This window comes from Pogoniulus pusillus, chromosome 4, assembly GCF_015220805.1.
Source record: "Pogoniulus pusillus isolate bPogPus1 chromosome 4, bPogPus1.pri, whole genome shotgun sequence".
NCBI lineage: Eukaryota > Metazoa > Chordata > Aves > Piciformes > Lybiidae > Pogoniulus > Pogoniulus pusillus.
In genome coordinates this window covers 44,528,951-44,601,039 of record NC_087267.1, presented here as the reverse complement: position 1 = coordinate 44,601,039, position 72,089 = coordinate 44,528,951, and positions in this window count along the sequence as shown.

Genomic DNA, 72,089 nt, shown 5'->3' with positions numbered 1-72,089 from the left:
GAAATTAGTGCTTGGATTCAATGATCTTGAAGGTCTTTTCCAATCTAAGAAATTCTGTGATTCTGTGGTTCTGTGATTCTGTGATTCTGTGACCTGGACCAGGCTGCCCAGGGAAGTGATGGAGTCACCATCATTGGAGGTATTTAAAAGACATGTAGATACTGTGATGAGGGAAAATGTTTCATGATGAACTTGGCAGTGCTGGGATAACTGTTTTTCTTGGTGGTTTTAAAGGTCTTCTCTAGCTTAAAATATTGCATGATTCTGCACATCACTTCCTGATCTGAGCTGCCAAGCCCTTTGCTGTGAAATCACTGACACCTTGAATTGAATGTGATTGGAAGCCTGTTCACCACTCCTGATAACAGATTATTGTGAAGAAGGTCCAGGTGTGTTCAGATTTCAGCACTGGTATTTCAGCTTCCAATATTAATTAAACACTGCATAGTTAATGAGGGATCAAACTGTATTAGAAGAACTTGTCTCATTAATATTAAGTATCTGGGGACAGCCTATTGACAAGGTCTTGTAATGATAGGAAAAGAGATAATGGGGTTGATTAGCCTGGAGAAGAGGAGGCTCAGGGGGGACCCCATTGCTGTCTACAGCTACCTGAAGGGAGGCTGTAGCCAGGTGGGGTTGGTCTCCTCTGCCAGGCAACCAGCAGCAGAACAAGGGGACACAGTCTGAAGTTGTGCCGGGGGAGGTCTAGGCTGGATGTTAGGAGGAAGTTGTTGGCAGAGAGAGTGATTGGCATTGGAATGGGCTGCCCAGGGAGGTGGTGGAGTCACTGCCCCAGGAGGTGTTGAAGCAAAGCCTGACTGAGGCACTTAGTGCCATGGTCTGGTTGACTGGATAGGGCTGGGTGCTAGGTTGGCCTGGATGGTCTTGGAGGTCTCTTCCAACCTGCTTGATTCTATGATTCTATGACTGGACAGCAGTACAGAGCTCTCTGAACTGTTACACTAACTTCAGTATATTAGCAAATGATGTTCCCTGTTTTCCCTAACAGCAGTACAGACCAATCAGAAGAATTTGCAATTGCTATGTACAAAATTCTTTGAGATTCAGGGGTGAAAGAACTTGGGAGACGAGCAAAGCATCTTCCTCACTAAACTCCTTAGCCATGGTAATTCTACACGGTCATCATTCACAGGAAGTATGTTTTATTTAGGAGGGAATAATCACATCTTGCTGCCAAAACATGAAATCCAATTATGCTGTGAACCAAAAGCTGTTTTAAAGGGTTTATAATTTCTCAGCTTTATCCTCATCAGCTGAAAAAAATGCAGTTTTCTTCCCTCCTTCATGGTTCTAAGGACTTTGTCTCTTATTTCCACCTTCCTGAAGTGCCAAATATCCCTTCTCTGTGATGAAGTCAAGAGTCAGAATTTCCTTTGGATTTTGCCCCACACCTTCCATATTTCCCTGCAAAAATCAAGGCAACCTTGTCAGCCCTGCTCTGGTTTTATTGTTTTCCACTCACTGTGAAATACAAAACCTTGGGAGTGTTGAAAATGGGGGGTTCTGCCTGCTTCCTCCTCTTGAACAGACTGTGGCTAGACTTTGGGTCTATTCCTTGTAAAATATCCATCCATGGGGAAATACTTTCTCACAGCAGTCATTTAAAGATGTGGTGCTTCCTATTCTTTCTTCTGCTTCCTTTCACTTTTGCCTTCCCTTTTCCTTTCTTTCCTTCTCTGTCTCCTGGCCTGTGTCAGGAATAGTGTGTCAGGAGTACAAGATTCTTCTCCTGTACTCAACGCTGCTCAGGCCACACCTTGAATGCTGTGTCCAGTTCTGGGCTCCTCAATTCAAGAGAGATGTTAAGGTGCTGGAATGTGCCCAGAGAAGGGCAACAAAGCTGGTGAGGGGCCTGGGACACAGCCCTGTGAGGAGAGGCTGAGGGAGCTGGGGGTGTGCAGCCTGCAGAAGAGGAGGCTCAGGGCTGACCTCATTGCTGTCTACAACTCCCTGAAGGGAGGCTGTAGCCAGGTGGGGTTGGTCTCTTCTGCCAGGCAGCCAGCAACAGAGTCATTGTCCCTGGAGGTGTTCAAGCATTTATTGCCATGGTCTGGTTGTCTGGCTAGGGCTGGGTGCTAGGTTGGCCTGGATGATCTTGGAGGTCTCTTCCAACCTGCTCAGATTTCCCTTCTCCAAGCTAAACAGCCCCAAGTCTTTCAGCCACTCCTCATAAGAGAGACACTCCAGTCCCCTTAACACCTTCATAGCCTCCTCTGGCTCCAGGATTTCCCTCTCACTCTTGAACTGGTGAGCTCAGAAGTGGACACAATATTCCAGATGTGGCCTCATTAGGGCAGAGTAGCAACATGGAGAACCTCCCTCAACCTGTTGGCCACAGTCATCTTTGCAGCCCAAAATTAATGCTATAGTAGCATACAATTATAGTCACAGTTATAAGCAATAGTAGGAGAGCCTGAGAAATAGCCATAACAGTATGCAGAGACATGCTCTAGAGCAGACCTCTGATAGCTTTCACATGAACACTGTGCCTTGTGGATTTGATTGTTCTCTTCCCACAGCATCAAATTGAAAGCTCTTGAAACCCAAACTAGATTCAGAACACAAGGTTCACAGTTCTGAGGACTGTTGAAGTCTCCTCTGACTTCAATAGAGACCTCTGTTTTCTGGTACTTCTGTACTTGCAGTAACTGTAGTATGAACCATATGACAGTTGGAAAACTTAAGATGGATGAGCTCCAAGCCTCTCCTCCCTGAATTCTTGATTCATCAGTTAATGTCTGAAAAGCACTTTGGAACTCAAGAGTGCTAAGTGCTTTTATATGAATGTTGATTGAAAAAGATAATTGTTACCTTCCATTCCCTTTTCCCTTCTCCCTTCTCCCTTCTCCCTTCTCCCTTCTCCTTTCTTTTCTTTTCTTTTCTTTTCTTTTCTTTTCTTTTCTTTTCTTTTCTTTTCTTTTCTTTTCTTTTCTTTTCTTTTCTTTTCTTTTCTTTTCTTTTCTTTTCTTTTCTTTTCTTTTCTTTTCTTTTCTTTTCTTTTCTTTTCTTTTCGGCAGTTATAGACAGCAATGAGGTCAGCCCTGAGCCTCCTCTTCTCCAGGCTGCACACCCCCAGCTCCCTCAGCCTCTCCTCACAGGGATGTGTCCCAGGCCCCTCACCAGCTTTGTTGCCCTTCTCTGGACACCTTCCAGTATCTCAACATCTCTCCTCAATTGAGGAGCCCAGAACTGGACATGGGACTCAAGGTGTGGCCTGACCAGTGCTGAGTGCAGGGGCAGAATACCCTCCCTTTTCCCATTGACCACACTGCTCCCTCAGTCACTCCCAAGAAGACATGTTCTCCAGACTCTTCACCAGCTTTGTTGCCCTTCTCTTGACCTGTTCCAGCACCTCAGTGTCACAGTGAGGGGCCCAGCACTGAACACAGGATTCAAGGTGTGGCTCCACCAGTGCTGAGTACTGGGGCAACATCATTTCCCTACTTCTGCTGCCCACGTTCTTCCTGATACAGGCCAGGATGGTGTTTATCTTCTTGATTACCTAAGCACACTGCTGGCTCATGCTCAACCAACTGTCAGCCAGCAGTCCCAGGTCCCTAGTATTTCCCTCTCTTCCTCCAGCTTTGTTTTCCCATCTGATGGTTTCACCAGGCTGGCAGCTGAATTTCAGCCTTCTCTGTGGAAGCAAGAAACAGTCAAAAGCCTTCAGCATCTCCCATTGATCCTCCCTGACCAGATCCTTTCATTTTAGGTTAATGGGACCCAGAGATGCTCATTTTGCATAGCTGTCCTCTAAGAACAAATACCATTCACACAGACCAAAGATACTACTCTCACAAAATAGATTAGCTAAACTGCTCTTGCCCTATCTTCCCATTTTTATCGAGCTAGGGTTGCATTAACATTAATGAGATGTTAAAGGAGAAGGAAAAGGAAAAGAAAGGGAAAAAAAAACAGTCTTCCTAAGCAAATAATAACTATTCAGTCACAATTCAGAGGAAAATTACAGCTCTTTTGCACGTCTGAATCTTTCCATTGGATTTGACTCTTGGCTTTGCTAAATTATGTGGAAATGATGGAAGTCCATACATATATATGAAGGTGCATTGCAGAGTTGAGATGTTTTCTTAGCCTGAAAATGATTTCCTCATTCAGTGGGTCTGAATCTTGGCTTTTTCTCTCATTCTCTGAGCATTGTCAGTGAGGGGGAAATCCTTTTTCTTCCAACCACCAGCTTTGGTTGCCTGGGACAAAGAATCATAGAAGTATTGAATCCTAGAGTTGTTTCAGTTGGAAAAGAACTCTAAAACCATCAAGTACGACCATCAGCCTAAAGCCACCATGGCCATCAAACAGTGGCCCAAAGTGCCATGCTTCAATGCTTTTGAACACCTGCAGGGATGGTGACTCCACCACTTCCCTGGGCAGCCTGTTCCAGTGCCTGACCACTCTTTCAGCAAAGAATATTTTGGTAATATTTCCTCATGTCATGATTCATTGGACTGTATGCTGGGACAACACAGAGATTCCTGGTCTGTAGAAGAAGGCATCACAAAAGTCATAGAATCATAGAATCAGACAGGTTGGGAGACACCTCCAAGATAACCTAGCACCCAGCCCCAGACAATCAACCAGACCATGGCACTAAGTGCCTTGTCCAGACTTTGCTTCAACACCTCCAGGGACAGCAGCTCCACCACCTCCCTGGGCAGCCCATTCCAATGCCAATCACTCTCTCTGACAACAACTTCCTCCTAACATCCAGCCTAGACCTCCCCCACCACAACTTGAGACTGTGCCCCCTTCTTCTGTTGCTGCTTGCCTGGCAGAAGAGACCAACCCCACCTGGCTACAGCCTCCCTTCACATGCTTCTAGACAGCAATGAGGTCAGCCCTGAGCCTCCTCTGCTGCAGGCTGCACACTTTCAGCTCCCTCAGCCTCTCCTCACAGGGCTGTGCTCCAGGCCCCTCACCAGCTTTGTTGCCCTTCTCTGGACACCTTCTAACACCTCAACATCTCTCCTGAATTGAGGGGCCCAGAACTGGACACAGCACTCAAGATGTGACCTGACCAGTGTTGAGTACAGTGGTCAGGCCACACCTTGAGTACTGTGTCTTGCCTTCTCTCTGAGCCTGAGTCTCTTGATAAGCATTATCCAAAGGGATTTCAATCATCCTGATTCCCAGGGGTTAATAAATATACAGCAGTACCTGTGGGGCTGAAGTAAATCATTCCCTGTGTATTGTTTGGATGTCATTGTTTTACTGCCATATAAACACATATATTAGGGGAGGGTAGAGCCAGCAGCTGTAAGTAATACACAAAGGTTTGCATAAAAATGAATTATGCAAATATGATCTCTCTTTTCTTGTGAGTGCAATAATAAAAATGTAAAATAAATCTTAATAACATGTCTCTGACTTCAGATGCTAAAGGGTAAGAGGGGAAGGGGGGGGAGGGTCAGGGCTGTTGTTTGTTATTGAATCCAGTGCTGAATCCAACACGCCTAATGTTCCTGGAGAAATTGAAACATCTAATGTCAAATAAGATCTCCATGGTCTAATTCTTCATTCAGAGCCCTGGGGATAATGTATCTGACGTGACAATCCAATAAGCTTTCACATCTTCATCCATTTGTTTTCAGGGAGCCCTCACACCTCTGCTTAAAAAGTAAAGAAATGTCTTTTAAAAGTCATTATTTCTTATGCAGTAATAAATTCTTGCTGGAGCTTAATTTAAAAAGGGGAGGGATAAATAAAAGGAGAGAGACCAGATGATAGATGGTCTACAGCTTTAATATACAGGATGCAGACTATCATCTATTTATCTGTCTGTCTACATATCTGTCTGTCTGTCCATCCACCTATCCATCTTTATTATTGTAGTGACTTCTATGCCATCCTGAATGGATGTTGTAGAACAACATCCTTGCTGGTGAAATTTCCCTTTATAGCTCACTACCTTTCTTCAGCTCTGAGGTTTTGCAGGGAGGCCTGAGACTAGATTAGAAGATAGATGAGGCAGGCCAGCATCCTCTGCTGGGGACAGTACAATCCCACCATGGAGTCACCAAGAGATGCTTGTCCCCTTTGTCTCTATGCTCTGCTTAATTAACCAGGAGTGCAGTAGGCTCATCCTTTGGATAGAACTATCAAGAAAAGAAAGGGGGAGAGCAACCTGTCATGGGGTAAGAGGAAGGCATCACTGGAACTAGAATCATAGAATCATAGAATCAACCAGGTTGGAAGAGACCTCCAACATCATCCAGTCCAACTTAGCATCCAGCCCTAGCCAGTCAACCAGACCATGGCACTAAGTGCCTCAGCCAGGCTTTGCTTCAACACCTTCAGGGATGGCAACTTGAGACTATGTCCCCTTGTTCTGTTGCTGCTTGCCTGGCAGAAGAGACCACCCCACCTGGCTACAGCCTCCCTTCAGGTAGTTGTAGACAGCAACTAGGATGATCTGAGCTGAATATCAGGTCCCAGGTCCTTCAGCCTCTCCTCATAAAGGAAGCTTCTCTTCCAGTTCAATTAATGTTTCTATATTTTGCTAGTTATTTCTAGATCTAGTTATTATCTGTAGAATGTTTCCATGACCATATGAAGAACAGATTGTTATTAAAATTAGTGGTGGGGGGAATGGTGAGAGTGCTGAATATCAGAATTAATAATACTAAATTTGGAACAATATAATTTCACATCAATTAATTACCCCTCCATTACAGCTAGCTCATCTTCAGCAGATGCTTGACCAACATCTCCAGGTCCTTTTCTACCAGGCAGATTTCCATCCACTCTTCCCCAAACCTGGAGTATTGCATGGGGTTTTTTGTAACCCAAGTGGAGGGCTTGGGACTTGACCTTGTTGAATTTCATACAACTGGCCTTGGTCCATCCAGCTTGTCCAGATCTCTCTGTAGAGTTTTTCTACCCTTAAGCAAATCAGCACTTCCACTCTGCTTGATTCTGTCTGCAAACTTAATGGAAGTGTGCTTGGTATCTCCCAGCCTTGGTCCATCCAGCTTGTCCAGCTCTCTCTGTAGAGTTTTCCTACCCTCAAGCAAATCAGCACTTCCACTCTGCTTGATTCTGTCTGCAAACTTAATGGAAGTGTGCTTGGTATCTCCCAACCTTGGTCCATCCAGCTTGTCCAGCTCTCTCTGTAGAGTTTTCCTACCCTCAAGCAAATCAGCACTTCCACTCTGCTTGATTCTGTCTGCAAACTTAATGGAAGTGTGCTTGGTATCTCCCAACCTTGGTCCATCCAGCTTGTCCAGATCTCTCTGTAGAGTTTTCCTACCCTCAAGCAAATCAGCACTTCCACTCTGCTTGATTCTGTCTGCAAACTTAATGGAAGTGTACTCAATATCTACCAACACTCTTTGGTATTAAGGAGTATACAGCTGGGTCTGGTTGAATGAGTCTGCAGCAGGCTCTGGTGCAGGGATATACAGCAGGCTCTGATGCAGACTTTGCTACAGGGTAGTGGGAAGCAGGATGTTTGTGTAGAGACATCTGGGAACAATAGCCCAGGATCAGCCCAGGGATCTATCAGACATGAGGACAGACTGAAAGAGTTGGGGCTGTTCTGTCTGCAGAAGAGGAGGCTCCCAGGTGACCTTCTTGTGGCCTGAAGAGGGACTACAAAAAAAAACTGGGAGGGACTTTTGAGGCCCTCAGGGAGTGACAGAACTAGGGAGAATGGAGCAAAGCTGGAGATGGGTAGGTTCAAACTGGATGTGAGGAGGAAGTTGTTGAGCATGAGAGTGGTGAGAGCCTGGAATGGGTTGCTCAGGGAGGTGGTTGATGACCCATCCCTGGAGGTGTTTAAGGCCAGGCTAGCTGAGGCTGTGGGCAGCCTGATCTAGGGTAGGGTGTCCCTGCCTGTGGCAGAGTGGTTGGAACTAAATGATCCTTGTGGTCCCTTCCAACCCTGACTGATTCTATGATTCTATCTTTGAACTTTCCCAGCTGGGCTTTAGATGCAGAGCATACAGGCAAAAATGGTTTTGAGAAACTGGCATCAACTCCTTTATTCTTTGAGGAGGAATTGTACCATGTTTGGTGACAGCAGCATCACAGGGTACTGCAGCCCCAGATGGGTATGCATGTTAATGACTGGTAAAAGCAGCAGAGATCTGAACAGGACCTGAGTGTCCCTTAGGGGTGGCTTTTGGTGGTGTCCCATGGAGCTGAAATCCTCCCCTCCACTCATCTATTTTCCTGACACGAATTTTTCCCACTTTTGTTGCTCCAATTTGCATTATTATCTGCCAGGTAGGAGTCAGACTGCAGGGTTCTGTGATGGCTTTATCTGCTTTCCCTGCTAATGGGGAGGAGGGGAAATTAGAGGAGGACCTCTCATCTGTCATTGTGCTTTAAGGCTGAAGAATATGCTCTGCTATCAGAACTGCCCCACATTAGCACATACACACCAAGGTAAACAGCAGTTGCTAGTTGCCTTTGGCCAACATGCAGATTGGTCTGTTCTTTGGCACATTAACAAAGTGCTAATTGTTCTTTTCAGACACATTTTCCCTGCCAAATGCAGGAGTGATCTTGACACTGCCTTCTATCCTAGACTTTGGGGCTTAGGTCAGGCTCTAAAGGGCTACAAAACAATGAACTAGCACTGGGCTTTCATTTTGAAACCCAAAGTGCTTCAGAGCTCCAGGCTGCAGAGATGTTGTAGCAAGCTTTTAAACAGAAGTGAGGTTTACTGAGAAGCTTATTTAAAAATGAAGAAGTTGAGAATGAACACATGGCCTCTGGTCTGCAAATATCTAGCCAAGGATTTCAAATAAAAGTGTTGGACATTTGGAAATAAAGCCAAGTTTTTATAGACCTAGGTAGAATGAGAGAATGCTTTCACAGAATCATAGAATCAACCAAGTTGGAAGACACCTCCAGGTGGCCAGGAGAGCCACAGGCATCCTGGCTTGGATCAGGAACAGTGTGGCCAGTAAGACAAGGGAGGGTATTTTGCTGTCTACATTGCTGTCTACAACTACCTGAAGGGAGGCTGTAGCCAGGTGGGGTTGGTCTCTTCTGTCAGGCAAGCAGCAAGAGAAGAAGGGGACACAGTCTGAAGTTGTGCCAGGGGAGGTCTAGGCTGGATGTGAGGAGGAAGTTTTTGTCAGAGAGAGTGATTGGCATTGGAATGGGCTGCCCAGGGAGGTGGTGGAGTTGCTGTCCCTGGAGGTGTTCAGTCAAAGCCTGGCTGAGGCACTTAGTGCCATGGTCTAGATGACTGGCTAGGGCTGGGTGCTAGGTTGGCCTGGATGATCTTGGAGGTCTCTTCCATCTTGGTTGATTCTATGATTCTAAGAGTTCAGTCTCAGACCTTCATGGTGTGATCAGTGAGTGACCAATAGGCCCTGGTGGCAGTTGGGGCATTTTTAGTGCAAAATTCATCTAATTGGGATCACAGTGCTGGGTGAAGCTTGAATCATAGACTTGTAGTATCATAGAATCACAGAGTCACAGACTCATAGCACTGTTATGGTTGGAAAAGCTCTCTAAGATCAAGTACAGCTGTCAACCCTACACCACCATGCCCACTGAAGCGTGTTCCAGAGTGCCACATTTACCCAGCTCTTGAACACCTCCAGCTGTAGTTACTCCACCACTTCCTTGGGCAGTCTGGTCCAATGTCTGACCATTCTTTCAATAAAGAAGCTTTTCCTGATAATCTAAACTTACCTTGGCACAGCTTGAGACAATTCCCTCTTATTCTGTTGCTACTCACCAGGGAGAAGAAACCAATCCTCACCTGGCTACGACCTCCTTTAAGGTAGTTGTAGAGACCAAGCAAATTTCCCCTCAGCCTCCTCTTCTCCAGGTTAAACAGTCCAAGTTCTTCCAGCCTCTCCTTGTAAGACTCTGGACCCTTCACTAGCTTTATTGCCCTTCTCTGGACCTGTTCCAACATAGAATGATAGAATCATAGAATCAACCAGGTTGGAAGAGACCTCCAAGCTCATGCAGTCCAATCTGGCACCCAGCCCTAGCCAATCAACTAGACCATGGCACTAAGTGCCTCATTCAGTCTTTTCTTGAATACCTCCAGCAGACAGCAATGAGCTCTGCCCTGAGCCTCCTCTTCCCCAGGCTGCACATCCCCAGCTCCCTCAGCCTCTCCTCACAGGGCTGTGTCCCAGGCCCCTCATAATCCTTGATGCCCTTCTCTGGAGGCATTCCAGCACCTCAACATCTCTCCTGAATTGAGGAGCCCAGAACTGGACACAGCACTCAAGGTGTGGCCTGAGCAGTGCAGAGTACAGGGGCAGAATAACCTCCCTTGTCTTACTGGCCACACTGTTCCTGATCCATGCCAGGATGCCATTGGCTCTCTTGGCCACCTGGGCACACTGCTGGCTCTTGTTCAGCTACTCTCTACCAGTACCCCCATGTTCCTCTCTGCCTGGCTGCTCTCCAGACACTCTGTCCCCAGCCTGTAATGCTGCCTGGGGTTGCTGTGGCCAATGTCAATGTTCTTCTTGTAGTGAGGGCCTCAAAACTGAATCAAGATATAAACCTCAGTAAATGCTGAGACAGTCTCTCTGGAATGAGAAAGAGAAAATGAGTATCCAGACCAGGCAGTGTGATGCACTGTTAGGAACACTGCCTGGGAAGATCTTCGCACCCTCTGGGCCAGAGCAACACAGCCACATGCACACCTCTGCACTACCCTCCTGAGCCACACAGATATACCTCTCCAGAACCAAGTCCACTTTCTCCAGCTCACCTTGCCTCCCAAGAGTTGCTCAGAGGTGGCTGTGGCAGACTATTCTGGTCTCTTATAGCTCTCCTGGTCATTTTACTAGCCAGACACCCTCTCCCCCAGATGTACTCAGGGGTGTGCATCCCAAACTCCTCCTGTCCTCTGCATTTTCACACACTGCAGTTAGTGGTGCTGGTGGTGAAGATAGTTGTCATGGTAACCCTCTTTCCCCCTTCTGCTAATTCTGCTGGGTTTCTTTCTTCAGGATCAATTTGTGAAAGTCTTTCCTTTTCCTGCTCACCCTTTAAAATAACATACAGCAGGAATATTTCAGGGATGTAACATCTGCCAGGGCAAGAACTTCACTGAGTGGTTGATACTGACATGATACCTGCTTCTGGTAGCTACAGCCTCCAGGTGCGTTCAAAGACAACACAAAAAGTCTCATGGCTGAAACTTCCCCAGCCAAAAAAAACCTCAATCATCCCTGGAGACAGCAGTGAAAGGTTCTGCCCCTTTTGTGCTTGTCTAACCTAAGGCAATTCCCATTCTTCTCATTCACAGTGCAGCTCTCCTTCAAGAGGGAATGGAGCAAAGCTGGAGGTGGGGAGATTCAGAGAGGAGATGAGGAGGAAGTTGTTGAGCATGAGAGTGGTGAGAGGCTGGAATGGGTTTGCCCAGGGAGGTGATTGAGGCCCCATGGCTGGAAGTGTTTAAGGCCAGGCTGGATGAGGCTGTGGGCAGCCTTCTCTAGGGTAGGGTGACCCTGGGGATGGCAGGGGGGTTGGAAATAGATGGACCTTGTGGTCCTTTCCAACCCTGACTGATTCTATGATTCTATGAAGACCTAAATTCATAAACTTTTTGGTATATCAGAGCAGAATGTCCCATAACTTAGTTAAGGATTTATCAAACTCAACATTTACTTGCTGCACTCACCTGGGAAGAGGCTTAGCCTTCTCTGCAATACTCAGAATATAATATATCCCCATCCTTACTATTATCTGTTAATTTAGACACCTTCTTTTGCTCTCTAAAGATGTCCAGAGAGGTGATAGCACCCCCATTCTATTCTATGATTCTATTCTTGAATCATAGAATAGAATCATAGAATCAAGCAGGTTGGAAGAGACCTCCAACATTATCCAGTCCAACCTAGCACCCAGCCCTAGCCAGTCAACCAGAGCATGGCACTAAGTGCCTCATCCAGGCTTTCCTTGAGCACCTCCAGGGATGGTGATTCCACCACCTCCCTGGGCAGCCCATTCCAATGCCAATCACTCTCTCTGCCAACAACTTCCTCCCAACATCCAGCCTATACTTCCCCCGGCACAACTTGTGACTGTGTTCCCTTCTTCTGTTGTGTTCTTTGCATCTCTCCTGAACTTGAATTGAAAATTCATTCACCCAGCTAGGGATTTATCTCACCTAACCTCTCCCATCTGAGTACAAACATCACCCTGTGAAGCAGCTGTCTTGATGCTCTGTATAATCAGGGGAGAGAGATGGGTACTTCCAGGATGAGATTTGTCTGCCGTTTTAAGACGTCTCTCTCAACACGAGATGCACTACACACCAGCAAGGCACATTTCTCTCTAGTAGTGATGAAAGGAGTTAGCAACACTCAAAATTACAGTATGGAGCAAGGAGAAGACCATTAGAATCATGGAAGCATTATGGTTGGAAAAGTCCTCTAAGAGAGAGTGATTGCCATTGGAATGGGCTGCCCAGGGAGGTGATGGAGTCACCATCCCTGGAGGTGTTCAAGCAAAGCCTGGCTGAGGCACTTAGTGCCATGGTCAGGTTGATTGTTTAGGGCTGGGTGCTAGGTTGGCCTGGATGATGTTGGAGGTCTCTTCCAACCTGATTGATTCTATGATTCTAAGATCATCAAGTCCAACAAGCTAAAAAATCATTCCTAGGCCAATAAGTGTTTTAGCAGTTTTAAGCAATGTCTTGGCTTAACCCCAGCCAGAAGCACACCACCAGACATCAAATCACTCACTGCTCCCCCTAGTAGGATAGAGAAGAGAAAAGAGAATTTAAAAACTCATGGGTCAAGACAAGGAGAAGGAAAAATCAGCTACTGATTATGGTCACAGTCAAAGCATACTTGAGGTGGGGGGAAAAGAAATCAATTTGATTTGTTACCAATCAAATAAGAACAGGATTGTAAGGGCCTGTGAAGTCCTCCTGGAACAGAGAACTGATGGAACCTTCATCCATGGAGGGGTTTAAAAGTTGTGTAGGTGTGGTGCTGAGGGATATGTTTTAATAGGGGACTTGGCAGTGATGGATTGGTGGTTTGATTTTATGATCTTGAAGGCTTTTTCCGCCCAAAATGTTCTATGATTTTATGATAATGAGAAAGAAAACCAAATCCTAAAACCACCTCTTGCTCACTTCTCTCTTCTGACCAGGCTCAGCTTCACTCCTGATTTTCTCCAGCTCATTTATCTCAGTTGTGCAGGGAGACAGGAATGGGGTTCATGCTCAGTTCATCACGTATTGTTTCTCCTTCTCCTTCCTCCTCAGGGATAGAGTTCCTTACTCATTTCCCTGCTCCAGCATGGGGTCTCTCCCATGGAAGACAGCCCTCTGTGAACTTCTCCAGTGTTAATCTGAGCCATGGGCTGTAGTTCTTCAATACCTGCTCCCACCATAGGTCCCTTCCTCGAGGTCAGTTATACAGGAATGCACTACTCCAGCATGGGTCTCCCATGAGGTCACAAGTCCTGCAAGCAAACAGACTCTTCTCTTCATGGGTCCATCAGCTGTCATTATCCTGAGCTCTTCTCTGTGGGGTTCGTGTTGGGATTTCTTCCTCTTCACTCTTGAGTTCTTGCAGGAGTGTCTTCATCCCCACTCTCCCTACTAAGTGCTCCCTCGTCCTTGATCCCCAGCATCACTAGCAGAGATGCTCACTACCCATGCAGGGTGTCCCCAGCACTGAGTTCAGCAAGTTGAGCATAAGTTCTTGTCCAGGGGACTCTTTTCATTACAGTGGCACCCAGCTCAGGGCATAGCAAGCCCTAAGCCATCTTGAGACTTTATGGTGTCAAGTCAATACCCAGCCTGTGGCCCTTTAGGACCACTGGCAAAAATCATATTAGTTGGGCTGCAAATGCCAGCAGAGAGATGCCCTCGGGGTCTGTATCTAATGTTATTCTTGTGACACTAACCACAGGGCACTGAGTTCTTTTTGTCCAGCCTCCCTACCCCAGGGATGGGTACTGTTGTCTCCATAGCACACTCCAGCTTAGAAGGTGCCTCACCAATTTGCTCTCATTTTTTTTTTGCCTCTTCATGGAATCAGCTATAATAATTCAGGTTACAAATGACCTGTGATACTTTTTGCCCTGACACATCATTAGGGTCAGTACAGAGAGCTGTCACATCAATGTTAGATGAAGTTGCTCTGGAAGAGAAGCATTTTCCTTTAAAATCTCTGGTTGGTACTAATGCTGAAATAAGGTAACATCTATTCCATTTCTGAAGCTGTTCCTCATCTCTCTATGCCTAGCATTGCTTATGAGCAGAAGTCTCAGATGCCACTAGCATTTTTCTCCTGATACAAAAGAGAGGTCAGAATCCAGGGCTCCCTTCACTTATCTGTCATGAAACTTGATGGGAAGACTCCTATTCCCCCAGCAAATAGAACTGCATTTCATGGACAAGGCATTCTAGAAAATGTTATGCTAGGGTTTGATCTACCTTGTTTCAGACCATGTAGAGATATGCCTTCAGCTTTGAAGGGAAATGGAGAAGGCATTTAATCAATAGCCCTGTGAATGATAAGCACATAAACCAGAGGAGGCTGGCCAGCTTGTATAATCATCAGTTAGACCATATGGGCAGTGTAATATTCAAGGAGAAAGATGACTGAGGTGGAGATGGTTTTAATGAGGAGCAAGATTACTTTAAGGACTATCTCACTGTAGTTAGTCACTTCATGTAGCCTCTTATCTGGAGCACCCACAGTAAATTATTAGAATGAGGGGGGAAATCATAGAGTCATTTTGGTTGGAGGAGACCAACCATTAACCCAAGACTGCTGATTCTACCACCAAACCATGTCCCTCAGCACCACATCTGCAGGGCCTTTAAATATCTCTAGGATTGGTGACTCCACTACTTCCCTGGGAAGCCTGTTCCAGGTTTCAACAACCCTTTCAGGGAACAAATTGTTCTTAATAACCAACTGAAATACCAGTGAACATTTTTGGTTGTGTCCTGTAAAGGTCAGAGACAGGATGTTTTGCCTTCTAAAATCTCCTATCCAGGGCATACAGACAGGCAAAGTGCTTAAAGATTTTGCAATAAGAGTTTTTTTTCTTCTTTCCCCTCCTCCCCATGAATGACTCCTTTCAGACTGAAGCAGTATTGCTACTGCACAACTTGGATTAAATGGTCAGAGAATCATAGAATCAGCCAGGTTGGAAGAGACCTCCAACATCATCCAGTCCAACCTAGCACCCAGCCCTGTCCAGACAACTAGACCATGGCATTAATTGCCTCATCCAGGCTTTTTTTGAACACCTCCAGGAACAGCAACTAAGTGCCTCAGCCAGGCTTTGCTTCAACACCTCCAGGGATGGGGACTCCACCACCTCCCTGGGCAGCCCATTCCAATGCCAATCACTCTCTCTGCCAGGAACTTCCTCCTAACATCCATCCTAGACCTATCCTGCCACAACTTGAGGCTGTGTCCCCTTGTTCTGTTGCTGCTTGCCTGGCAGAAGAGACCAACCCCACCTGGTCTGAAATTTATAGCCAGAACCTACTCTCAGACAACTTCTGCTTCATCCACCTCCAATACCATCAAATCCTTGTCAAGTTGAAGCCTGGCTAATTTTAGCCTTGTTATTACAGCTGTAGAACAGTGAATGGAGACCAAACCTCAGGATACACTTCTAGCACCAGCTGTGTTTCTTGAAGTGGTTACTGCTCCCAGTTGCACCTGCAACTCTTTATCACCTTTCTCATGCTTCCTCCTCCTGTCAATCAGCTGAAGTGCTCCAGCAACTGCTTCCTAACTTCCACTTGATATGAACTGGATTAGCAGAAATGCACTTTTGAAACTGTTTAAAGCAAACTGGCTTGCTTTGGAGGTAACACATCAGGGAGCAAGCTCGCAAGCAGCTCGATGCAGGGTGTGCAGCTAGAATACATAAGAGGTGATGACAACCTCCAGCTGAGACCATGGCGCAGGCAGCACTCTTCAGACCACTCACGTTTCTTTCACACGGAGGATTAAACAGTGCAGAGCTATTTAACCAACTCACTCCTGCAGCAACTCCACGCTCTCTTTTGTGCCTCTGGGTGTTTAGAACCATTGAAGTACGTGCTCACGTTCCAGTAACCACAAGAAGAGGCAGAGATGCTGATTTTCCTGCAGAATTCATTGACTGTGGTGACTCTGCTCTTCAAAGTGACAGTCCTCTTCTAGCACATGGATCACAGCTGGTACACCACAACAAAAGTCAATGTCCCAGAACTTAGGCTGGATTAGGCTGAGAAAATTGGCCCATTTCAGACCATAGGCTTTACAGCACAAAAAACCAGCATGCTGTGGGTTGGAAGAGACCTCTGGAGATCATCTAGTGTGATGCTCTTACTAAAGCAGGCTGACTCACAACAGGTTGCATGGGATCATGTCCAGCTGGGAGTGGAAGCTCTCTTGAGAATGAGACTCTGCAACTTCTCTGGGCACCCTCAAAGGAAAGAAAAGTTTTTCCTGATGTTTAGGTGGAACTTTCTGGGTTCCAGTTTGTGCCTGTTGCCCCTTGTCCTGTCACTGGGTACCACTGAAAAGAATCTGGTCCCATCTTTTTGACATCCTTTAGATATAGATAAACAATGAAACATGGAATCATAGAATCAACCAGGTTGGAAGAGACCTCCCACATCATCCAGGTCAACCTAGCACCCAGCCCTAAACAGTCAACCAGACCATGGCACTAAGTGCCTCAGCCAGGCTTTGCTTGAACATCTCCAGGCATGGCGACTCCGCCACCTCCCTGGGCAGCCCATTCCAATGCCAATCACTCTCTCTGACAACAACTTCCTCCTAACATCCAGCCTAGACCTCCCCTGCCACAGCTTGAGACTGTGTCCCCTTGTTCTGTTGCTGCTTGCCTGGCAGAAGAAAACAACCCCAGCTGGCTACAGCCTCCCTTCATATGCTTCTAGACAGCAATGATGTCAGCCCTGAGCCTCCTCTTCTGCAGGCTGCACACCCCCAGCTCCCTCAGCCTCTCCTCACAGGGCTGTGCTCCAGGCCCCTCACCAGCTTTGTCACCCTTCTCTGGACACTTTTCATTATCTTTACATCTGTCTTGAGCTGAGGAGCCCAGAACTGGATACAGCAATCAAGGTGCATATCTCTTCTCAGTCTTCTCTTATCCAGGCTAAACAGCCTCAGGTCTCTCAACTTTTCCTCTTCAGACAGATGCTCCAGTCACCTGTAGCATCTTTCTAGCCTTCCACTGGACACTCTTCAGTAGGATTCTTTGTATCTCTTGAGCTGTGCAGCCCAGAACTGGGCACAACATTCCACCTGTTGCCTCACAAGGGCAGAGTAGAAGAGGAGGATATCCTGGAATGGACAAAGGAAGTATGACAAAGCTAGCAAAGTGACCTCCCAAATTTTGGACACTGCATGCTAGATGTCATTCAAGTCCCACAAAAATCAAACAAGCTGTCACCTGAATTGCCATTCTCATGGTTACTCTCTCTCCATGCTGGAGTTTGTGGTGAGAGAATTAATGTGGTTCTAAAGGTAATTTGAAAGCATCAAGAGAGGTGAATTATCACATGAAAATGCAAATCATGCCTTATCTGGGCTGTTCCACAGCTGCTATGATTCATCAACATTTCTTCAGCTGCTTTTTTGGGTTTTTTTTTCCTTTTTCCAGGTGAGATCTCAATAAAAAAGGGAGGGAGGGTGTGTGAGAGTGGTAGAGCAAAGCTTCATTTGCCAGAGGAGATTTATGGCTCCTTTTATCCAAATGTAAAATGCCCTTCAACAGAGAAGGAATGTTAAACATTTCAAATCACCATCTATCATTCAGTCTTTATCTGGTGGAGACCATGAGTTACTCACATATATAGAACAGGTAGCTCTGCCTTGTCTCCTACATTATCTCCTGGGTTGGGAGACCAACATCCACCAACCAGGTCTCTGCAACCATACTTCCACACCAGATATGCATGACACTTAGAGACAACTCCAGTGGTATAAAGCAGCACTACACTTCCATCTTCACAGGAACTGAACAAATCCACCCCTACAGAAGACCTACAAAGTTGTTCTCCACATTTCTCCTATGTAAGGCATTTATTAATGGAAGCATGTTGGCCTCACACTATTCCAGCAACCACACTTTCCTGTGGATGGAGTATGTGGTTTACAGACATAGAATCATACAATCATAGAATCAGCCAGGTTGGAAGAGACAAGATCGCAACCTCAGCGTAGAATCTGTCTGTGTTAACTGCAAATATAAGTTTGGGGAAGTTTTCTTTGCATAATTAATAAGCTATTTCATATTCTTTTACATTGGCCTCATTACAATCCACTCCTAGCCCAGTTTCAAACCCCTCCTCAACAGAGCCTTCACATGCAAAGTCTACTGCTTTTAAGAAACAAAGCAACTCTTCCACATAGATCAAACAATGAAAGAAAATACTATAGTTATATAAAGACAACCTGAGCAACCCAATCTAATTGAAAATGTCCCTGCTTATGGCAAGAGAGTTGGATTAGATGACCTTTGTAGGTCTCTTCCACCTCAAACCATTCTGCGTGATTGACAAAGCTATGCCATAGCCCTACGGAGTCATAGAATCACAGAACTCTTGAGGTTGGAATAGATCTTTGAGATCATCCAGTCCAACTGCTCCCCTAGACCTCACAATCCACCACTACTGCTAAGCTACTACCAATAAACCACTTCCCTAAGCAGCACATCCATGGGTCTTTTATCCATACTTCTAGATATGGTCATTCCATTACATTCCTAGGGGGAATGTTAGAAGGAAGTTCTTACCAGAGAGGGTGATTGGCATTGGAATGGGCTGCCCAAGGAGGTGGTGGAGTTGCCGTCCCTGGAGGTGTTGAAGCAAAGCCTGGCTGAGGCACTGAGTGCCATGGTCTAGTTGATTGGACAGGGCTGGGTGCTAGGTTGGACTGGATAATCTTGGAGGTCTCTTCCAAGCTGGTTGATTTTATGATTCTATGATTTCTGGGCAGCTTGTGCCAATGCCTGACAACCTTTCCTGTGAAGAAATTTATCCTAATGCATAACCTGAACCTCACTTGGCACAATTTGAGTCCATTTCCTCTTGTCCTCTTACTTGCTGCATGTTAGAAGAGACTGAGCCCCACCTCATTCCAACCTCCTCTCAGGCAGTTGTAGAGGGTGATGAGGTCTCCCCTCATCCTCCTTTTCTGAAGACTAAACAACCCCAGTTCCCTCAGCCATTCCTCATAAGACCTATGTTCACCAGCTTGATTGCTCTTCTTTGGACATGCTCCAGCACCTCAATGCCCTTCCTGAAGTGAGGGCCCCAAAACTGAACCTAATATTTGAGGTGTGGACTTACCAATGCCAAGTAGAGGGAGAAATCTCCTTGGATGTTTCTGTGGGCATATGTTTGTGTTACTTTAGTGGCTATTGCACATCAACTGCCAACATACAGGCAGGATCACAGAATTTATCAGGTTGAATAGAAACTCTAAAAGTCCCTGCTGCAATAAACAGGGACAAATTAGGTGATATCATATAGATGCATTAACATCAATAAATATATCATCCATAGGCAGTTTGTCTGTGTTTTCCACTGGCAGTTGGCATTGCAGATCATCTATGATATGCACAGATAAATGGCAATTAAGCATCAGCCATATCTTCAGATCACAGAGCCTGCCAGCTCCTGCATTTGGATCCCCTTCCAGCAGCAACAGTGAGAGCATGACCAGAAAGGAAAGCTTTCCCATTATCTCCAGCCTGCACTGTGTGCATATCCATATCCAGCACCACTTAGGAACCACTCCAACAAGTGATCATTTTAACAGGGTCAGCACCTTTCCTCCCCAGGACCTCTATAACAAAGTTAGCATCAGCTCCTGTCTAATTGAATTGGAGCATGATCAAGAGTCTAATTGAAGACTCTATCACATCCATTTCAAGATCATATTATTTCCCAACTTGCTTTCTGAGCTTCTGTTCACAGACTTAGAAAAGAGGCAGAGAATAAGAAGGGGGGAAAAAAACCAACCCAAACCAAAGCAAATCAAAACCAAAACTAAAACCAACAAGCAAACAGAAGTGAAAAAAAAAAGCAGCTTTACTTAACAGTTACTATTCTGGTATCAAAAAAGAGCCTGCATTGTTGATTAGAGTGAGAGATCATTATCCCTCTTAGGAGCCCGATGAAGGTCGTTGTGTTAACCTTCAAATCACACTGTAACTGGAGGCAGCTTTTTTTTTCTCCTGCTGAGTCTCACTTGGAGGAGAAAGAAATAAAAAGGCAGCACAAAGGAAACAAGTCCAGCCCACCTTTTGCAGAGTGAAAGAGCAGAGAAGAGTGGCTGGGTGGGATTGACTTTGGATGTTGTTGTGTGTTGTTAAAGTATGGTCAAAGGAGAGAGGCAGAATGCAGAGAGATGGAAGTAAAGAGATTTAAAAGTTTCCCCCCACCCAATGGCCTGTAGTGACTGCACAGCAACAGGCAGATGCCTGACTGAGTCCACAGCCAGCTTAAAAATGGTGTCAGAGAGCAATAGCACCTTGAGCATTAAGGTATGAGTAGGCATTTGGATGTTTACTCAAACCAGATGAGAGTTTCCACCCAACAAAGTACCCATGACAAGATAATTTAGGTCAGTATATAGGAAGATTCTTGTTTACTGCATAGTGGATGATAATGCTGCTCCTTCTCTTTGTTTTTGTTGTGCAGCAGAAGCCAAATTTGCATGTAGAAAGCACTACAGGGATGTCTACTGTGTTATCAGTGTGCAAGGCTTTCAGGCAGATGACTGAGGATTAGAAGAAGCTACCTCTCTAGATGCACAGTGCACGATGACCTTCTCACCAGTCATCCAATCAGAGTTGTTTTGATTGGAAGAGGCTTTTGAGATTGTTATGTCCAGCCTTTAACACATCCCTGCCAAGTCACCATTAGACCATGTCCCTCAGCACTACACCTACATGGATTTAAAATACCTCAGTAACCATCACAGAAGCACAAAATCACAGAAGCAACCAGTTCTGGGCTCTTCAATTCAAGAGAGATGTTGAGGTGTTGGAAGGTGTCCAGAGAAGGGAGACAAAGCTGGTGAGGGGCCTGGAGCACAGCCCTGTGAGGAGAGGCTGAGGGAGCTGGGGGTGTGCAGCCTGCAGAAGAGGAGGCTCAGGGCAGAGCTCATTGCTATCTACAACTATCTGGAGGGAGACTGTAGCCAGGTGGGGTTGGTCTCTTCTGCCAGGCACCCAGCAACAGAACAAGGGGACACAGTCTCAAGCTGTGCCAGGGGAAGTCTAGGCTGGATGTTAGGAGGAAGTTGTTGTCAGAGAGAGTGATTGGCATTGGAATGGGCTGCCCAGGGAGGTGGTGGAGTTGCCATCCCTGGAGGTGTTGAAGCAAAGCCTGGATGAGGCACTTAGTGCCATGGTCTGGTTGATTGTCTGGGTCTGGGTGCAAGGTTGGCCTGGATGATGTAGGAGGTCTCTTCCAACCTGGTTGGTGCTATGAAATTCCCCCATGCAAACTGCAAGTACATTCATGTGACCCATCTTGTCCCCACACTGGTGGCTCACTACGTTAGCTGTTAGAACATCTAATTTCTGTGCAAGGCTGAAGCTCCTCTGCAACACAGTGGATCTGCTTGTTGCCATCCAGTTTCCTTCCCTGTGGAACTGGTGTCCTTGCATTGCTAATCCTCTTCGGACAAATTCTATTCTAAGTCAACCATGTGTCAATTTAGCATTCACCTTTTGTATCATCTTAAATCCTTATAATCCCTGTCCTTCCTTCTACACATTAAATAAATAAAGCTCACTTTTCCTCCTGTCTCTCCTTGCTCCCTGTGCCTGGTGAGAAGCAGACTCTGAAGTGACATCTTCCAGGCAACACATGCAATAGCAAATCACTGAGACAAGTAATGTGTGCAGAGAAGTCACCTCAACCTGAAGAAAAGGTGAATAAAAACTCCCTGCAAACAAGAAGAGCTTGGCTCTGTCTCCACCCTCACCTTCTATGGTCACCACAGCTAAAGGCTGGCCTGGATCAGGAAGAGTGTGGCCAGTGGGACAAGGGAGGTTATTCTTCCCCTGTGCTCAGCACTGGTCAGGACACACCTTGAGTGCTGTGTCCAGTTCTGGGCTCCTCAATTCATGAGAGATGTTGAGGTGCTGGAAGGTGTCCAGAGAAGGGCAAGGAAGCTGGTGAGGGACCTGGAGCACAGCCCTGTGAAGAGAGGCTGAGGGAGCTGGGGGTGTGCAGCCTGCAGAAGAGGAGGCTCAGGGCTGACCTCATTGCTGTCTACAACTCCCTGAAGGGAGGCTGTAGCCAGGTGGGGTTGGTCTCTTCTGCCAGACAACCGGCAACAGAACAAAGGGACACAGTCTCAAGTTGTGCCGGGGGAGGTCTAAGCTGGATGTTAGGAGGAAGTTGTTGTCAGAGAGAGTGATTGGCATTGGAATGGGCTGCCCAGGGAGGTGGTGGAGTTGCTGTGGCTGGAAGTGTTGAAGCCAAGCCTGGCTGTGGCACTTAGTGCCATGGTCTGGTTGATTGGCCAGGGCTGGGTGCTAGGTTGGCCTGGATGATGTTGGAGGTCTCTTCCAACCTGGTTGATTCTATGATTCTATGATTCAGCTAACATCAAATACCAGTATAAACCTTGGACCAACAGTTAAATAGAGAGAAGGAGAATTTCTCTTCCTTGTGGGGAACAACTCTTCCCAAGACTGTGGAGAGCAAATAAAAGAACTTCACTTTCTCTCTGGAAAGGGGAATTAGAAGTGCTGAGACAAAAACCTCTGATTTTGGGCTGAGCTGCCACCTTCTTTCTGACACTGCCCAACATCCATCTGTCACCCCAGACGCTTCAAGCAGCCATGCTTCTCAGACTGACTTTGGCACACAGGCTTTTCCAATTAACCTGTCATGAAGAGCAATGCATTATTTTCCAGCACTCGAGTCATTTACAAATCAGCAGGTTTCAGTGCTCTCCTTGGCATGTTAAGCTCTAAGTTGGTGTCAAGGAGGGATGCGACGCTGGCTTCAGCACAGCCCGCACAGCAGATGTGGCAGCAGAGGGACCCAAGGCTGGGAGGAGATGTTGTGTCTGTGACAGAGGAGGTGAAAAACACATAGCCAAGGTGCTATGTGTGTGAACTTTGCTATATTATTATAAATCCATAACGATCCTGTCACCAGCAGAGACCTTCTGTTACCAGCAGGGACCCAGTTTGGACAGTCGTGCCCTAATTCACATGGTCAAGAGAGTGTCAAATATTACATCATAGAATCAGGGTGGAAAAGGCTCTAACCTCAAACATCTAAGATCTGACATCTAACATCTAAGATCTTACATCTAAGATCAAGGGAGGTTCTCCTTCCCCTCTACTCTGCCCTGGTGAGATAGATCTCAGCTTGAATACTGCCTTTAGTTTTGGGCTCCCCAGTTGAAGAGGGACAGGGATCTGCTGGAGAGAGTCCAGAGGAGGGCTATGAGGATTATTTAGGGGACTGGAGGGCACTGCCTGCTGAGGAGACTGAGGGACCTGGGGCTGTTTAGTCTGCAGAAAAGAAGACTGAGAGGGCATTTGATAAATGTTTATAAGTATCTTTTGAGGGCTGGCCAGGAGTGGGGGACAGACTCTGCTCACTGCTCCCTGGGATAGGACAAGGAGCAATGGGGGTAAGTTGCAACAAGAGAGGTTCTATCTCAACACAAGGGAGAACTTCTTTCCTGCAAGGGTCCCAGAGCACTGACTCAGGCTCCCCAGAGAGGTTGTGGAGTCTCCTCCCCTGGAGCCTTTCAAGGCCTGTCTGGATGTGTTCCTCTGGGATCTGTGCTAGATTGTGTGGTCCTGCTCTGGCAGGGGGTTGGACTCAATCTCCTTGGGTCCCTTCCAACCCCTAACATCCTGTGAGCCTGTGATCATGTGAACATCATTAAGTCCAGCCATCAACTTGACACCACCATGCTCTCTAAACCATGTCCCAAAGTGCCATGTTTACATGTTTTTTGAATGCCTCCAGGCATGGTGACTTTAGTACCTGCCAGGGCAGCCTGTTCCAATGGCTGACAACTCTTTCAATATAGAAATCTTTCCTAATATCTAATCTAAACCTCCCCTGGTGCAACTTGAGGCCATTTTCCTCACAGCTAGCACCACATGATACTAACTATGATGGGAGTTATATTCTTTTAGTATCTCAGAGTAATCCATCTCTTACCTAAACCTTCTGAAGCAAACAGATGCACTCCTGGGTGGTCCTGATAACCATGCCCTAGCACACTGAGGATGTGGGCTGGAGGTTTTGGATATAACCAAAGTGTTTATTACCTGAATCACTGCTAGTCTGATGCCCTGGTTGTGTTGATGAAGATAAATGATAGAATCACAGAACAGCAGAGGTTGGAAGAGACCTCTGAATATCATCTAGTCCAACTCCTCTGCTAAAGCAGTTTCACAAGCCCTTCACCTCAACACATCAGTAATTTCTTTCCAGAGTCTTCCCTCCATGACCCAGGACCTGCTATCAGCCATCCTCTAGCCACAGTATCATGTCCCAGCTAAGTATTTCTAGGCAGAAAACATTCACCTGAGGTCTGCTCTTAAAAGTACATGTGAATGCCTGGGGACTTGAGGAGGGGTAAATGGGTTTCTTTGCAGGCTCCTCCTGTGCTCCTGGGGAGATGATGTGGTTTTTTTGCCTGTCTTCAATCACAGAACAAGAGCTAAGTGTTATTGATCTGAGACCTAGAGGGAATATTTCTGAGCAGTTCACCCTGGCATTAGTCCATCACTTAGCTGGTATTTATTATTCAAGGCTGGCAAGGGATTGCTGGCAGCATGCCCTGGCCAGACAGCAAATTGGTGACGGAGGAGCCGAGTGAGTCAAGGGCAAATGAAGAGAGGAATGAAGGAAGGAAGGGGAAGAAATTGCAAAGTAGATTTTCCCTTCTCTAATTAACTTATGTGGCTCTCAAAGTCTCTCTGTAAAGTTGCCCCTCTGTGCATTAAAAACCCAGAGCAGGAAGCATATGTGGAGCTTAGCAGATGGTCAGCCTGAGATGGTTTTTAACTGAGAGGTAAAATAACACTGCAGACAAACAGGACAAGAGCAGGACAAGGCTGCACCCCCAGAAACCGTGAAGGATGCCTGTTATGGGGGAAAGTGGCAGCTGTGTGGACACTTGCAGAGTGCAAAGGAGCTGATCCTCACAGCTATCAGATCTAGGAGGGAGCATCATTGCTGTCTACAACTACCTGAAGGGAGGCTGTAACCAGGTGAGGTTGGGCTCTTCTCCCAGGCAACCAGCAACAGAACAAGGGGTCACAGTCTCAAGCTGTGCCAGCGGAGGTCTAGGCTGGATGTTAGGAGGAAGTTGTTTCCAGAGAGAGTGATTGGCATTGGAATGGGCTGCCCAGGGAGATGGTGGAGTCACCGTCCCTGGAGGTGTTCAGTCAAAGCCTGGCTGAGGCACTTAGTGCCATGGTCTAGTTGATTGGCTAGGGCTGGGTGCTAGGTTGGACTGGATGATCTTGGAGATCTCTTCCAACCTGGTTAATTCTATGATTCTATCATGACAACATTTGCCCCGTTCAGTGAACTGTGTCATTTTGTTTATTCCCTACACTCCAGATGGCTTTGTCTCACCTTATGATTAACAGAAAGATGTATAGCCATGTTGGCAAAGCTAGCCAGTCCCTTCCAAAGGCTCCTGTCTACATCATTCTTTATTCCTCACTAGACAAGTCCAAGCTAATTTGACATGACCTAATGCAGCAACTACTCTTGAAAGCTGATCAGGACAGCAGCACAGCAGATGCAAAGGAGGTATTTCTGATGGCATAAAGGGCTAGGAAGTAACGGAGTTGAATCAAAGAATCATGGAATCAGTCAGGGTTGGAAAGGACAACAAGGATCATCCAGTTCCAACCTCCCTGCCATGGCCACAGAGACCCTATCCTAGACCAGGCTGCCCACAGCCTCATCCAGCCTGGCCTTAAACACCTCCCTGGGCAACCCATTCCAGGTTCTCACCACTCTCATGCTAAACAGCTTCCTCCTCACATCCACTCTGAATCTCCCCACCTCCAGCTTTGCTCCATTCCCCCTAGACCTGTCACTCCCTGATAGCCTCAAAAGTGTTCCCACCCCCCTCCATCTTTTTTGTAGGACCCCTTCAGATCCTGGAAGGCCACAAGAAGGTCACCTGGGAGCCTCCTCTTCTGCAGGCTGAACAGCCCCAACTCTTTCAGTCTGTCTTCATAGCAGAGCTGCTGCAGCCTCTGAGCATCCTCGTGGCCCTTCTCTGGACATGTTCCAGCATCTCCACATCTCTCTTGTAATAGGAGCTCCAGAACTGGATGCAGTACTGCAGCTGGGGTCTCACCAGAGTGGAGTAGATGGGGAGAATCCTTGCCAAGGGAAAAAAAAAATAGGGAAAACACATCCTCAACAACATAGTTTTGTGACAATCCCCTGTTTGTCTCTAGTGGCCATCCAAGAGCATAATGATGGCTCAGGGCAATATCAGGGCTCACTCCCTGGTAATTTGGAGATAGAGGCTATAAACTTTCAAGGACAGATTGGAATTAAAAACACCTATGAAGTAATCTTCCAGTCTGCTCTCCCTATGCCAGTTTCACAGAGCACTTTGCACAGCTCCTGGCTTTGAAGAGTCAATGAAATACAGCAGCACATCATACAACAAACTAAATTAAGGTATCCTAAAAAGCCTGTAAGAAGGGCTAGAGGATCTCCTGGGAGGATGGAGATAAGGATGGAGTTAAGCCCTCCAGAGGGCTGGAGCACCTCCCTTGGCCAGGGAGGTGGTGGAGTTGCCATCCCTGGAGGTGTTTAAAAGGAGAGTGGTTATGGTCTAGTGATGGAAGATGCTGGGATGAAGGTTGGACTGGATGATCCTGGTGGTCCTTTCCATCCATAGAGATTCACAGTGCTTAGATGTTGTGCTGAGGGATTTGGTTTGGTCAGGGACTTGTCAGTGTGAAACTAATGCTTGGACTCAATGATCTTGAAGGTCTTTTCCAATCTAAAAAATTCTGTGATTCTATTTGCAGAAAACTACATAAAAATCAGTTTCTGGAGAGACAGCAGGCTGGGAAGAGCCTTTGGGAAGTTGAGCACATGGTACCTCTTTTTTTTCTAGATTTTAAACTTGTCTGTGTCATTCCAGGCAGTAATTCTGCCAGTTTAAAAGCTCTTGTAACCTTTGCACTAAGATAACATTGGTAGATGTGGGGTGGTGGGGGGGGAAATCCCTCAGGCTTGATTGGATTAAGAAGCCCTGTCTGCTAGGGTGCAATGAATTCTCCTGTTATTGATCTCTGGGTTCATTATTGGGACAGTAGACTAATGGACCAGTACATCTACTTGATTTTCCTTTAGCTACAAATGACATTAAACTCAAGTGGGACATCATCATTATTATTAATAATAATAACAACAACAACATTTTAGGTCTCTCAGACAGCTACAGGGCTGCCCTAGCTCTTCCTGATTTTACAAGAACCCCCAGGCTCTGAGTTTTCACATCTTGAGTCCTTGTCCTCCTCCTTCAGGTAGTGACAAGACTAGGGGGAATGGAGCAAAGCTGGAGGAAGGGAGAGTTCAGACTGGAGGTGAGGAGGAAGTTGTTCAGCATAAGAGTGGTAAGAGCCTGGAATGAGTTGCCCAGGGAGGTGGCTGAGGCCCCAGTGCTCGAGGTGTTTAAGGCCAGGCTGGATGAGGCTGTGACCAGGCTGCTCTAGGGTAGGGTGTCCCTGCCCATGGCAGAGGGGTTGGAACTGGATGATCTTTGTGGTCCCTTCCAACCCTGACTGATTCTATGATTCTATGAAGGTTTGACTCCTCCTCCAAATGTTCACAGCAAGGCCTGGGCTAAAATCTCCCCCTTTAGCTTCCACCTTACAAGCAGTATTTGATTTCTTCAGCTCCATATCCTGATATCTGAAGTCTGAAAATGGGCTCATTACAAATGTTGATCTGAACATGTCATATAAGATGCTAAAGCAAAACAAGTCCAAGCAAACAGCATCCCTGGAGATGTTTATAATATGTAGAGATGTGGTTCTAAGGGATATGAGTTAGCACCAAGCTTTGTAGAGTTAGATAATTATTGGGCTTGGTGATCTTAGAAACAACAAAAGCTCTGTCTAAGCTCCTAAGCTGTCAGTCTGTTAGATAAAGGTTACTCCAGCAGAAGATCTTCCTGCTCTTATCTTTGTGGTACAGAAAATTGCTCCTTGGTCTTTTACATCAGTTATTAATTTGGTACAAGGTATAGAGATCAAGGCTAGAAAACTCAGAGGGAAATCCCCAGCAGTGATGGATGCCTGTACCCATGAGCACAAAAGCATAGAATCAGTCAGGGTTGGAAGGGACCACAAGGAGCATCCAGTTCCAACCACCCTGCCATGGGCATGGACACCCTACTCTAGAGCAGGCTGCACACAGCTTCCTCCAGCCTGGCCTTAAACACCTCCAGCCATGGGGCCTCAACCACCTCCCTGGGCAACCCATTCCAGCCTCTCACTGCTCTCATGATGAACAACTTCCTCTTCACCTCCAATCTGAACCTACTCATCTCCAATTTTGCTCCATTCCCCCCAGTCCTGTCACTCCCTGATAGCCTCAAAAGTCCCTCCCCAGCTCTTTTGTAGGCCCCCTTCAGATACTGGAAGGCCACAAGAAGGTCACCTCACAGCCTCCTCTTCTCCAGCCTGAACAGCCCCAACTCTTTCAGTCTGTGCTCACAGCAGAGCTGCTGCAGCCCTCTGAGCATCCTTGTGGCCCTTCTCTGGACACACTCCAGCATCTCCACATCCCTCTTGTCCCAGGAGCTCCAGAACTGGATGCAGTACTCCATCTGGGGTCTCACCAGAGCAGAGTAGAGGGGGAGAATCACCTCCTTCGACATCTTTTCCTAGGAACTGTAAAACATTCCCACATCTCACACCCTCACTGCTGCCTTTCACAAAGTAAGGAGCACAGAAATGAAGCCATCAGTGTAGCTTGATAATTAAGATGGCAGCTAATGTGAGCTCAGTAGGTTTGGGCAGAAAGTAGGTATGTTTTAATTATTAGTATCCAATTAAATATTGAGTCTGTTCCATTATTGTGGGGGGATTTTGTGTCTCTCAGGGACCCTCCAAAGAGTTAATTAGAGAGCTTACACTCTTGCAGAGATGATGTCTGTGTGCCTCCACTCCCTTCTGTGCTGCTAGAGATCCCAGTGCAGGCATGCAGGTAGTTTGCACTCTGTGTGCCTGAATAAAAGGATTTTCCTGTGTTCTTTACATTACCCAACTACCTGAAGGGAGGCTGTAGCCAGGTGGGGTTGGGCTCTTCTGCTAGGCAACCAGCAACAGTCCCTCCCCAGCCTTCCTGTAGGTCCTCTTCAGATACTGGAAGGCCACTCTAAGGTCTCCTGGAAGCCTTCTCTTCTCCAGGCTGAAGAACCCTACAGGAGCTCTTCAGTACAGAAGTGTTCTCAGTACAGGGGGGCTGGGGAGGGACTAGTGACAAGGTCTTGCAATGACAGGACAAGGGGGAATGGGTTTAAACTGGCAGAGGGGAGATTCAAAGTAGATGTTAGGAAGAAGGAAGAGGAGGAGGTTGTTCAGCATGAGAGTGGTGAGAGCCTGGCATTGGTTGCCCAGGGAGGTGGTTGAAGCCCCATCCCTGGGGGTGTTTAAGGCCAGGCTGGCTGAGGCTGTGGGCAGCCTGATCTAGGGTAGAGTGTCCCTGCCCATCACAGGAGAGTTGGAACTGGCTGCTCCTTGTGGTCCCTTCCAACCCTGACTGATTCTATGATTCTAAGTTCTTTCCAGTGAGGGTGGTGAGACCTGGCACAGGTTGCCCAGGGAGCTTGTGGATCACAGAAGCACACAATGCAAGCAAAGATCACAGATCAAAGATCACATTCTGTGCTTCTGTGATCCACAACCTCTCTGGAGGTATCACAGTATCACCAAGGTTGGAAGAGACCTCATAGATCATCAAGTCCAACCCTTTACCACAGAGCTCAAGGCCAGACCATGGCACCAAGTGCCACGTCCAATCCTGCCTTGAACAGCTCCAGGGACGGCGACTCCACCACCTCCCCGGGCAGCCCATTCCAGTGTCCAATGACTCTCTCAGGGAAGAAGGTGTTCAAGGCCAGGTTGGATGAGGCCTTGAGCAACCTGTTCTAGACCCACCTGCAGTGCTGGGTCCATCTCTGGAGTCCTCAGTACAAGAAAGACCCAGACTTGTTAGTGTTGGTCCAGAGGAGGCTACAGCCATGATGCAAATGCCCTGGTGTGTTAGCAGATCATAGAATCATAGAATGGTTTAGGTTGGAAGGGACCTCAAAGATTTCTTTTCTTTGGAAAAAAAAAAGGGGGGGGGGGGGGGGGGGGGGAAGAGAGAAAAGCATCCAATAATTGTTATTGGTTCTATCAACTATATTTGAGTCTCTGGGCAAGCTAAACTAGAGCCAAGACAGTAGGGGAGAGGCTGATGTGGCCTCATCTGGCAATCAGTTCACACGTGGCTGATGTGGAAGACAGCTACAAATGGAGCTCTTGTCATTAACAGAAGATACATGGCAGAGACAGAGATGGGGAAGTACTCCATGGGGGCCTATTCCTGAGGCAGCCCCCTCTAGTGAGCAGGATTATTGGTAATGATGAGATAATTCACTAAGAAGCCATGGCAGACTTAAGTGACCCTCCTAGCTGAAAAGGGAAAGCTGGGAAAGAGGAGATGAAAGGTCCCAGATGGGTCTTGGCCCTCATTTATTGGCCAGCACAGTCTGCAGTTGGAAACTGTTTGGGCTGGGGGGTGGTGATTATGATCTTGGGAAGTGAAATTCTTTCATTTCTCTTGGGAGAGCTTCTAAGTTTTACAACTTACATTTCAGACTGAAATTAAATTCACTTCCAACGGATAGTTTTGTCTGTGTTTTTAAGCCTTCTGTTATGCCACAGCCCATCTGTAATGCATTTATCCTCCAAGAAAAAAAAATCCATCCCAAGGGAAGCAACACAAAATGAAGCCAGTCTCACAGACAGCACGGGTAGGAAAAGGATATCAGTCCATATCTCTGGCTACCACAGCTGCTGTGTGAGCAGCCACCCTCTCCAACATTCAGGAACCCTCACATGGGCATGAGGCAGCAAAATCTGCCCAGTTCAAGCACCTGACATGAAAGTTATGCTCATCCAGGCTTTGCTTCAACATCTCCAGGGACATCAATTCCACCACCTCCCTGGGCAGCCCATTCCAATGCCAATCACTCTCTCTGACAACAACTTCCTCCTCACATCCAGCCTAGACCTGCCCTGGCACAACTCCAGACTGTGTCCCCTTGTTCTGTTGCTGCTTGCCTGGCAGAAGAGCCCAACCCCACCTGGCTGCAGCCTCCCTTCAGGTAGTTGTAGACAGCAGTGAGGTCCCCCCTGAGCCTCCTCTTCTGCAGGCTGCACACCCCCAGCTCCCTCAGCCTCTCCTCATAGGGTTTGTGTTCCAAGCCTTTCACCAGCTTCATTGCCCTTCTCTGGACACCTTCTGCTCTTGATCAAAATCTTACATTTTTGGATATTTTTATTTTAATAAGGTCTCCCATAATTGTGTTGCCAAATAAAAAGAGTCTTTTGGCCTTGGAGTTTAGAAATGGAAATTAATCCCTGTTTTAATGAGAAACATAACTAAAACCAGTCTGAACAATGAAGTCAATAAAGTGGTTCCCAATAGTTAGGGCTGTTATTGTTGCAGACAACTAGGAAATGACAAAGCAATCACCTCTCAATCCACACCAGCAGAAACCAGAAGGCTTTTTTGGTGACAGCCTTTTCAAATGTTTTAAGACATCTTGGAAGAGAGATGATAATAATTAGATTAGGACCAGTAATTATTAATGATGGCTATTGTGGTTTCCCTCAAACAGAGCAATGAAGTGACACATGAGCCTGATGCAGTCTCTTTCTGTTCTCACTTCTGCCCTTTACTAGGAGAACCCACCATAGATAAAATGGCTATGGTCAGAAAAAGACTGATTTGAATCTGACTACCATCACTTTGTAAAGTGTCACAATTAAGCACTGTTTGCTCTGCATTTTACAGACTAAGCCATTTTTTGACCCTCCTTTGAGCAGAGTGTGACCAGCAGGTCAAGGGAGCTTCTTCTCTACTCTGCCCTAGTGAGGCCACATCTAAAGTACTGAGTCCAGTTCTGGGCTACCCAGTTCAAGAGCCAAAGCACTAGTTTAGACTAGTTTAGGAGGGACATTGAGATGCTTGAGCGTGTCCAGAGAAGGGCGACGAGGCTGGGGAGAGGCCTTGAGCACAGCCCTACGAGGAGAGGCTGAGGGAGCTGGGATTGGTTAGCCTGGAGAAGAGGAGGCTCAGGGGTGACCTTATTGCTGTCTACAACTACCTGAGGGGTGGTTGTGGCCAGGAGGAGGTTGCTCTCTTCTCTCAGGTGGCCAGCACCAGAACAAGAGGACACAGCCTGAAGTTACACCAGAGGAGATTTAGGCTGGAGGTGAGGAGAAAGTTCTTCCCTGAGAGAGTCATTGGACACTGGAATGGGCTGCCCGGGGAGGTGGTGGAGTCGCTGTCCCTGGAGCTGTTCAAGGCAGGATTGGACGTGGCACTTGGTGCCATGGTCTGGCCTTGAGCTCTGTGGTAAAGGGTTGGACTTGATGATCTGTGAGGTCTCTTCCAACCTTGGTGATACTGTGATACTGTGTGATACTACTGCACAGAGCCTAGAGGAGGCTACAACGGTGCTGAGAGGACTGGAGCATCTCTCTGAGGAGCAAAAGATGAGACACCTAAGACTGTTAAGCCTGGAGAAGAGAATGCTGGTCAATATCTACAGGACAGGCATAAAGAGGTTTGGGCCAGACTCTTTTCAGTGGTGCCCAGTGATAGAACAAGAGGCAATGGTCAGAAATGGGAACACAGGGTGTTCCACATAAACTTAAGGAAGAACTTTCCCATGAGGTTGCCAGATCAGGCTTCCCAAAAGGGTGGTGGAGTTTCCTTCTTCTGACAGATTCCACACCCACCTGAACGTGAACCTGTGCAACCTGATCCAGGGAATCATAGAATCAGCCAGGTTGGAAGAGACCTCCAAATCATCCAGTCTAACCTATCACCCAGCCCTGTCCAATCAACTAGACCATGGCACTAAGTGCCTCATCCAGTCATGACAGGGACACCCTTAGAACACCTGGTGAGCACATTATTTCAGTGGCAGAACTGCAACCAGAATAACAATTGTGTGGATGCATCACAGTGGAACAACCAGCAGAGAAGTGGGAGATGTCAGCTCACTCTCACCACAAAGTGATGCTGTAGAGAACACTTGTTCTGAGGTAAGACTGTGAGATCTGAGGGGTGTCTAACCTGGAGAAATGGAAGCTCAGGAGAGACCTTCTCACTCTCTACAGCTCCCTGGAAGGAGGTTGGAGTGAGGTGGGCACTGGTATCTTCTCCCAAACAACAAGAAATGGGGGAAGAGGAAACAGCCACAGGGGAGGTTTAAGCTGGATATTAGGAAAAACTTGTTGCCCTAAGGGATAGTGAAGGTCTGGAACAGGGTGTCTAAGGAAATGATGGAGTTATTCTCTCTGGTGGTATTTAAAAGCTGTGTAGCTGTGGTGCTGTGGGACATGGTTTAGTGGTGACTTGGCAGTGTTGGCTTATGATGCTCTGAAAAGACTTTTCCAGCTGAAACAATTCTGTGATCCTGTGGTGGGTCTGATCTTCACCCTGGTTCTACAGAAAAGTGATTGCAATGGTTGTAGCAGTGCAGGGTGGCTAAGGAACTCAGAGCATTTCCTTTGTGCAGGCTTGAAGATGCTCTGCTTTAGTGCAAACCCAAGAGCAATGGCTGCAAGAAAAAGGGTAAGTTTATTGAGGCTTCAAGAGCTGTAATGGAATATTGGTTCATAAACCTCTTCAGATGAGCCATTTAACTTGGAGAATGTGCTCTGTTCTTCTATTTACCTCTACTGGCCATGACTGGAGACATGATACTGGGGTAAACAGTTTGTCAGTAGGAGTCAATGTAGCCATTCTCATGTTATTGTGGAGAGAGCTCATATTACTTGATAAGAACCACCTCTGAATAGTGGGGGCTATTCCCAGTCTCTAAAGCAAGGACAAGAATCCCCTTGCTGATCAAAGCACCTGAACTTAGGTGTCTACTTACAAGTGTCTCCATGTGAGTCAAATTTCTTTGTCATCTGAGATGTCCATAAATATCCCACGTGCCTTCAGCCTCTGCTGCTGAAAAGCTCAGGTCACCAGTGGATCCAGTGTCATATCTACTGGTTCCGTGGGGATGAACTGGGTACCATAGAGAGTCTCAAATGGCATTAAGTGCTTGCCCAGGCAAACTCAGTGTAGCCAGTAGAGTCTGTAAGGGTGCTCCTTGCTAAAGCTGGTAGTGTTTCCACATGAGCTGATGTCAGGGACCTACAAGACATTTCTGGTCTTGAGCGTGGGTAGGGTTGTTCAGCAAGAACCTCTCCAATGCTGTGTTCTGGAGCACTCCAAATTCCTTTCTTCTCCCTGCTGCTGTGGGTTTGGATGGGGAGGAGAAGGCAGCATGAAAACTGCTTTCCCTCCCCCACCCTGCAGGCTCGAAGGGGGAACAGCAGGAGGCAGCTTTCCACACATGTGCTGACCCCTGTGGGAGCCTGTGCTGGAATCGGGCTGGTGGTTGGCTGGGCTTTTGTGCCCAGCATGAAATGCCAAATGGACACTTTGTCATAGGTCATATAATCAGCCAGGTTGGCAGAAACCTCCAAGCTCATCCAGTCCAACCTAGCACCCAGCCCTACCCAGTCAACTAGACCCTGGCACTAAGTGCCTCAGCCAGGCTTTGCTTCAACATCTCCAGCCACGGCGACTGCACCACCTCCCTGGGCAGCCCATTCCAATGCCAGTCACTCTCTCTGCCAACAACTTCCTCCTAACATCCAGCCTAGACCTCCCCTGGCACAGCTGGAGACTGTGTCCCCTTGTTCTGTTGCTGTTCTGGCTTCACCCAAGAGTTTCTGTTGGAACTGCAGCAAGATGCCCTTGCTGGAGGGAGAAATCTGCCAATACTAGGAAACCACAGACACTGAGCATCAATCATAATGATTGATATTGTCGGGGAGGAGAGGGAGGAAGCAGTCAGCAATGGCTTGGGGACCTGGAACAATTCAGCATGTCACTGGGACAGTGGCTGTTCCTGCACTTTAACACCAGCTGGAGTAAAGCTAGGAGCCATTAATTGACTTTTAGCTCTAACTGTAATCCTGATGTCTTTTAGATGTCAATTAACCACCAGCAATAAGTGGCTAATTGGGTAAGGTGGCCTTTCAAATGAGATGTAAGACAGAGACCCAACCACTCTGTGGTCATTAAAGGTCTTCTTGCTTTCTGCACAAGAGTGGAGAATGTGGAGGGCAGTTTTCTCTTGCACATTTTCCAGTGTCTTTCATTAGGTTTCACCCTATGTCTGCAGTGGATAATTTGTTCCTGTATCTATACCTTCATTAGAGGTTTTATCTTGTGCTTTTATCTGTCTAGGGTTGTGTTATTGTAATTGCTTTCAAAGGTCAAAGCAGAGGTATCTCCCAGACACACATTATTATAGGTTGTACTACTGCCTTTCCATTAAGAAGACACTGAAAGGTCTACCTGTCCCCTACCTGGCTTGTTCATACCATCACTTTTGCAGGAATATGATGTCTTTGAGATAGCTGCATCCTGTTGAACATAGCTCACAGAAATGGGGACAGAATCCAATCAGCAATATGTACACTTGGATGGAATGTTTTTGGGTTGCCTTTTTTTTTTTTTGGGGGGGGGGGGGTGGAGTTAGAACTAGGGAATCATTAAGGTTGGAAAATACCTCTAAGAGACAACAAAAACCAGGCTCCAAAAGAAAGTAAGAGCATCACACAGAAGGGTCATAGAATCAGAATCAAGCAGGTTGGAAGAGAATTCCAACTTCATCCAGTCCAACCTAGCACCCAGCCCTAGCCAGTCAACCAGACCATGGCACTAAGTGCCTCAGCCAGGCTTTCGTTCAACACCTCCAGGGACAGTGACTCCACCACCTCCCTTGGCAGCCCATTCCAATGCCAATCACTCTCTCTGCCAACAACTTCCTCCTAACATCCAGCCTAGACCTCCCCTGCCACAACTTCAGACTATGTCCCCTTGTTCTGTTGCTGCTTGCCTGGCAGAAGAGACCAACCCCACCTGGCTACAGCCTCCCTTCAGGAGAAAATAATGAGGTGCCCCCTCTTTTCCAGGCTAAACAATCCCAGCTCTCTCAGGCTCTTCTCATAGGGCCTGAAGGGCAATACTGGAAAGCCAGAGAGGGGCTATCTATAAAGATATGTGGTGACAGGACAAGGGGCATTGGTTTTAAACTAGAGCAGGATGGACTTATATGGACATTAGGAAGAAGTTGTTTACTCTGAGGGTGGTGAGGCACTGGAATGGGTTGCCCAGAGGAGCTGTGGAGGTCCCATCCCTGGAAATGTTTAAGATCAGGCTGGATGAGGCTTTGAGCAACCTGATCTAGTGGAAGGCATTCCTTCCCTTGGCAGGGGATTTGGAACTAGATGATATGTAAGGTCCCTTCCAACTCAAGCCACTCTATGATTCTGTGACGCTTCTAAGATTTCATCTGACCTGCCTGCAAAGTGTCCTTGCCACTAACAGCTGTCTGTGCTGTTAGGCACTTTGAGATTAAGCCACATCCAGAATTCAAAGTGATGTTCCTAACATGATCCAGACAGAGATGGAGACAGTCAGGGCAGGGCAGGTCACCAAGGGCATGCTACTTTGCACCTTGGAGATCTCCACAGCATCATTACCCCAAAACAACAGGATCAGCTAGGGCTGCAGCTGAAACCAGAATGAGAGGTTTCAAGAGATGTTTTCCTACTTTAAACACTTCCAAAGTTTCTCCCCAAATAAGGATTAAACCAAAGATGCATAAAAATGCAGAAGGAAAGTGGTGGCGAGGAAGGAACTGCATCAGGAAGCAGCAAAAAATCAGCTATAAAGAAGCAATGTTGGCCAAGGAGAGCTGTCTGAGCTGCTGTTAGTGCTTTGAGTTGCATGGAATCTCTCCCTCACACACCACACACCAGCACACACATCCATAAACACACATCCCTATGAGCAGTGATAGCATTTTGTAATTAAAGGTGCCCCACAGCAAGTCTGTGCTCAACAGAATAATGCTATAATCTTTACAAATCCCTCTGCTTCCATGAAAAGATGCAGCAAAGTCAAAGACAGAGGCATAGGAAAGAAAGAATAGCACCAAAGGCACTCAGGATGCAATAAAACAGGGGATTAGATCTACATTACTTTCATTACACTATATTATATTTTTATTATTAGGTCCACAGTTATCATTTAATCTTAGAGCTGCTGTGCCTGATAGAGTGGAACAAAAACAAATGGAATTCATCCCCCCCCACACACACATACACAGAGTGAGGAATAGGAGATTAAGGAAAGATTAATATCATGTGCAAATGAATGAAAAATGCAAATTGCAAGCAAAGAAGGAAAGAAAGTGAGGTGTGATGAGGCTGGGGAACACTGGAACACTGGGAAAGCCATGCTGGTGTGAGACTAACTCCCCTGCATATCTGCCTGCTGTCATGTGGTCAGAAGGGAGAACCAAAGATCTTGTTCTCATCTTGCTCTGTTTGTGTAGGACTAGTGGATTGGATAGGGCTGGGTGATAGGTTGGACAGGCTGATTGTAGAATCATAGAATCAACCAGGTTGGAAGAGAATTCCAACTTCATCCAGTCCAATCTAGCACCCAGCCCTGGCCAGTCAACCAGACCATGGCACTAAGTGCCTCAGCCAGGCTTTCCTTCAACACCTCCAGGGACAGTGACTCCACCACCTCCCTGGGCAGCCCATTCCAATGCCAATCACTCTCTCTGACAACAACTTCCTCCTAACATCCAGCCTAGACCTCCCCTGCCACAACTTGAGACTGTGTCCCCTTGTTCTGTTGCTGCTTGCCTGGCAGAAGAGACCAACCCCACCTGGCTGCAGCCTCCCTTCAGGTAGTTGTATACAGCAATGAGGTCTGCCCTGAGCCTCCTCTTCTGCAGGCTGCACACCCCCAGCTCCTTCAGCCTCTCCACATAGGGTTTGTGTTCCAGGCCCCTCACCAACTTTGTTGCCCTTCTCTGGACACCTTCCAGCACCTCAACATCTCTCTTGAATTGAGGAGCCCAGAACTGGACACAGCACTCAAGGTGTGGCCTGAGCAGTGTTGAGTACAGGGGCAGAATAACCTCCCTTGTCCTACTGGCCACACTGTTACTGCTCCAGGCCAGGATGCCATTGGCTCTCGTGGCCACTGGACATGCTGCTGGCTCTTGTTCAGCTACTATCCACAAGCACCCCCAGGTCCCTTTCTTCCTGGCTGCTCTCCAGCCACTCTGTCCCCAGCCTGTAGCACTGTTTGGGGTTGTTGTGGCCAAAGTGCAGAACCCTGCCCTTGGCCTTTTTTAAAATCTCATCCCCTTGGCCTCTGCCCACCCATCCAGCCTGGCAAGGTCCCTCTGCAGGGCTCTCCTACCCTCCAACAGATGTCTCTTCCAATCTGATTGATTCTATGATTCTATGACTGCTGCTCTGACCTGGAGTTATGAATCTCATTTGGCCTGAGAATTCCCTTGTGATGGGAAGAGTCTGTGGTGCTGAGCTGCAGCCCAGACTCAAAGTGCCACTGGATGTAGATGCTGATGGTGTGGGGAAACCATGGTTCACCTCTCTTCTTCCTTATCCACTTAACAGTGTGAGAAATCAAGCCTCTGTTATAGCTTGGGAGACTTAACTCTATTCTTTTCCCACCTTGCTCTTGCCTGGATATAAGAGCAGCACAGCAGCCAGCAAAGAGTTGGCAAGAGCAATGACCAAGCAGAGGTTCAACTGGTCCATCACTCTGCTCTGAGAGCACACAGTGCTCAAGAGTCAGCACCCCCAGCCTAGTCAATATTCATGCCTTTGGCAGGATTAATTTCTAGAGGAGAGAGATGGCTGACAGGAGCCAGGTATTTCTTGGCTGCAATCCTGTTTACCCAGAGCATTCACAAAGGATTTACAAACCTAAATGGGGATTTATAGGGAATTTAGGCATCTAACTCTAAAACAGCAATCCTGAAAATCCCCACTCATCCATCACCTAATCCCAGGGGTTCCAGAGCTGCACAGGTACTATTTTTTTCACCCCTTAAAGCTTTGCCTATAGGCATGTACAGAAGATTCTCCATCATGGCAAAGCTGAGCAGCTCCTAATCAGAAATCCCTATGCTCTTTAGATTACCTATCCTGAGCATCCCATTATCCATCATCAGTCCCAAGAGGCCCTGAGGCACTCTGCATTCATAGAGACACAGCTGCTGCTGGTTTCTTTTAGAATGTAAAAGATCATTCTTTCCTTCATCTATACAATGCCTCAGCATAGTTTGGGGCCAAGGTGGCCCAAAGCGTGGTTCCTCTGCCACCCTTGTCTGTTGGCCAGCGATCATTGCTCCTCTGCACAACCCCAGGTCAGGATCCTGCTGGCTTCACATGTTCCCTGCCAGATTTTACCTCCTCTCCCAGGTTTATGCCATATGGACCACTGAAGATAGGACTTAACCTTACCTTTTGTTGTCCAAAAGTTTAAACAGACCTTACAGGACAAAGCTGGTGGAAAACAAAGCTTCCAGATTCATGCCACTTTAAAGTGCCAGGAGTAAACTACAGTATATCATGGGATCACACAATCATAGAATCAGGCAGGGTTGGAAGGTACTGCAAGGATCAGCTAGTTCCAAACCCCTCTGCTATGGCCACAGACACCCTACCCTAGAGCAGGCTGGCCACAGCCTCAGCCAGCCTGGCCTTAAACACCTCCAGCCATGGGGCCTCAACCACCTCCCTGGGCAACCCATTCCAGCCTCTCACCACTCTCATGCTCAACAACTTCCTCCTCACCTCCACTCTGAATCTCCCCACCTCCAGCTTTGCTCCATTCCTCCCAGCCCTGTCTCTCCATAAGAGTCCCTCCCCAGCAATTTTGTAGCCCCCTTCAGATACTGGTCAGATAAGGTGACAGTTTCTTCAATCCTTCAGCAAGCTGAGAACTAGACAATGTTGGAGCAGTCACTGCACGGAATACAGAAGCACATGTGAAGTTTTAGCTCACTTAAAGTCATTTAAAAGTTCACTGAGGGTCTGATCAATCCTCTACTGAAATCAGCAAGAGCCTTTTGGCTGGTTTCTTTCCCATGAAGCAAAGAACAGACTGCAAGTTTTAACTACAGAGAGTTGCAAATCACAAGGCATCAAAGTTTGAAAAGCCTCTGAACATACCTCCCTCCAGCAATCACTTATCTGTTAGCTTTTGCACTAGAGGGGGATATTAGCTACCTGAACTTCTGTTTGCAAACACATTTCTCTGTCTGACATTATGGACACATGCAGTGTGCCCAGGTGGCCAAGAGAGCCAGTGGCATCCTGGCCTGCATCAGGGATGGTGTGGTCAGCAGGAGCAGGGAGGTCATTCTGCCCCTGTACTCTGCACTGGTTAGACCACACCTTGAGTACTGTGTTCAGTTCTGGGCCCCCCAGTTTAGGAGGGACATTGAGATGCTTGAGCGTGTCCAGAGAAGGGCGATGAGGCTGGGGAGAGGCCTTGAGCACAGCCCTACGAGGAGAGGCTGAGGGAGCTGGGATTGGTTAGCCTGGAGAAGAGGAGGCTCAGGGGTGACCTTATTGCTGTCTACAACTACCTGAGGGGTGGTTGTGGCCAAGAGGAGGTTGCTCTCTTCTCTCAGGTGGCCAGCACCAGAACAAGAGGACACAGCCTCAGGCTGCACCAGGGGAGATTTAGGCTGGAGGTGAGGAGAAAGTTCTTCCCTGAGAGAGTCATTGGACACTGGAATGGGCTGCCCGGGGAGGTGGTGGAGTCGCCGTCCCTGGAGCTGTTCAAGGCAGGATTGGACGTGGCACTTTGTGCCATGGTCTAGCCTTGAGCTCTGTGGTAAAGGGTTGGACTTGATGATCTGTGAGGTCTCTTCCAACCCTGGTGACACTGTGATACTGTGATAATATTAAAGTAGCAGCCCAGAACTGCACAGGTAGGCATTGGTTACAGGTAAATGTGAACACCTGCAGAGCAGGAGGGCATCTACAGTGCTCCCTTGAAGTTGGAAGGAGTTGAAAGCTGCTATGGATGTGGTGGGATGGGATTGTTTGCTGTTAGTGAAGCAAGAAGCCACCATCTATTCTCCCCAGCTTCCCTCTCCTCCACCTCATCCTCTCAGCTTTGAAGTTGTTGTAGGTAAAAAAGTTGATTTAGCAGCAATTTAAGATGTATTGACAGCGAGTGGTAGATCAAAAGGTTGACTTCTAGCAGGGCTACTTAATCATGAGCCAATGAAAAATTAACAAGGTGACTCAGTGGAATATATTATAATCAAAAGAAAGACTTAATTGCACATTCAATAATGACAAGACTCACACTAACAGATTCACACTCAAGATACTACAGGTATCTTTAATCTAGATATATATATATGTGTGTGTGTGTAAGAGAGAAAGGATGTCAATGCATAGACAAAATAGAACCATAGACTCATGGAATCAGCCTGGTTGGAAGAGACCTCCAAGATCATCCAGTCCAACCTAGCATCAGCCCTATCCAGTCAACCAGACCATGGCACTAAGTGCCTCAGCCAGGCTTTGCTTCAACACCTCCAGGGACGGCAACTCCACCACCTCCCTGGGCAGCCCATTCCAATGCCAATCACTCTCTCTGCCAACAACTTCCTCCTAACATCCAGCCTCTTTCTGAACACTTCCAGGGACAGATAGATAGCTTTGGGGTAACAAAATGAAGAAGAAGAATCTCCACTGCACTTCCACTCCTACCAGGAAAGATCTCCAGGTGCTAACAACTCATCACAGTTCTCTCCCTGATTAGAATCATAGAATCAGTCAGGGTTGGAAGGGACCACAAGGATCATCTAGCTCCAATCTCCCTGCCATGGCCACAGACACCCTACCCTAGAGCAAGCTGGCCACAGTCTCATTCAGCCTGGCCTGAAACACCTCCAGCCATGGGGCCTCAGCCACCTCCCTGGGCAACCCATTCCAGCCTCTCACCACTCTCATGCTCAACAACTTCCTCCTCACTTCCACTCTCACTCTCCCCACCTCCAACTTTGCTCCATTCCCCCAGTCCTGTCACTCCCTGACAGCCTCAAAAGTCCCTCCCCAGCTTTTTTGTAGGTCCCCTGCAGATGCTGGAAGGCCACAAGAGGGTCACCTCACAGCCTCCTCTTCTGCAGACTCAAGAGCCCCAACTCTTTCAGCCTGTCCTCATAGATTGTCCCCAGGCAAATCTGAATCTGCCAATCCTATGTCACAGAAGGACCTTGACAGGGTGAAGATCACATTAGAAAAAATCAGTAGATGCTGAGGGAGGTTTTCTCTACAATTCTGATGTTATTTTTGTTACTGAATCTCATCTGCATCCATCTGGATTATGAGGTTAGTTAATTGACTTTCCCACTGCAGTTAGACTGGCTAAGCAGAATTTATTATTTCCTGTCCACAAGGTCTGTTCTGGTTTGCACACAACAGCATTCTGAGTGTTACATGAGGACCACTTCAGACCACTTTTGAAGGAGTGTGGTGTGCTAGTTTGAAGCTAGCTAGAATGTTTTGGTGAGAAGAACTAGATTACAGGCTACACTCGAGGAGTGGCCTGAGCAGTGCTGAGTACAGGGCAGAATATGCTCCCTTGTCCTACTGGCCACACTGCTCCTGATCCAGGCCAGGATGCCATTGGCTCTCTTGGCCACCTGGGCACACTGCTGCCTCATCTTCAGCTACTCTCTACCAGCGCCCCAAGGTCCCTCTCTGACTGGCTGCTTTCCAGCCACTCTGTCCCCAGCCTGTAGTGTTGCTTGGGGTTGTTGTGGCCAGAGTGCAGAACCCTGCACTTGGCCTTGTTCAATCTCATCCCTTTGGCCTCTGCCCACCCATCCAGCCTGGCCAGGTCCCTCTGCAGGGCTCTCCTACCCCATAACAGATCCACAGCTGCTCCTAGCTTGGTGTCATCTGCAAACTTACTGATGCAGGACTCAATTCTCTCATCTAGATTGACAAAGATATTGAACAGGACTGTGCCCATCACTGATCCCTGGGGCACACCACTAGTGACAGCTGCCAACTGCATGTGGCACCATTCACTAGCACTCTTTGGGCCCTGCCCTCCAGCCACTTCTTGACCCATATCAGAGTGAGTCTGTCCAAGCCAGGAGCTGCCAGCTGTGCCAGGAGCTTGTTGCAGCAGACAGTGTCAAAGGCTTTGCTGAAGTCCAGGTAGACTCCATCCACAGCCTGCCCCACACTGACCAGGCAGGGAACCTTCTTCCAGGCTCTCTCAGAAGCCTGGCAACTGTCACTTTTTTAAAGAAGTGAAGGAGTAAGAACAACAGAATTGAGACAGACTTGAAAAAGCAGGCAGCAAATGTGAACTAATACTGCTTCCTTGGTAGGTGAAAGCAATGAAATATATATTGGCTTTTGTTGAAAGAGTCTATCAAACACAGATCAGCAAACCCCAGTGTTAAAGGGAAAACCACAAGGGACCAAGATGATTGCACCAGCAGTGCTTTAAGAACCTGAATATTTGGGCAGGGAAAACTTTATTCATGGAGTTCAAAGAAGATTGCAAGTTTAATACAAATACAAAGGAAAAGCCCAAAGGTGGAAGAACAAACTCAAAAAGATTGATATACAGAGTGAAAAAATAATAGTTAGCAGAAACAACAGGAAGAGAAAGGTCTGGAAAATGCTTATAAGGGGAAGGCAAAGGGAAGAATGCACAACAGTTTGGATGGGAAGGCACTTTCAGAGGTCACCTAGTCTAACCACACAACCAGATCAGCTACATCAGCAGATCAAGGGAAGTTCTCCTTCCCCTCTACTCTGCCCTGGTGAGACCTCAGCTTGAATACTGCCTTCAGTTTTGGGCTCCCCAATTTAAGAGGGACAGGGATCTGCTGGAGAGGGTCCAGCAGAGGGCTAAGAGGATGATTAGGGGACTGGAGGGCACTGCCTGATGAGGAGAGGAACTTGAGGCTGCTTATTCTGGAGAAAAGAAGACTGAGAGGGAGTTAATAGATGTTTATAATCACCTGAGGGCTGGCCAGGAGAGGGGGGACAGGCTCTGCTCACTGCTCCCTGGGATAGGACAAGGAGCAATGGGGGTAAGTTGCAGCACAAGAGGTTCCACCCCAACACAAGGGGGAACTTCTTTCCTGTAAGGGTCCCAGAGCACTGGAACAGACTCCCCAGAGAGGTTGTGGAGTCTTCTTCCCTGGACACTTTCAAGGCCTGCCTGGATGTGTTCCTCTGTGACCTGTGCTAGATTGTGTGGTCCTGCTCTGGCAGGGGGTTTGGACTCAATGATCTCTTTGGGTCCCTTCCAATCCCTAATATCCTGTGATCAAGTTGCTCAGAGCCCCATCCAACCTGACCTCAACAGAAGAAGGGGACACAGTCTCAAGTTGTGCCAGGGGAGGTCTAGGCTGGATGTTAGGAGGAAGTTGTTGTCAGAGAGAGTGATTGGCATTGGAATGGGCTGCCCAGGGAGGTGGTGGAGTCACTGTCCCTGGAGGTCGGAGGTGTTGAAACAAAGGCTGGCTGAGGCACTTAGTGCCATGGTCTAGTTAATTGGCTAGGGCTGGGTGCTGGGTTGGACTGGATGATCTGGGAGGTCACTTCCAACCTGATGCATTCTATGATTCTATGATCTCTCCATAGCCCTTTGTTTCATTGGGAAGAATAGCATATAGCCTGTCATGCAGATGGTGAGAAGTGAACTCTGTGCAGAAATACAGTAGGAAATTTCTTCTTGTGAAAAGAAAGAAAGGTTAATTATGATCAGATAGATAACACAATTCATTATAAAATCAATCTTGAAGAAGGAGGCCCAAGAGAAAAGACCAGATTAAGCAGTGTGGAAGTAACAGGGCTGCATCTGACCCATCAGGACCTTGCAGAATCAACTTGAATGCTTAAGGAAGTGTCTCTGAGCAGCTAAGTCATTTTGTTCAATAATTCAGCGATGGCAGGTGAGGTCCTAGGGGACAGGAGAGCAGTGAGTATGACAACTGTCTTAGAAAGAAAGGAAGAAGGAAGAAAAACAAAAGAGCAGCCAGCCCAGTTTCATTGCTCAGGAAGATCTTGGAGGAAAATGCTAAATGACTGTTGCAGGCTACACAATAGTGTGTGTCTGTGCCACACCTGTTTGATTTGTACTGTCATACATATCCTGTGTACCATGCAGCCATCTGCATGTGCCATGAACACTGCACAGGATGAACTTTGCTGCTTTAAAGCACAGCTTTCATTTAGTGGGGGAAAACACAGAGCTTTATGCTGGTGGATGAAAAGCTGGACATGAGCCAGCAACATGAAGCCTAGAAGAGCAATCATATAGAATCAAATAGAATAGAATATAATATAATAGAATAGAATAATATAATAGAAGAATAGACTAGACTAGAATAGACTAGACTAGAATAGAATCAATCAGGTTGGAAGAGATCTCCAAGATCATCCAGGCCAACCTAACACCCAGCCCTAGCCAATCAACCAGACCATGGCACTAAGTGTCTCATCCAGGCTTGGCTTGAACACCTCCAGGTACAGCAACTCCACCACCTCCCTGGGCAGCTCATTCCAATGCAAATCACTCTCTCTGCCAACAACTTCCTCCTCACATCCAGCCTAGACCTCCCCTGGCACAACTTGAGGCTCTGTCCCCTTGTTCTGTTGCTGCTTGCCTGGCAGAAGAGGCCACTCCCCACCTGACTGCAATGTCCCTGCCTTTTTGCAGCCTTTCAGTATTTCAATGGGACCTGTAAGAAGGGAAGACCTTTCAGTAGGGCCTGTTGTGACAGGACAAGAGGCGATGGCTTTGAACTAAAAGAGAGGAGACAATAATTCCATATAAAGAGGAAATTCTTTGCCATAAGCATGGTCAGAAACTTGCCCAGGTTGCCCAGAGAGGTAGTAAGAACCTCATCTCCAGAAACATTCCAGGTCAGGCCAGAGAGGGCTGTAAGCAACCTGATCTAGCTGAAGAACCAGTTCATCACAGGCAGTTTGGAGCAGATGACCTTATAGGTCCCTTCTAACCCAAGTCAGTCCATGATTTTGTAACACTATCAAATGTAGGCTTCAACTTTAGCCTGCAGAAGAGGAGGCTCAGGGCAGACCTCATTGCTGTCTACAACTACCTGAAGGGAGACTGTAGCCAGGTGGGGTTGGTCTCTTCTGCCAGGTAACCAGCAACAGAAGAAGGGGACACAGCCTCAAGCTGTGCCAGGGGAGGTCTAGGCTGGATGTTAGGAGGAAGTTGTTGGCAGAGAGAGTGATTGGCATTGGAATGGGCTGCCCAGGGAGGTGGTGGGGTCTCTGTCCCTGGAGGTGTTGAAGCAAAGCCTGGCTGAGGCACTCAGTGCCATGGTCTGGTTGACTGCCTAGGGCTGGGTGCTAGGTTGGCCTGGCTGATCTTGAAGGTCTCTTCCAACCTGGTTGATTCTATGAATCTAAGGCCAGAATCAAATTACAGTACAAACTTTTACAGCAATATGGAGTTGTCAAAGGGTTTCTTTTGTTCCTATGTCCTAGAAAAGATCTCTGGAGGAAAAAAAAAAGGGGTGGGGAGAAGAAAAACGTTTTGAATTGCAATGTAAGGAGGCATGTGGTCTCGTTTTTTAGGTCATCTTGCCAAGTGGATACGTTTATCTTGTCTCCAAGGCCCATCGGTGGGATTAGAGAAAGCAGAGAATCTCTCCCCTCCTGTTTCAGCAGAGCTGCAACCTACCTCCTCTTATCCCTGTTCCCTCTTAGAGCAGGAGCTCCCAGCAGCAGGAAATAGTGTTGGTGTATCAAAACAATACATCCTTTAGCTGAGGAGTTTCTGGAAGCCATCTCTGCTCTGCTAATTTAACATTCCTGTTACAGCTTTGACTCTGGGGATCATTGCTGCATAAAGAATGACAGCATCACAGGTTCACAGGATGTTAGGGGTTGGAAGGGACCCAAGGAGATCATCCAGTCCAGCCCCCCTGCCAGAGCAGGACCACACAATCTAACACAGATCACAGAGGAACACATCCAGACAGGCCTTGAAAGTCTCCAGAGAAGGAGACTCCACAACCTCTCTGGGGAGCCTGTTCCAGTGCTCTGGGACCCTTACAGGAAAGAAGTTCCTCCTTGTGTTGAGGTGGAACCTCTTGTGCAGCTACTTACACACACTGCTTCTTGTCCTATCCCAAGAAGAATTTCTCTTAAGCAGGGAAATTCAGCAACCTTCTTGACCTAATCCTGGCCCATCACTGGTTTACAGCACGAAAACAGGCTTTTGTTCTTGAAGGTGAAGATTGAGGGGGAATGGAGCAAAGCTGGAGGTGGGGAGATTCAGAATGGATGTAAAGAGGAAGTTATTGAGCATGAGAGTGGTGAGAGCCTGGAATGGGTTTCCCAGGGAGGTGGTTGAGGCTCCATTGCTGGAGGTGTTTAAGGCCAGGCTGGATGAGGCTGTGGGCAGCCTGCTCTAGGGTAGGGTGTCCCTGGGCATGGCAAGGAGGTTGGAACTAGATGATCCTTGTGGTCCCTTCCAGCTCTGACTGGTTCTATGAATCTATGATTAATCAGACAACAGTAGCCAAGAGAGGACAAGTTCAGCCTGCCCACAAACCCCATTTACCCACACAACGAAGTAAAGAAGGGATCCTTAGTGCCATGGTCTGGTTGACTGGCTAGGGCTGGGTGCTAGGTTGGACTGGATGATGTTGGAGGTCTCTTCCAACCTGGTTGATTCTATGATTCTATGATTGCTTTGCTTTCCCACCACAAGAGCAGATGGGAAGGACAGTGCCTGCAAGGCCACGTGTAGGCTGCTATGCGTAACCTAAGTTCTGGAAGCAAACTGGATCCCCAAGCAGGTCCCTTTGTGTGACTCTGTCATGTAAATCATGTCAACAAGGAGAAAAATCAGCTTTACAGTCAACCTTGAGTAGCTTCTGTATAGCCACATCGACACAGACAGTGGGGTTAGGTGTCATTTCTCTTGGCTTGAGATGCCCCCAGAAAGCCAATCCTGACATCCTAAAGTAGGTACCTGTGGGAATGCAATGTAAGAAGGAATAATAAGTAGACTGAGCATTCTGACCTTGGTTGCCACAGCTGCAGGATACCTTATCTGGGGAAGAAAAGATAAATGGGCATCTAGTTGATGAGAAAAACAGGGTGTGGTGTATGTAAAGGACTGGGTTGTTCTTGCCTAGATTTATGCCAATGTATAGTGTGTGCTCTGTGCTCAAGTCAATACAAATGGAGTCAGAATGAACAGCAAAGGTCTCTGGTAAGATTCACATTGAATCATGTGGAGTCCATGTGGCATTGCTCTGATCATATTGGTCTGTGTGGAGTTGTCCCTTGACCTCCGGTAACAATTTAAGAGGGATGGGGATCTGCTGGAGAGGGTCCAGCAGAGGGCTAAGAGGATGATGAGGGGACTGGAGGGCATGGCTTATGAGGAGAGGCTGAGGGACCTGGGGCTGTTTAGTCTGGAGAAGAGAAGACTGAGAGGGGATTTGATCAATGTTTATAATCACCTGAGGGCTGGTCAGGAGTGGGGGACAGGCTCTGCTCACTGCTCCCTGGGATAGGACAAGGAGCAATGGCTGTGAGTTGCAGCACAGGAGGTTCCACCTCAACACAAGGAGGAACTTCTTGACTGTAAGGATCACAGAGCACTGGATCAGGCTTCCCAAAGAGGTTGAGGTCTCCTTCTCTGGAGCCTTTCAAGGCCTGTCTGGATGTGTTCCTCTGTGATCTGTGTTAGATAGTATTGTCCTACTCTGGCAAGGGGGTTGGACTCAATCTCCGTGGGTCCCTTCCAACCCCTAACAACCTGTGATCCTGTGATCCTGTGATCCTGTGATCCTGTGAACAGCAACAGACACCTACCTAGAAGAACCAGGATTTATCATAGTCACCACTGTCCATAAAAGCATCCAAGGGCAGCCAGCTCAGCTATCCCTTGCTACACTTAATCATCCAAATCCCATCTGGAGCGACAGTATGGTTCTACTTGGCTCACAGCTTAAAAGGTCCTTGTAATCTCCAGGAACACCAGCAATAGTTGTTGCCATTTGCTGATAACCCAGAGGTGTATTATTTTCTCTGAACACCAATAAGATTGCCTTGTAAGGTTGTTTTTTTTTTCCTGGTACAGGACTCTTTTTAATCTTTGTTTTGACCTTAAAAGACCTGCCAGCGTTAGTCCATGAAATCAGCTTAACAACTTTGCCATCCCTTTCACTTCTGGTTTATGGCAATAATTCCCCCATTGGTTCCACTTCCCTCCTTCATCCTCACGATTTCACGTTGGTTGTTGTTGTTGTTATTGGTTATTTCTGCCTCTCACCCAGGTCCCCAGCAGTTCCAGCTCCCTGCATAGAAATTAGAGCTTGTGGCAATAATTACTTTGTGGTGTTATCTGCTCCTATCCCTCTAATAGCTCCCAGAATAAAGCTGTCACCCAACACTGACCATCTCATGTAATCAGAATCATATAAATATAAACCTTCCCCAGCTCTGGCAGTGTGTTGCTGGCTTTGTTTCCTTAATTGTGTTTGTTAATCAGAAAATACAATTCATTTTCCCATTTCCCCTTCTCCAGCTTCATTCTTTTCTCTCCAAGATAAGTTTAAGATTGCATCCCTATTTCTTTGGCTGTTTCCTACCACCTTCCAACTAAAGAAATCTGCATCAATCCTGGGGACAGGGAACTCAGTGTTCTTGTTTGAGTATATTTGCTTGTTTTTACTGCTTATTCTGGTTTCATTCTGACTTTGATTTTGTAGAATCACAGACTGGTAGGGGTTGGAAAGGACACAGGGAGGTGGTGGAGCTGCCGTCCCTGGAGGTGTTCAAAAACAGCCTCCATGAGGCACTTAGTGCCATGGTCCAGTTGATTGGACAGGGCTGGGTGATAGGTTGGACTGCATGAGCTTGGAGGTGTTTTCCAGCCTGGCTGATTCTATGACCTCTGGAGGTCATTTTGTCCAACCCCTCTGCTAAAGCAGAGTTGTCCAGATCAGGTTGCACAGGATCACATCCAAGTGGACATTCAAAGTCTCCAGAGAAGGAGACTGCACAACCTCAGAGTAAAAATATCATCCTCAAAGTACAGAGGTTTCTCTTTAAGTTCAAGTGAAGCCTCCTGTGTTCTAGTTTGTAACCATCACCCCTCACCCTATCACTGAACAGGACTTAGGAGCTCAGCCCCATTCTCATGACCTCTACTCTTAAGATGTTTAAGATCTCTTCTCAGTCTTTTCCTTTACAAGCTAAAGGGCCACAGGTCTCTCAGCTTCTCCTCATAAGAGATTCTCCAGTTCCCTTACCAAGTTTTTGGCCCTCTGTTGCACTCTCTCCAGTAGTTCCCTGTCCCTTTTGAGCTGGAGAGCCCAGAAGTGGACACAATACTGCAGGTGTAGCCTCACCAGGGCAGGGTAGAGGGGAAGGAGAATCTCTCTGGACCTTTCCAAATATTGGTAAACAGTATGGAGTTCCCTCTTTTTCATACCATTCTGAGTCCTTAAAATAGACCCTGGGTTCTTGAAGTCTGTTCCCACTCCATCACTCACCTCTCCACATTAAATCTGCCACACAACACCTCAGTGCTTTGGTTTCCTCAGCTACATCACTGAATTTTGGCTGGTTGCATGGTGTTGTCTTCTGAGATCTGAGATCTCAGCTCCAATTATGGAGTCTTCATCAGGACTTTCAGATGCAAGTTGATTTCAGTAAGAAGTCATTTCAGGAAATTCTGGGTCTTTAGAGTGCAAAATGTGTTCCTGTGAGGGTAAAATATGCTTCCTATGGGTAGCTCTTTCTGAGTATTAATATTAGTCCCAGGAAAGATTACTTCAGAGGCCCTAAAGAATCACAGAATGATATGTTTGGAAAGGATCTCTAGAGATCATCTAGTCCAACCTGATCTGCTACAGCAAGTTGAGATTGAGCAAGTTGACCAGGATTGCATTCAGGCAGGTTTGAAATCTTTCCAGGGAAGGAGACTCCACAACCTCAGCCTGTTCCTCAAAGTTGTTCCCATGCAATGGTTTACTGACCAAAGCACTGCCTACAGGATAGGTACTGTCTTCCTCTGGAGCTACTTGCACTATCAAGGCCTACGAAGAGAGGCTGAGGGAGCTGGGGTGTGCAGCCTGCAGAAGAGGAGGCTCAGGGCTGACCTCATTGCTGTCTACAACTACCTGAAGGGAGGCTGTAGCCAGGTGGGGTTGGTCTCTTCTGCCAGGCAAGCAGCAACAGAACAAGGGGACACAGTCTCAAGTTGTGCCAGGGAAGGTCTAGGCTGGCTGTTGGGAGGAAGTTGTTGCTAGAGAGAGTGGTTGGCATTGGAATGGGCTGCCCAGGAAGATGGTGGAGTCACCATCCCTGGAGGTGTTGAAGCAAAGCCTGTCTGAGGCACTTAGTGCCATGGTCTGGTTGATTGTCTAGGGCTGGGTGCTAGGTTGGCCTGGATGATGCTGAAGGTCTCTTCCAACCTGGTTGATTCTATCTCTGTTTCCCTCAGGATGAGCCTATCCAGGATTAAAAGCCTCATAGGGCCTCCAAACAAGGCAGTAGGGGTCACATATTGAACCACAGAATGGTTTGAGTTGGAAGGCATCTTTAAAGGTCATCCAAACTAACCCACTCTGCAGTGAGCAGGAACATCTTCAAATACCTCAGGTTGCTCTGAGCCCTATTCAACCTGACTTCAAGCATTTCCAGGGATGAGGCATCTGCCACCTTTCCAGTCAACCTGTTCCAGTGGTTCACCACCCTCACATGAAAAAATAATTTGGATTTGCCAGCACATTAAGATTAATTTCTTTTTTATTCTACCTGTGATAGCAATTAACTTGCTCATTGATTAACCAGGAGGTTTCCCATGCTATAGAATCAAGGGCACCAAATTCTACCTGTGATAGCAATTAACTTACTCATTGAATAACCAGGAGGTTTCCCATGCTATAGAATCAAGGGCACCAAATTCCCTTTAAATCCATCTCCTGAAAGAGCTTCTGCAAATAGCATCAATACTGATAATGCAGTAAAGAGTGGTGCACAAGCCAGGGTTCACTCTGTGATCACAAATGTCTATATTAAGTACAGAAGGGCTGCATTAGGAGAAGTGTGGCCAGCAGGTCAAGGGAGGTGATTCTCCCCTTCTACTCTGCTCTGGTGAGACCCCAGATGCAGTACTGCATCCAGTTCTGGAGGTCCTATTCCAACAGGGATATGGAGCGTGTCCAGAGCAGGGCCAGGAGGATGCTCAGAGGGCTGCAGCAGCTCTGCTGTGAGCACAGACTGAAAGAGTTGGGGCTGTGCAGGCTGCACAAGAGGAGGCTCCCAGGTGGCCTTCTTATGACCTTCCAGGATAAAAAAGCTGGGGAGGGACTTTTGAGGCTGTGAGGGAGTGACAGGACTGGGGGGAATGGAGCAAAGCTGGAGGTGGGGAGATTCAGAGTGGAGGTGACAAGGAAGTTGTTGAGCATGAGAGTGGTGAGAACCTGGAATGGGTTGCCCAGGGAGGTGGTTGGGGCCCACGGCTGGAGGTGTTTAAGGCCAGGCTGGCTGAGGCTGTGGGCAGCCTGCTCTAGGGTGTCTGTGGCCATGGCAGGGTGGTTGGAACTGGCTGATCCTTGTGGTCCTTTCCAACCCTGACTGATTCTATTATTCTATGATTCTCTATGGTTTACTTCAGCTCATAGTCAGTGGGAAGGGATGAGTATTTTTCACAGGAGGCTTCAGTCCACTTAATTTTAGGTAAAATGCACAGCACACATGGGCATGAAGCACAAGGATCTCTTGGCTCACAGAACTGTAGGCAGTGGCACTGCAAGACATCATCATCTCAGTCAAACCAGTGCTCAGATTTGTGTCTGCACACAGGATCTATTATTGGACACACAGGAGGAAAAACAAACACCTACTGCAAATCCATCTGTAAGCAAAGCAAATCACCCAGTCCAGAACCTTTGGAGAGCTGTGGAGGAGGTCCACAGACAGTCCAGCAATAAAAAAGGCAGAAAGAAAAGAGCTTGGTTTATGGTATGAAGCACTGGAACAGGCTGTCCAGAGGGGTTGTGGAGTCTCCTCTGGAGAGAGTCAAAATCTGCCTGAACGTTGTGATCCTTTGTAACCTGCTCTAGGTGACACTGCTTTAGCTGGGGGTTTGGTCTAGTTGATCTTAGAATCATAGAATCAACCAGGTTGGAAGAGACCTCCAACATCATCCAGGCCAACCTAGCACCCAGCCCTAAACAATCAACCAGACCATGGCACTAAGTGCCTCAGCCAGGCTTTGCTGGGACAGCGACTCCACCACCTCCCTGGGCAGCCCATTCCAATGCCAATCACTCTCTTCAGAGTTCCCTTCCAACTCCTACCAGTCTGTGATTCTGAGGAATCATAGAATCAATCAGGGTTGGAAGGGACCACAAGAACCATCAAGTTCCAAACCCCCCTGCCGTGGCCAGGGACACCCTAACCCAGATCACATTGGCCAGAGCCTCATCCAGCCTGGCCCTAAACACCTCCAGGAACATCATCTTCTGCAAGATAACTGCAGAGGGGACAGCTCAGAGGAAATGAGCAGGTGTTCCCCATCAGAACCAAAGTGATGGGAGCACAATTCAGGGCTGCCCACAAAGTCCTTGCTTAAATTTTCATGCAAGCAGAGACTGATGCTTGGAAAACAGTTAAGCCTGGGACCATCCTGGGAACAGGATCATCTCTTACTTCAGAACAGTAAGATTGCACAGCTCAGCTGTCAAATGTGAGCCATATTTCAGGAAACCACTTATAAGCAATCCACTGAGTGAAACATCAGGAGGGATTGCTTCAAATTCAAAGTAGTTACAATCAACTGATAGGCAAATTATTACTCTGTGCCACAATTATCCACTTGGTTGCTGTTACAACCCCTGCCAGCTTTGAAAGTCAGTATCTCTGTGCCCTGGTGTTCAACCTGATAGCAGAGAGAAGGATAAGGCAAGAGAGAAAATGGACTGACAAAGAAAGCAGAAACAATTTCAACAGGGACAAGACATCTGTAGGGGCAGTATGTTATGTGTATAGGAGACAGGGAATCTGTGCTTAAAAGGATGGCTGAAAGCTACTGCAGATCACAGGATGAGTGTCTGCAAGATATGGGAAGAAAGTCTCAAGATGAAATCACAGAATCATAGAACTTTAGAGGTTGGAAGGGACATCCAGAGATCATCCAGGCCAACCCTCCCTGCCATGGCAGGATCACCTAGAACAGTTTGCACAAAAAAGCACCCAGGTGAGTTTTTAAAGTCTCCAGGGAAGGAGAATCCACAACCTCTCCAGGCAGCCTGTTCCAGTGCTCTGTCACTCTCACTGTAAAGAAGTTTCACCTCCTTGGGCAGCCCATTCCAGTGCCAATCACTCTCTCTGACAACAGCTTCCTCCTAACATCCAGCCTAGACTTCCCCTGCCACATCTTGAGACTGAGTCCCCTTGTTCTATTGCTGCTTGCCTGTCAGAAGAGACCAACCCCACCTGGCTACAGCCTCCCTTCAGGGAGTTGTAGACAGCAATGAGGTCAGCCCTGAGCCTCATCTTCTGCAGCTGCACACCCCCAGCTCCCTCAGCCTCTCCTCACAGGGCTCTGCTCCAGGCCCCTCTCCAGCTTCATTGCCCTTCTCTGGACATGTTCCAATATCTCAACATCTCTCTTGAATTGAGAAGCCCAGAACTGGATGCAGCACTCAAGGTGTGGCCTGACCAGTGCAGAGTACAGGGGAAGAATAACCTCCCCTGTCCTGGGAGGTTCCCAAGCTGGGAACAGTGTGGCTCCTTATATAGGCCAGGGTGCCACTGGCCCTACTGCCCACCTGGGCACACTGCTGGCTCATCTTCAGCTACTATCTACCAGTACCTCCAGGTCACTCTCTGCCTGGCTGCTCTCCAGCCACTCTGTCCCCAGCCTGTAGCACTGCTTGGGGCTGTTGTGGCCAAAGTGCAGAACCCTGCACTTGGTCTTGTTAAATCTCATCCCATTTGATGCAAAGCAGGACATGGTCTGGCTTTGACAAAGAGATGGGAAATCCAGAGAAGATTATTAGAGGAAATTATTCCAGTTTACCCTACTTCAGACAAGACTGAGAGTCCTGCTTGGCTCTTTACTCTCTAGCTGACCTAAAACTGAACATACCAGAAAAGAGTTAAGCCCTGCAGGTATTGGTTTGGAGGAAAGAAACAGCATCAACTTAATTTAAAATGTGGGGAAACTGAGACACAGAGCAACCCACAGACTGTGCAGTGAGCTCTTGGAGTTCACAAAACAAGGTCTTTCTCTCCATGTTAAGGCTGGACCAGATGATCCTTGAGGTGTCAACCTGGTGTTTGGTGGTACTCTGATATTGTGGTTGTTAACAGGCTAAAACTAGGTATAAAAACTTCTGCCTTGAGCTCATGGGAAGTTATCCTCACATGTTGCAGGACTCAGATGTAGCATGATTTAAAGTGACTTGGACTTAGGCTAAAACCTATGTAGTTGCCATAAGCCTGGAAGAAGAGTCATCCACCTGAGTGATAGATTCCTCTGAGAGACTGATGCAGCACCTGAAAGAAGCAGAGACACTATAGCATGGATGAGAAGCTGCAGCTTTGCTTATTCTCTTCTCTCTCCTGGGGTAAATGAGGCAGAGGTCTCCCAAAGTCATCCACATTTTTCTAGTGTGTGTTTGTACAAGTGAGGTCAGATGAGGCTCACAAGAGGTTCAGAAACGTGCAGTGAAAGCAAACCATCAGTGACCTTTCCAGGTGCTAGCAGAGTCATGTTGGTCACAATGGCCTGGCATACAGCTGAAATTCAAGCAGCCTTTGGCTATCTTGAGTGAAGCTGAATGAGATGCAAATGAGTTGTGATGAGCATCTGGAATTCAAGGAAATTGCTATAAATAATGCATGTAGCTTGCTCAGGTTTGTAGGTCTCACAAAGAGAGGAAGCAAATCATTTGGGGTTGGTGAAAGGTGCTAGGTCTGGTTTTGTGGAGGAGAAAGTCTCTAGTCTGTAGCCCGTAGCAGCGGAGGCACAAGCAGGCTGCCCAGAACTGCCACCTTCTCCTTCCAGTTTATCATTCCTTTATCATTCCAAGTCTCTCTGGAGAAGTATCCATCGTTGTCAGTTGCCACGATGACATTCTAAGATGGTTAGTAGTACACTGAGAACATATTTGAGAGGGCAAAAAAAATCATTCATTGGATGCTCAGCAGCCTTTTAGCTGTCAACAACCCACCCTGCTCTCTCTTCTGCTCCTGAGGGTGTGTTGTTAGCCAAGACAAGGTTTCTTTTTCCTATGTCTGCTCTGTCACTTTGTCCTTCTCACTCGGCTGCTGAAGAGGGAAGGTGCAGAAGCTCTCACTGATGTACTGGTGAGACTCTGCTCTTAGCACTGGAGATTTGGTCTCTGAGTAGTGGCTTTACTTACTTGGAAACAGTCTGTTGGAGGGTTTGTGTGCCCTGAAGCTTGTCCATTCCTTCCAGAGGCATAAATTGGTGTGCTCCAGGTGAATTGGGTAAGGATATGGGCTGCATCAAGAGCAGTGGGGGCAGCAGGGCGTGGGAGGGGATTCTGCCCCTTTACTCTGCTCTCGTCAGACCCCACCTGGAGTCCTGTGTGCAGTTCTGGAGCCCTCAACACAAGAGGGACATGGAACTGTTGGAGCCAGTCCAGAGGAGGGGCATAAAGATGGTCAGGGGGCTGCAGCAGCTCTGCTCTGAGGAGAGTTGGGGCACTGCAGCCTGGAGAAGAGAAGGATTCGAGGAAATCTTAGAGTGGCCTTCCAGTATCTGAAGGAGGCTACAGGAAGGCTGAGGAGGGACTATTTGCAAGGTCCTGTAATGACAGGACGAGGGGGAATGGGTTTAAACTGGCAGAGAGGAGATTTAGACTAGATGTTAGGAGGAAGTTCTTTGCAGTGAGGGTGGTGAGACACTGGCACAAGTCGCCCAGGGAGGTTGTGGCTGCTCCCTCCCTGCAAGTGTTTAATGCCAGGTTGGATGATGTCTTGAGCAACCTGCTCTAGTGGGAGGTGTCCCTGCCTACATCGGGGGAGTTGGAGCTGGATGATCCTTGAGCTCCCTTCCAACCTAGACCATTCTCTGATTCTATATTCTGTCAGCCCTCCCACAGGGCTGTGGAGCACCTTGCACGTGGGTCACTTGAAGGTTTCCAAGTCAAAGGATTTGGGTAAAATCCAATGGTTTGCTGATGTGTGAGGGAGCAGATTAGAAGTGGGAATTGCATCACATTGGTTTTAGAACTGTGAGATCTGAGAAAGAAGAGGAATATGATCCTGCAGTCTCTCAGGAAAGACCTGCTGCTGACTCCAAGATCCTGGCTTCTGCCAAGGGACTGGGAGGTTTCAGTGCCATCTGCCAAAGAGCAGAGGTACCCATGCCTGCTGGCTGGGTCACCGTTGTGTGACTGTTCATGCACAACATTCACAAGAAGGCTAGGAGAGGGCTTGCATGCAAATGAAAGCAGGGCTAGTGTTTTGAACAGAAGCATGAGGCTTTTCCTGAGTCTGGCAGATGAAAATTTAGAGGCATTTTCATGCACCTCCTACAGTTGCTATGTTTGGGTTATAAACACTGAAGAGAAAATTAGACATCCATCCCATTCCATCTCTCTAGGCTCTCCCTTGACAAAGGTCATTCATGGAGGGGACTTCAATACAATATTCAAGGCAAGATAGTTGAAATTGCAACACTGATAGAATCATAGAATCATAGAATCAACCAGGTTGGAAGAGACCTCCAAGATCATCCTGTCCAACCTAGCACCCAGCCCTAGCCAATCAACCAGACCATGGCACTAAGTGCCTCATCCAGTCCCTTCTTGAAGACCTCCAGGAACAGTGCCTCCACCACCTCCCTGGGCAGCCCATTCCAATGTCCCCTAAAATGCTGGAAGCTTATTTGCTACTTTATTTTTTTTCAGTGGCCCTGGACCAAAAAAAAATCCCAACAAAAAAAAAAGTGAGTTTTTTTTTGCAGCATTGTAGGCAAGAAAGAAAAGTTTCATGTCAGTATGGGAGCTGCAATATTCACCCATACATGGACTGCAAACCTGATCCTTCTGAGATGGTATGCATAGAATCATAGAATCAATCAAGTTGGAAGAGACCTCCAAGCTCAATCAGTCCAACCTAGCACCCAGCCCTAAACAATCAACCAGACCATGGTACTAAGTGCCTCAGACAGGCTTTGCTTCAACACCTATAGGAGCAGTGACTCCACCACCTCCCTGGGCAGCCCATTCCAATGCCAATCACTCTCTCTGCCAACAACTTCCTGCTAACATCCAGCCTAGACCTCCCCCAGCACAACTTGAGACTGTGTCCCCTTGTTCTCTTGCTGCTTGCCTGGCAGAAGAGACCAACCCCACCTGGCTACAGCCTCCCTTCAGGCAGTTGTAGGCAACATAAAGTATCTGCAGCTCAGCTCAGGTGTTTTACAGACTCTTTCCTCTGAGGACATGTGGGTTGCAGAACAAGGACTGCAGGGCTTTTGCAAGCTGCCATTCCTGTAGAGGTGGGTGGTCTGTTTCACTGCATAGGTCACGTTGTCTGTGATAGCTTTCTGCACGTGGTAAAGAGATGTACAAATGAAAACTTACTTTCCAGTGGGTTCATATGGTGCTTTGGCTTGTGAGTAATGCAGTGAACAGCTGGACAGCATATGGTGCTACAGGTAAAAGCAAAGGAAAAGAATTCTTGGTTAGTTGCTTTGGTTTTGGTGGCTACTTTTAGAACTTTCCCCTCTTCTCAGCATTGAGGAGTCACATCTGCAGTGCTGGGTCTAGTTCTGGACTCCCCACCATGAGATAGATGAGGACATACTTGAGCTGTTCCAGTGAGCAGTCAAGATGATGATTAAAGGCTTGGAGCACCTCTCATAAAAGCAGAAAGTAAAATAGCTGAGATTATGCAAACTGGAGAAGGCAGTGCTAAGAGGGATTGTGATGGTTTGGGTGTTACTCACCCCCTCCACTCTTATGAAATCACCCAAACTGGACTCAGCCAGCTGGAAATGAAGGAATGAAGCTTTATATTTACAGCTTAGCAAAATATACAAGCAGATACTTACAATATATACAGCCATAGACAGAAACAGAGGAGGTAAAGGTAATACAGAAACACAGCAGCCCTCCCAGCAACCAGAGTCCCCAGGAGGGGCTCCCAACCACACTTCCACCTCCTTTCCACCCCTCTACCTTATCCCAGACTTTGCTTTACGTGCAAGGTAAGTTTAGAGGATTGGCCAGGGGGGGTTAGAAAGCAGAGGGATTAGTTACACATAAAAAAGATTGGGGAGAAAAGTACAGGTAACAAACAGAGAGCCACTGCGACTGTGTTACCTATGTTTATGTTCTTGCTTTTACACACCTCAGCAAGCCTATGAGTGAAGCAGACATCACCACTGCTTCCCTTTCACAGCCTATCATCTAATTCTTCTCTCCAAAGCATTCTAGCTAGCTTCAAACTAGCACAAGGATCTTTTCCATGTGTATAAATACCAGCTGGGAGGAAGCAAAGGAGAGGTATCAGACTCTTTCCAGTGATCACAGTATCACAGTATCACAGTATCATCAGGGTTTGAAGAGACCTCACAAATCATCAAGTCCAACCCTTTACCACAGAGCTCAAGGCTAGACCATGGCACCAAGTGCAAAAGGCAATGTACAAAACACAGAAACTCAGGAAAAGCCATTAAACATTAAAAAAAAAAAAAAAAAGCACTTCCAAACCTTTTTTTTTTAACTGAGAGAGTGATCAAACAGACAGATTTTCCAGAGGTATTGCAGAATTTCCTCTCATGAGCATGGTCAAATCCCAGTTGGACACAGACCTGAGAAACTTGGCCCAGCTGACCCTGTTTGAGCAGTTAGATTTGCAAGTGCAAGGTGTTGCACCTGAGTAAGGGAAATCCCTGTTATGAGTACAGGCTGGAGGTTGAAAGGGTTAAAAGCAATCCTGTGGAGAAGAACTTGGGGATATTCTAGTGGGAGGTGCCCCTGCCTATAGCAGAGGGTTGGAACTGGAGGATTGGAATGGGCATTGGAACGGGCTGCTCAGGGAGGTGGCAGAGTCACTGTCCCTGGAGGTCTGGAGGTGTTCAAGCAAAGCCTGGATGGGGCACTTAGTGCCATGGTCTATTGATTGAACAGGGCTGGGTGCTAGGTTGGACTGGATGAGCTTGGAGGTCCCTTCCAACCTGAACCATTCTACGATTCTATGATACTGATTGATGCAAAGCTTCACGTGAGGCAGCGATGTGCTCTCACAGCTCAGATGCCAAAGCAATTTGGGGACCTGTTGGAGTGAACTTTTTGGTTTTGTGTCAACACTAAACCAGCTTTGGGAAAAAAACTCCTTCATCACAATCAGAGCACTACACTCTGACTGAATTTGACTTCAGTATTGAAACAACCATGTGTGCTGCCTTGCTCCTTCTGCCTTGACCATCTCTTTCTCCTTTGTGCTTTCATTCCAGTCCTCCTTTGTTCCACTTGATTTCTAATCTGATTCCTTACCCCCTCCACTCCCCCATGAATGTTGGCTGCAGGCTGGCTTGCTAAGCAATCAAATTTCTAAACCAATATATATTGTAATTACAACCTGAAGCTTATTTCCGGGATGTTATCTTTGCCCCGAGACTGCGATGCTGGAAAATAATGAGCAGAGAAGGGGAGTTAGGATGGATTCCAAGAGACACAGGGATAATCAACACAGGGTGGCAACATCCAACTGGCCAACAGGAAAAACACACAAAAAGTTATTTTCATGTGAAAGGTCTGTCTCCTAGGCTGCAATGCCTTCCTCTGTGCTTCTAGACAGGCAGCTGTCCTATTGGTGAGAAATGAGGCACTGCAGAAGGAAAGCAAAAGGAATCTGTCTGTAGACTCCTGCTCAGGATGTCTCCTGTTTTGAGTTAGAGCAGATCTAATCAGTGCTGGGCCCAGTCCTGTTCAATAACTTTATTGATGATGTGGACAAGGGGATTGAGTCCAACATTGGTATGTTTGCAGATAACACCAAGCTAGGAGCAGGTGTGGAGATGTTGGAGGGTAGGAGAGCCCTGCAGAGGGACCTGGCCAGGCTGGATGGGTGGGCAGAGGCCAATAGGATGAGAATGAACAAGGCCAAGTGCAGAGTTTTACATTTTGGCCACAACAACCCCAAGCAGCACTACAGGCTGGGGACAGAGTGGCTGAGAGCAGCCAGGCAGAAAGGGACCTGGAGGTGCTGGAAGACAGTAGCTGAAGAAGAGCCAGCAGTGTGCCCAGGTGGCCAAGAGAGCCAATGGCATCCTGGCCTGCATCAGGAGCAGTGTGGCCAGCAGGACAGGGGAGGATATTCTGCCCCTGTACTCAGCACTGGTCAGACCACACCTTGAGTGCTGTGTCCAGTTCTGGGCTACTCAATTCAAGAAAGATGCTGAGGTGCTGGAAGGTTTCCAGAGAAGGGCAACGAAGCTATTGAGGGGCCTGGAGCACAAACCCTATGTGGAGAGGCTGAGGGAGCTGGGGGTGTGCAGCCTGCAGAAGAGGAGGCTCAGAGCAGAGCTCATTGCTGTCTACAACTCCCTGAAGGGAGGCTGTAGCCAGGTGGGGTTGGGCTCTGCTGCCAGGCAACCAGCAACAGAACAAGAGGACACAGTCTCAAGCTGTGGTAGGACAGGTCTAGGCTGGATGTGAGGAGGAAGTTGTTGGCAGAGAGAGTGATTGGCATTGGAATGGGCTGCCCAGGGAGGTGGTGGAGTTGCTATGGCTGGAGGTGTTGAAGCCAAGCCTGGCTGAGGCACTTAGTGCCATGGTCTGGTTGACTGGCTAGGCCTGGGTGCTAGGTTGGCCTGGATGATGTTGGAGGTCTCTTCCAACCTGGTTGATTCTATGATCCTATGAAAATCATCCTCTCTTGCCCTGTCACAACAGGCCCTGCTACAATGTCTGTCTTCTTTCTTGTGAGCCCCCTTTGAGTACTAGCTCTGTTCAGATGTTCTGGTTTCCTGATAGCTCCAGAATGCCAGCTGATGAACACACCTGTTCTCCAATACCTGCTTTTGTGCTTCCATCTAAAAAACCCAGAGAAACCCAAACACTGAATCACTGCTAATTGAAAGCAAACTGAGTTTGGAAAAGAAGAGAGGCATCTGCATATGCATTTTTTTTTCTTATTACAATTAGGCAAATGAGGATTTCAAGCAAACTTGAAATAAATTTGGGAGAATTTATGCCAGCATTGGGATAAACATAATAAAAATCCATTAGCAGGTTTATTGCAGCAAAGCAAATCCATTTAGTGCCTTACTGGGATAGGGACGGTAGAGTGAGGTTTTGCCATCAGGCATTCAGAAGGCTGAAAGCTCCTCTTACAAAGCTGGGTTTGGTTGGAGAAGATGAGGAGCTGTGCTTGTGGTTTTAAGGGGAAAGAAAACCCAGATGCAGATGGCTTGAATTTCCAGCTTCAATTCCTGTTTGTCAGAGATTAGAAGATGGTGAACTCCATTGCTCAGAGAGCTTGAAGGAAGTGCTATGGAGGGAGTTGCTGACAGCCAGTCCCTGAGAAGCACTGGGGATAAGGACTTGTTGGGAGATGAGTCAGGCTGAAGGAGAGCTTCAGATGTTCCCAGAAAACTGCTGTTACTGTGTGAAATTGCTCCTGAAGGGATGGTGTGGTCAGCAGGAGCAGGGAGGTCATTCTGCCCCTGTACTCTGCACTGGTTAGACCACACCTTGAGTACTGTGTTCAGTTCTGGGCCCCTCAGTTTAGGAGGGACATTGAGATGCTTGAGCGTGTCCAGAGAAGGGCGACGAGGCTGGGGAGAGGCCTTGAGCACAGCCCTACGAGGAGAGGCTGAGGGAGCTGGGATTGGTTAGCCTGGAGAAGAGGAGGCTCAGGGGTGACCTTATTGCTGTCTACAACTACCTGAGGGGTGGTTGTAGCCAGGAGGAGGTTGCTCTCTTCTCTCAGGTGGCCAGCACCAGAACAAGAGGACACAGCCTCAGGCTGCACCAGGGGAGATTTAGGCTGGAGGTGAGGAGAAAGTTCTTCACTGAGAGAGTCATTGGACACTGGAATGGACTGCCCGGGGAGGTGGTGGAGTCGCCGTCCCTGGAGCTGTTCAAGGCAGGATTGGACGTGGCACTTGGTGCCATGGTCTGGCCTTGAGCTCTGTGGTAAAGGATTGGACTTGTTGATCTGTGAGGTCTCTTCCAACCTTGGTGATACTGTGATACTGTGAAATGTGATCTGACCTAGGGTAGGATGTCCTTACCCTTGGCAGAAGGGTTGGAATTAGATGGTCCTTGTGGTCCCTTCCAAGCCAGACTGATGCTATGATTCAATGAAATGTGCAAACACTGGTAATATTTTAAAGCAACAACATCTCATCTGGGGAGTGGAGCACCTCTGTGAGGAGGAGAGGCTGAAAGACCTTGTGCTGTGTAGCCTGGAGAAATGCATATTGAAGGGGATCTTGATGTCTATCAGTAGCTAAAGTGTGGAGAGAAAGAGGATGGTGCCAGACTCTTCAGTGGTGCCCAGTAACAAGACAAGGGACAATGGGCACAAACTGGAATACAAGAAGTTCTCTAGAGAAAAGGAGGCTGTAAGGTGACCTTCTTGTGGCCTTCCAGGATCTGAAGGAAGCCTAAAAAAAACTGGGGAGGGACTTTTTAGGCTCTCAGGGAGTGACAGGACTGGGGGGAATGGAGCAAAGCTGGAGGTGGGGAGGTTCAGAGTGGATGTGAGGAGGAAGTTGTTGAGCATGAGAGTGGTGAGAGGCTGGAATGGGTTTCCCAGGGAGGTGGTTGAGGCCCCGTGGCTGGAGGTGTTTAAGGCCAGGCCTGATGAGGCTGTGGCCAGGCTGATCTAGGGTAGGGTGTCTGTGGCCATGGCAGAGGGGGTTGGAACTAGATGATCCTTGTGGTCCCTTCCAATCCTGACTGATCCTATGATTCTGATTCTATGATTCTAAGTTCCAAATACACAAGGAAAAAAGTTGCTGTGAAAGTACCAGGGCCCTGGAGCAGGCTTCTGAGAGACACTGTGGAGTCTTCTTCTCTGAAGAGATTCCAAACCCATCTGGAGAAGAGGAGGCTCAGGGCTGACCTCATTGCTGTCTACAACTCCCTGAAGGGAGGCTGTAGCCAGGTGGGGTTGGTCTCTTCTGCCAGGTAACCAGCAACAGAACAAGGGGACACAGTCTCAAGTTGTGGCAGGGGAGGTCTAGGCTGGATGTTAGGAGGAAGTTGTTGTCAGAGAGAGTGATTGGCATTGGAATGGGCTGCCCAGGGAGGTGCTGGAGTTGCCGTCCCTGGAGGTGTTGAAGCAAAGCCTGTATGAGGCACTTAGAGCCATGGTCTGGTTGACTGGCTAGGGCTGGGTGCTAGGTTGGAGTGGATGATGTTGGAGGTCTCTTCCAACCTGGTTGATTCTATGATTCTATGACAACTGTAATCATGAGCAGCCTGCTCCATATGAACCTGCTTTTTCAGGGTGGGTTGGACTTGATGAGCCCCAGAGCTCCCTTCCAAGTTCCAGCACTCTCTGATTTTGTGATCTCCCAACCAAAACTTAGTCCCTGCACAATTACACAAGCCCAAAGTGAGCAACTCTAATAAAATACAGAGACAAACTCCAGGTATTTGGCAGATCTCTGTTTAAATGATTGCAAAACCTCCCTACATGTTGTTAGAAATGACCTTCTCTGTAACATTTGCATTTACCCTTTTTTTTTTGAGAGGCCATAATTGCTTTGAGAGCATCCTGCATTATAGCCAGCCAGGGCTGCTGGCAACTTCAGGCCCAGGAAAGCTGCTGAGTGTCCCAGGACAGATCAGAGCTGTTCTCTATATAGAAGCAATGAGGGGCACTCAACAAGCAAGGATCGAGGGTTAACAGGAGCCAGACACCCTGCTGGAGGCTGCTTGATGTCAGCAAAACCACCTTTGTTTTGTCAGTGTCTGGGTCTTTATTTGTGTTGTTACCAGGAATGAGTTTGGGCACAGAGGGACTCGGTGAAGGAGGGGAGCAGATGTAGCCTGCTCAATCTGACAGCTTTGCATAGCTCTGCATTGCCAGCACTGAGATCAGCCTTGTTTTATCAGGACATGTTCAGACCATGCTGAAGAGTGGCAGTGGACACCAGCTAGAGGTGGTGGGCTAAAGAGAGCAATTGAAGAGAGAATCATGGAATCATTTAGGCTGGAAAAGACCTCTAAGATCACCAAGTCCAACTGTCAACCCAGCACTGCCAGGTCCACCTCTAAAACACCTTAAGCACCACATCTAAATGGCTTTTAAATACCTCCAGTGATGGAAAGTTTACCACTTCCCTGGGCCCTGCTCAAAGGCTTCACAACTCCTCCAGGGAAGAATATATTCCTGAAATTGGTACTGGCAGAGTGTTCCCTGGAGCTCTGGAGGAAGCTGGTGGAAAGCTCATGCTGTGGAGGAAGATAAGACTTAGGACAGAAACCAGGCTTACACTTGTTTCTAAACTTGGAATCCACTTTGACATTAACAAAGCCTCAAGAGTAGATCCAGATCAGCATTCCTCGTTTTGAGCACTACTTTGGGATGGATGGGAGCTATGTGAGGGATAAAGTATCTGCAGAGGAGAGGCTGAGGGAGCTGGGGGTGTGCAGCCTGCACAAGAGGAGGCTCAGAGCAGAGCTCATTGCTGTCTACAACTACCTGAAGGAAGGTTGTAGCCAGGTGGGGTTGGTCTCTTCTGCCAGGCAAGCAGCAACAAGGGGACACAGTCTGAAGTTGTGGCAGGGGAGGTCTAGGCTGGATGTTAGGAGGAAGTTGTTGGCAGAGAGAGTGATTGGCATTGGAATGGGCTGCCCAGGGAGGTGGTGGAGTCACTGCTCCTATAGGTGTTGAAGCAAAGCCTGGCTGAGGCACTTAGTGCCATGGTCTGGTTGATTGTTTAGGGCTGGGTGCTAGGTTGGACTGGATGGTGTTGGAGGTCTCTTCTCAACCTGATTGATTCTATGATTCTATGATATGCTCATAAAAAATCTTTAAAAATTAAAGAAACATGGAAAGGCTCTAAAAACAAACAAGCTGACTTCTGGTACCCACAGTTGCACTTACCAGGCTGCCTTTTTCCAGCTCACTTACACCTGTCCTTTCAGCTATGAATTACAGGACAAGCAATCTAATGATCCCGAGCAGGACTCAGTATCACAGTATCACCAAGGTTGGAAGAGACCTCACAGATCATCAAGTCCAACCCTTTACCACAGAGCTCAAGGCCAGACCATGGCACCAAGTGCCACGTCCAATCCTGCCTTGAACAGCTCCAGGGACGGCGACTCCACCACCTCCCCGGGCAGCCCATTCCAGTGTCCAATGACTCTCTCAGTGAAGAACTTTCTCCTCACCTCCAGCCTAAATCTCCCCCGGCATAGCCTGAGGCTGTGTCCTCTTGTTCTGGTGCTGGCCACCTGAGAGAAGAGAGCAACCTCCTCCTGGCCACAACCACCCCTCAGGTAGTTGTAGACAGCAACTCTCTGCCAGTGCTGCCTTTACTAACATCTGTGATTTTTGGGGTGGTCACAGATACCTGCCAGGCTGAGTTTCTTGCCACCTTAACACAGTCTATATTTTAAAGGTACATTTGGACTGAGTCATGTCCTGGATGTGCCTGTTCACTGCCATTGACAGTAAGAGGGTTAAGATGGCAATGTGTCAAACCCACACCACCATGCCCACTAAAACACATCCTGAAGTGCCACATCTGCATTTTTTTGGACACCTGTAGGGATGGTGACTCCACCATCTCCTGGACAGCCTGTTCCAATGCCTGACCACTCTTTCAGCAAATATTTTTTTCCTAGTATCCAACCTAAAAGCTTCCCTGGTACAACTTAAGGCCATTTCCTCTTGCCTTGATTAAGACCAACCTCTGTGTGTAATGCAGAAAAATCCAGAAAGCATAAAGCTCAGAGCACTGAGGCCCCCCCAGAAACCTGAGTCCCCAGGAGGAGCTCCCAAACACCCTTCCACCTCCTTTCCACCTCTCTACTTTACATCCAAGGTAAGTTTGGAGAATCAGCCTGGGGGGTTAGGAAGCAAATGGATTAGCTACATAAACATCAGGTTAGGGAGAGATGGGAGGCAGCCAGAGCCAGCTGTGTTATCTATATGTTCTTGCTGTTATACATTTCAGCAAGCCTATGAGTGCAGTAGACATCACCACTGTTTCCTTTTCACAGCCTATCATCTAATTCTTCTCACCAAAATATTCCAGCTAGCCTCAAACTAGCACACTTTGGCTGTGTCCACACAACACTTTCCTGAACCACACTCAAGCACAGCTCATGGGCTGCCTCAGCCCAGAGCTTTTCCCAATAGAAAGAACAGGGAGGTGGTTGAGGCCCCATCCCTGGAGGTGTTTGAGGCCAGGCTGGCTGAGACTGTGGCCAGCCTGCTCTAGAGTAGGGTCTCTCTGGGCATGGAAGTGGGGGCTGCAACTGGATGATCCTTGTGGTCCCTTCCAACCCTGACTGACTCTATGACTCTATGAATAACAGACTAAGTCCCTGTGTTCTGGGGAAAGGAGAGGTCAGTGGTATGAACACAAGCCATGCTGTGCCAGCTGCCCTTGGGATCAGAGCACTGGCCCTGCCTTGGCTTGTTTCAAGCTCAGTCTGCAGTGTGCTCAGCAGACCCAGAGCTCCCCAGTAGGCACCTTTGTTCAGAGTGTTGTTCTCCCCAGAGTAGTGCTCACAGGAGGCTGCAGCTCCTCCATTTACACTGCAGCCTGATATTTGCAGAGGCTTACTGAGAAGCAGGTGTAATCGCTCTTCTGGTTTCCCAGGAGGGCTGCCAGATAGCAGATCTATAGTAAGGCCACATCACAGACCTTTTACTACCTCTATCTACCCAGACAGAACTTGTGAGGCCAGGAAAAGTCAGAGAAGTTCCTTATTCTTTAGCCTAAGGACACAGGAGCTCTGATTTTCTGCAGCGTGCTCAGCTGAGAGTGAAAATGCAGCCTGAAGAATGACAACAGCTCCACAGCTTGCAGCAGCTCACTGCAACCTTATCAAACTAAATAAATAAGTAGAAGCCAGATAAAAGCTGGATTGGTTATTGTTTGGGGTGGGGGGGAAGAAAGAAAAGGCAAATTTTTGTCATTCTGACAAGGTCACAAATGTTTGTAAAGTTGTAGCTAGCAAATCATCCCAGTGACAAAGCCATAGCAACCCCTGCCAGAGAGCAAAGGGTATGAGCAGGAGTCAATGAGGCACCTGGGACCCAAGACTTGCTTGCAAATTAACAGAGACCACAGTGTAGCTGTCACAAGGAGATGTTTTCTGATGTTTTCTTGTTCCTTCAGAGTGCCCAGGAGTGCCACCAGGCATGATGGAAGGCAAAAGAGAGATTTCTGTGGGAGATCAGATGGGATATCACTCTCCTGGCTGGGCATCCTCAGCTCTGGTGAGTTCCTAGAGGTTGCAAGCACACTGCTAGCTCACGAGGAGGTACTGAGTCCTGGTCTGTTGCCAGTGGGCTCTGCTTGCTCACATAGCACAGGACTGATTGGCATTGGAATGGGCTGCCCGGGGAGGTGGTGGAGTCACCATCCCTGGAGGTGTTTAAAAGGAGACTGGATGAGGCACTTAGTGCCAGGGTTTCACAGAATTGAGGAATCAGACAGGGTTGGGAGGGAGCACAAGGAGCAGCCAGTTCCAACCCCCCTGCCATGGCCACGGACAGCCTACCCTAGAGCAGGCTGCCCACAGCCTCATCCAGCCTGGCCTCAAACACCTCCAGGGATGGGACCTCAACCACCTCCCTGGGCAACCCATTCCAGCCTCTCACCACTCTCATGCTCAACAACTTCCTCACCTCCACTCTGAATCTCCCCATCTCCAGCTTTGCTCCATTCCCCTCAGTCCTGTCACTCCCTGACAGCCTCAAAAGTCCCTCCCCAGCTTTTTTGTAGCCCACTTCAGACCCTGAAAGGCCACAAGAAGGTCACCTGGGAGCCTCCTCTGCTGCAGCCTGCACAGCCCCAACTCTTTCAGTCTGTGCTCACAGCAGAGCTGCTGCAGCCTCTGAGCATCCTCCTGGCCCTGGTCTGGACACTCTCCAGCGAGGTGACGATGACCTCAAAGGCCTTTTCCAACCTGGTTAGTTTTGTGACCCTGCGACCAATGCCTGCAATCAAAGCCTCCTCTGCTCTGTGCCAGCTGCGCGCAGCCTGCCCTCGCCTTTGGGTCAGCGGAGCAGCGCACTCGGCGGAACGGTGAGCAGAGGCTTTTGTGCTGTGCCTCTTTCCTCCTCCTCAGGCAGCCTATTGTCTGAACCCTTGCCTGCTATTGTTTGCAGGTGCCCCCGCCTCTGCCTTTGGTTTCGAATGCCTCCCAGCGCTCCCTTCCCGATGAAATTAGGCTGTGTGCGCTCTCATTGTCTTCCCGGAGCCCTACCAGCGCCAGCGCAGAGGGAGAACAATGCAACTGCTTATTGCTAATTAAAATTGCAACAGAAATGATGCTTGGGTCAGGGGTGGGGAGAAAAAAAACCCACAATAAAAAACGACCCAGAGAGTTTGTTCTCGTTTTTCTTTCCCAGCTAGCCTTTTGTAGCAGCTCTCTTTTAATAACAGGGGGTTTGATTCACACACAAAACGAAGCAGTCTGTCCTCCAGCACTCTATCTGTGAAAGCCACAGGGAAACTCTACCAAGCAAAGCTCCCTGGCTTAGAATCATAGAATCAACCAGGTTGGAAGAGACCTCCCAGCTCATCCAGGCCAACCTAGCACCCAGCCCTGTCCAGTCAACCAGACCATGGCACCAAGTACCTCATCCAGTCTTTTCTTAAGACCTCCAGGGATGGTGCCTCCACCACCTCCCTGGGCAGCCCATTCCAATGCCAATCACTCTCTCTGGGAAGAAATTCCTCATAACATCCAGCCTAGACCTACACCAGCACAACTTGAGACTGTGTCCCCTTGCTCTATTGCTGGTTGCCTGGGAGAAGAGGCCACCCCCCACCTGGCTACAATGTCCCTTCAGGTAGCTGTAGACAGTAATAAGATCACCCCTGAGCCTCCTCTTCTCCAGGCTAAACAACCCCAGCTTCCTCAACCTCTCCTCATAGGCTTTGTGTTCCAGGCCCCTCACCAGCTTTGTTGCCCTTCTCTGGACATGCTCCAGGCTTGTGGCAGACTTAGCCCAGTCAGCTTTACAATGTAGGAACCATAATCAGTATATCTTTAGATGATGATCTGCCCTTCCACTCCCACATCCCACAGGGAAGGAAGGACCTCCAGCACTGCGGAGCAACCCTCTGTCATTTGAACCATAGGATATGGAAGAAATGCAAAGCTATTATCACCTAGCAAATACATCATCCTCCTGAAAAGGAGTGAAAAAAAAAGAAAGGGGACTCTGGGGAATTAAGGACAAATCAACTTGACTTCAATGCTCAGAGAAATCTTGGAACAAACAGTCAAGCAATCTGCCTCCTAGCACCTAGAAAATAGCAAGGGGATAAGTAGCATCCGGCCTCAATTTCCCAGGAGCGAATCACATCCAACCAATCTAATTTCCTCCCATGACAGTGTAATGATCCTTGCAGGTCACAGGAGCAGCAGCAGATGCAAGACAGCTTAACCTCACTAAAGCTCTTGCCATGCTCACGCAACATCATCTCCATCAATAAATACCTTAGCTACTTGATCACTCCAAGTCGACAGCTGATCTGACCAAAACTCAGTCAAATAACTGGGTTTAGCTGGCCAAAGTCCATTCAGGGGTCCCTACCTACCACATTTCATCTTGCTGTGTCAAACACTTCAAGGAGCTGCCAAGGGAAAGCAGAAAAAGAAAATGAGAAGGAGCCATCAAAGGAGCTGGAGAAGTGATTGGTCTCTGGAGCAGAGCCAGTGCCAGGAAGGGCATGAAGGACACCTCCTCAAACCAGAGGCCAGACCATACACAGGTTATCTCCCCATAGTACTAGACTTGAGATGCAGGTGCTTAGGGGAATCTCCCAAGCATCAGAAATGCCCCCAAAGCCTTGTTGAAGTCTGTTCTGACATCTGCAGGCCTTTTTGTTAAAGCTGCAGCATGGAGCTGCCGACACTGCTTAGGTCAAGGATAAAAGATAGCAACGAAATGCTCAGAAGCTTGAAGCTGCATCCTGCTGGATATAGTACCCTAGTAGAGAGCAGAACTGATCCTAGTTTTTGGCTTTAAAGGGAAAAGCAGGAAGACTCAAATCACTGACTAGAAATGCCATGCAGACTTCTGCAAGCTTCTCCAACCACACATATCAACTTTGGGACCGATGGAGAAAAAACACTGCTGGATTGGAAAAGGGAAGAGGGGGAGAAAAAGGAAAGAGAGAGAGTTAAAAAAAGGATATCTTTCACATCTGGCATCAGGACACATTTAACAATAAAATTTGAACCCCCAGACAGTGAGATTGAAGTAAAATACCACCTCACATCCCTCCTGCACTCAAATCGGGAGCTATTGATGGCTTAAAGACCTTGCCTTAATTTTCTCCATGACTAATCTATTCAGTTTTCACTTAAGGAACCCTCAACGGTATAATGAGACAGCTGTTGCCTTCTATCCCTCCCCCAACTCCCCCAGCTAAGAAATTAAATTTAAAACCACTGCTTTAAATAGAGCTGGCACTGCCTCATCTCCTCTTGAGTTGCTCTGGGAGTATCTTACCCAAAAGTGCAGGTGTCAGGTCAATCAGAATTCAGCCAGCTCTTCATGTCTGCCTGAGTTGGTGGTTTCTGAGCAAACAGAGCCAAGAGAGCCAATGGCATCCTGGCCTGGATCAGGAGCAGTGTGGCACATAGGACAAGGGAAATTATTCTTCATCTGTACTCTCCAAGATC